The sequence below is a fragment of the Gadus chalcogrammus genome, chromosome 23 (assembly GCF_026213295.1).
Source record: "Gadus chalcogrammus isolate NIFS_2021 chromosome 23, NIFS_Gcha_1.0, whole genome shotgun sequence".
Classification (NCBI taxonomy): domain Eukaryota; kingdom Metazoa; phylum Chordata; class Actinopteri; order Gadiformes; family Gadidae; genus Gadus; species Gadus chalcogrammus.
The window spans coordinates 5905945-5976329 of NC_079434.1; the positions used below are offsets into that span (position 1 = coordinate 5905945).

A 70385-nucleotide genomic window follows, 5' to 3' on the forward strand; every position below is an offset into this window, starting at 1 on the left:
ACCGCCCCCCCTCGCCTCACAGAACAGCAGCTGGGCTTCCTGGGGTGAGTGCTGGATGACGGGCTCATACACACCAACCCACAGTAGACACACCAGTAGCATCCACACCAGGGAGGTCATTCAGTAAACAGACCGGCAGCAGGTACAACTGCACTACCGCTGATATCCACTAGATGGTGGTTGTGGCTCCATATTGATATATTATCCATATGAATGCGTGTTAGAGTTACACTTTAAAGGCACCCAGTGCAACTTTCGAGGCTTAAAAATAAACATTCAATTTCTAGTCTTTTTTACACGTAGTAAGTTTCAATAACTCCATACCATTACATACCGACATTTAAGCAGCAAAGATGAGACGTCGTTGTGTGGTGAGAACTGATACAAAATCGATAACAACAACAATGCCGCCATTTTCTTTATTTTTTGTAACCTACAATAAATAAAGCAGGCTTCCAGTCAATGGAAAAATGGCTTCTCCCCACCGGCGATTGTTGTTGTTGTTTACGATTTTCTATCAGTTCTCACCACACAACGACGTCTCATCTTTGCTCCTTGAATGTCGATATGTAATGGTATGGAGTTATTGAAACTTACTACGTGTAAAAAAGACTAGAAATTGAATGTTTATTTTTCATTGAATGTTTACATAAAGTTGCACTGGGTGCCTTTAAAAGAAGAAACATGACACTGAAAGATAAGGTGAAGATTTATCTTCATCTAATGAATGTTCAAATGTGGTCTTATTACAAAAATACTAATACTTTAATATGAATACCAAAGCAACGATAGACAAAGTACTTCCTTCCTGGCTCCTGGTGGCTAGTACAGTAGTGAGGTGAAGCCTTGCTACCTGTTGTTGTGTGTGTGTGTTCTCAGGCTCCCCAACCTGGCACAGAGCTGCTATTTAAACTCCACCCTGCAGAGTCTCCTGACCGTGAGGGTCTTCAGTCAGGAGATGGAGCAGACGCAGTGGGCTTGGAGTTTAGCCCCCTCTGCACAGCTGCTCAGGTACACACACTGGCAAACACACACACACACACACACACACACACACACACACACACACACACACACACACACACACACACACACACACACACACACACACACACACACACACACACACACACACACACACACACACACACAGACACACACACACACGACACACACAAACGCCACATACACACACACACGCACACACACATTAGCACACATACACACACACACACACACACACACACACTTACTTACGTACTTTCTTCCCCCCAGGGAGTTTGTGGCCATCGGGACATCACGTTGCTCCGACAACAATGGCCACAAGATGGCAGTGCTGAGTTCGTTTAAGAAGAGGGTTTCGCTGCAGGCCCCAGAGTTCCAGGACGGTGGACAAAAAGTGAGTCCCCCCCCCTCTCCATATATACCAAACAACTTCTTTATTATTTGTGTGGTTTGGTTCAACATGTGTGTGTATGTGTATGCCTGCGTGTTTGTGTGTGTAGGACGCCCATGAGTTCCTGACCGCTGTGCTGGACCAGTTGAGGGGTCTGTCCCTCCTGCTAAAGCCAGCCGCTCTGGGCATGGTGGGAAGGACCTACTCCTGCCCCGTGGAGGCTCACCTGCTCTTCAACATGTTGAGAACCTGGACCTGCAAGGGGTAAGGCACTGGATGGAGAGGGCTCTCCGTGGCTGCAGAGAGAGCACTTTATGAAGTATCATAAACAAGGCTTTACTTTTACTCTGGGATTCTTGAATCAGCCAAAACAGCTTTGGGCCAGCCTGATCTGCTTTGTGCCAGCCTGATCTGCAGAGCGACATTAGATCGCTTGCAGATTTGGCTGAAAATGTAATAACTGAGCCGATAATGTAATAATATATAAATATGGCTGCAGCCCCCCATTCAATATTATCATATATCATATTCATACTGCTTCATTCACCAATGATCATAACCTGAATGTTTGTCTGATGCATATGCTCTAGATGCTGCTACTAAACTAATTTAATGCACAAGTTCATCCACAGATGCACAGCCATGCGGTTCTTCATAAAAAATAAATCAGTAAATTCCATAAAGACAATTTCACCAAACTGTCAGTTTTTGTGTAGTTTTGTGTAGTAGTTTGTGTAGGCATAGTGGATGGCATAGTCATGTAAACACACCATTACCACTAGCCCTATGTACTCAGTTATTACATTATTGGCTCAGGTATTACATTTTCAAAGGATTTTTTTTATGTAAGGCCCACAACCAAATAACCAGCCAATAACGTAATAAGTTATTACACTATTGGCAAAAAGTTATCACGTGATTGGCTCAACACCTTTATTACATTATTAGCAAGTTATAACATTATTGGCTTTATTACATTTAAATTATTACGTTATTGACCGTTATTACGTAATTGGTTTCTATAGTCCTCCCTGTAGGTCTTGGTCCTCCCTGTAGGTTTTGTCCTCCCTGTAGGTCTTGGTCCTCCCTGGAGGTCTTGGTCCTCCCTGTAGGTCCTCCCTGTAGGTCCTCCCTGTAGGTCTTGTCCTCCCTGTAGGTCTTGGTCCTCCCTGTAGGTCTTGGTCCTCCCTGTAGGTCTTGTCCTCCCTGTAGGTCTTGTCCTCCCTGTAGGTCTTGTCCTCCCTCTAGGTCTTGTCCTCCCTGTAGGTCTTGTCCTCCCTCTAGGTCTTGGTCCTCCCTGTAGGTCCTCCCTGTAGGTCTTGTCCTCCCTGTAGGTCTTGTCCTCCCTGTAGGTCTTGGTCCTCCCTGTAGGTCTTGGTCCTCCCTGTAGGTCTTGGTCCTCCCTGTAGGTCTTGTCCTCCCTGTAGGTCTTGTCCTCACCTTAGTGGTTAACGATATGGAGGCCTTGATGTAGGGAGGACGTCGGCCCCAGCAGCAGTGTATCCTGCTCTTGACCAGCAGTCTTCATCAGTGTCTCCCGTATGTTCTCCTGTGTTAGATGTGAGGGCCAGTCCTCGTCCATGGAGGTCTTCACCAACCTGTCCCTGGACCTGGAGCCTGGAGGCTCGGTGAGCCAGGCCCTGGACAGATACCTCACGGTCAGTGACCCCACTCTAGGTCATGGACCCACCATGCTGTCGCTCACCCCCCCCTCGGTGCTGCTGCGGGCGGATGGTTGCTCTGTGTGAGGGTCAAACCCAGGCGTGTGTTGTTGTGTTGGTTTGTAGGAGAGCTCTCTGAAGTACGCCTGCCAGTGCGGAGGAAATACATCTGGCACCCAGACCTGCTTCCTGACCCTACCTAAGTGAGTGATTGTACAAGCTAGAGAGATAATGATCTACAGTAGCTTTTATTTCCAGTGTTTGTTGTAACAGGAAGGGGGCACAGTTATAACTCCTGTCGCTCCACCTGCTCTTGCCTCGTCTCCTGCAGCGTTCTGGTCCTCCACCTGAAACGCTTCCGCTTCACCCTCACTGGGAGGATAGAGAAGGTGGAGGATGAAGTCCTCCTGTCCAGAAACCTGGGACTCAGCATTGGGACAGGTGCTGAAGCTTTGTCCCTGTCCTGTTCAGAAGATCCAATATCTTATCCACTTATATCTCTTGTGTCAGTATTATGTACACATGAAGAGAATAAGCAAGGCCAGACATAGACAAAGAGTATATGTTGATTGAATAACTGAAAGGATGAATAGGTGTAGCCTTTACTAACCCTTCAAATGATCTATTTCATACTACAGAGGCAGGGAGTGAGGTCAGCAACATCATGGTGAGAAGAAGAGAGAGAAAGAATATTTGAGAGATAATAAGCTAATCAATTAAACAAATTAGTATTATTAATAACATGAGGTGAGATAAATTATAGAATACTTACTAATATACAGTAATATAGCTGCCTTGCCTTAAGCTTAACTTCAACCTGAACTGTTAGTAAGATGAAGGGAGAAGAAGTGCAGGAGATGTTCTCTGTGTGTGAACCTGCTGCTGTCCTGCCGACGCCGTGCTCACTGTTCAGTATGATACGCGTTTCCTTCCCAGGAGAAGTACACACTGGTGAGTGTACTGAGCCACATCGGTGCCCGGGCTACATCAGGTGACACAAACACACACAAACACACACATACACTTTAGGAGTTTTGTGTATGTCGCTTGCAGTTACACTGTCCTGGGTAGATTGGTTATTGAATGATTGAGTTATTGATGATTGTATGATTGATGGTTGATAATTGATGATTGAATATTGATGATGATATGATTGGGCATGTCAGAAATGTATCTTTGAACCCGCCCCCAGGACATTACATCAGTGAGGGGGCCTATCCGGAAGAGGGCAACAACCTGGCTGACCAATGGCTGCGCTACAATGACCTGAAGGTGTCACGGACCACCGGCAGGGCCGTCTGTCGCCGGCGGCAACGCACAGCCTACCTGCTGTTCTACCAGCGACAGGTAGGAGGAAGAATTAAATCACATTCAAAAGGCAATCAGACAGATAATCTGGACTCCAGCAGGCCAGGTTTCAAATCAAAGCCTGGTAGGCTGGCCATTATATTCACTCAGTTAATTAAACTCCCTTTCTGAAAGCGTCATTGACCAGCACATCTGAGTTTCTCTTTGGTAGAATGTCTCTGTAACGAAACAGGACCCAAGGCGTGACTCGGCCCCTTCAGCCTCTGGTGTCCGGCCCAAGCTCTGAGCCGTCTCCCCCTCGGGAGTTCTACTGTAACGTGGAAGACTGCTGGGTCCCAGATTAGCTCCAGTGTAGATAATGATGGGGTGAATGAGTCTGCAGTATCCTACAATACATGGTGTTTCCTTTGTGTGTCCAGGTGTAGAACAGTCTGGGGTCTGGGTGGGGGTGGGGGAAGGGCCCTCTGGTCTTGGGTGGGTGTCAGGGATGTTGAGGAGCAGACCAACATCCCATCCCAGAGTCCCAGAGCCCCCCGAGACCACCATGAGCCCCCCCAGGAGCGATGGAGTCCCAGACTCTGTGGTCTCCTCCACCCAGGCAGCCCCAGCCCTCAGCTCCTGCTGCAGCAGATTCCCCTCGCCGAGGTGGGTCTCACTCAGCCTCACTGAACTTATATGTCTGTTTGAATACGTTAGTCCGTAGCGCTCCTCCTGACTCTAGCCTACTTTCAATAGTTTGCTTCATTGCAACGGGGAAAACTGGGGCAGAAGTTGGCCGGAGGAAAGAACCATTGGTGTGGTCAGCAGCTCAGGTGAGACTTTAAATAACTGATCATCACACACACAAGGCCCCGCTGCTGCTAGACCTACCATGCATGTTCACCTGGACACTCAGCTATTGATTCATGTATTCATCATGTTTATTCATACTGTTCATTTTATGCACATTTCATGTACAGTAATATTACTTTGATGTTCTATGACCTTTATCATTTACTTCTATTGTCAGTAGTATGATTATTTTCTGTTCTTAGCACAGCAATGTGATTGAAGATTATTTTGAACGTGTGTGTGTGTGTGTGTGTGTGTGTGTGTGTGTGTGTGTGTGTGTGTGTGTGTGTGTGTGTGTGTGTGTGTGTGGTGTGTGTGTGTGTGTGTGTGTGTGTGTGTGTGTGTGTGTGTGTGTGTGTGTGTGTTTTGACCCTACCAGTACAATCACCAGACCGACGGCCCCCCCCTCCGAGGTGGCCCAGGTACGCGCCCCACCGAGGCAGGGGAGCTCCAGGAGGGTAGAGCTGCTGCCCTGAGGTAGGTGCAGGCGTGTGTGTGTCTGTGTGTGTAGGACGCCCATGAGTTCCTGACCGCTGTGCTGGACCAGTTGAGGGGTCTGTCCCTCCTGCTAAAGCCAGCTGCTCTGGGCATGGTGGGAAGGACCTACTCCTGCCCCGTGGAGGCTCACCTGCTCTTCAACATGTTGAAAACCAGGACCTGCAAGGGGTAACTCAACTCCACCTCAACCCCCTGGCAGACGCACACACTGCCCTTTCTTGACAACGACTATACTTCTACAAGTTTAAAATAGCAATAGAAAAATTCAGAGAAGATGATGTGAACACAGAGGAACTACAAACTACTTGAACGACATTAAGCCGTCAATGGTTTTCCTTAGAAAGATATTGACCGCTGTGGGATGCTGCAGTCACTCTGGGCGGCTGATCCAGAGAAGAGCTGACATTGAACACTTCCTCCCTGTAGATCTTGTCCTCCCTGTAGGTCTTGGTCCTCCCTGTAGATCTTGGTCCTCCCTGTAGGTCCTCCCTGTAGGTCTTGTCCTCCCTGTAGGTCTTGGTCCTCCCTGTAGGTCTTGGTCCTCCCTGTAGGTCTTGGTCCTCCCTGTAGGTCTTGTCCTCCCTGTAGGTCTTGGTCCTCCCTGTAGGTCTTGGTCCTCCCTGTAGGTCCTGTCCTCCCTGTAGGTCTTGTCCTCCCTGTAGGTCTTGTCCTCCCTGTAGGTCTTGTCCTCCCTGTAGGTCTTGGTCCTCCCTGTAGGTCTTGTCCTCCCTGGAGGTCTTGGTCCTCCCTGTAGGTCTTGTCCTCCCTGGAGGTCTTGGTCCTCCCTGTAGGTCTTGGTCCTCCCTGTAGGTCCTCCCTGTAGGTCTTGTCCTCCCTGTAGGTCTTGTCCTCCCTGGAGGTCTTGGTCCTCCCTGTAGGTCTTGTCCTCCCTGTAGGTCTTGGTCCTCCCTGTAGGTCTTGGTCCTCCCTGTAGGTCTTGGTCCTCCCTGTAGGTCCTCCCTGTAGGTCTTGGTCCTCCCTGTAGTTCTTGGTCCTCCCTGTAGGTCTTGGTCCTCCCTGTAGGTCTTGGTCCTCCCTGTAGGTCTTGTCCTCCCTGTAGGTCCTCCCTGTAGGTAGGTCTTGTCCTCCCTGTAGGTCTTGTCCTCCCTGTAGGTCCTCCCTGTAGGTAGGTCTTGTCCTCCCTGTAGGTCTTGTCCTCCCTGTAGGTCTTGGTCCTCCCTGTAGGTCTTGTCCACTCTGTAGGTCTTGGTCCTCCCTGTAGGTCTTGGTCCTCCCTGTAGGTCTTGTCCTCCCTGTAGGTCTTGTCCTCCCTGTAGGTCTTGGTCCTCCCTGTAGGTCTTGTCCTCCCTGTAGGTCTTGGTCCTCCCTGTAGGTCTTGTCCTCCCTGTAGGTCTTGTCCTCCCTGTAGGTCTTGTCCTCCCTCTAGGTCTTGGTCCTCCCTGTAGGTCCTCCCTGTAGGTCTTGTCCTCCCTGTAGGTCTTGTCCTCCCTGTAGGTCTTGGTCCTCCCTGTAGGTCTTGGTCCTCCCTGTAGGTCTTGTCCTCCCTGTAGGTCTTGTCCTCCCTGTAGGTATTGTCCTCCCTCTAGGTCTTGGTCCTCCCTGTAGGTCCTCCCTGTAGGTCTTGTCCTCCCTGTAGGTCTTGTCCTCCCTGTAGGTCTTGGTCCTCCCTGTAGGTCTTGTCCTCCCTGTAGGTCTTGGTCCTCACCTTAGTGGTTAACGATATGGAGGCCTTGATGTAGGGAGGACGTCGGCCCCAGCAGCAGTGTATCCTGCTCTTGGCCAGCAGTCTTCATCAGTGTCTCCCGTATGTCCTCCTGTGTTAGATGTGAGGGCCAGTCCTCGTCCATGGAGGTCTTCACCAACCTGTCCCTGGACCTGGAGCCTGGAGGCTCGGTGAGCCAGGCCCTGGACAGATACCTCACGGTCAGTGACCCCACCCTAGGTCATGGACCCACCATGCTGTCGCTCATCCCCCCCCTCGGTGCTGCTGCGGGCGGATGGTTGCTCTGTGTGAGGGTCAAACCCAGGCGTGTGTTGTTGTGTTGGTTTGTAGGAGAGCTCTCTGAAGTACGCCTGCCAGTGCGGAGGAAATACATCTGGCACCCAGACCTGCTTCCTGACCCTACCTAAGTGAGTGATTCTACAAGCTAGAGAGATAATGATCTACAGTAGCTTTTATTTCCAGTGTTTGTTGTAACAGGAAGGGGGCACAGTTATAATTCCTGTTGCTCTACCTGCTCTTGCCTCGTCTCCTGCAGCGTTCTGGTCCTCCACCTGAAACGCTTCCGCTTCACCCTCACTGGGAGGATAGAGAAGGTGGAGGATGAAGTCCTCCTGTCCAGAAACCTGGGACTCAGCATTGGGACAGGTGCTGAAGCTTTGTCCCTGTCCTGTTCAGAAGATCCAATATCTTATCCACTTATATCTCTTGTGTCAGTATTATGTACACATGAAGAGAATAAGCAAGGCCAGACATAGACAAAGAGTATATGTTGATTGAATAACTGAAAGGATGAATAGGTGTAGCCTTTACTAACCCTTCAAATGATCTATTTCATACTACAGAGGCAGGGAGTGAGGTCAGCAACATCATGGTGAGAAGAAGAGAGAGAAAGAATATTTGAGAGATAATAAGCTAATCAATTAAACAAATTAGTATTATTAATAACATGAGGTGAGATAAATTATAGAATACTTACTAATATACAGTAATATAGCTGCCTTGCCTTAAGCTTTAGTTAGTAACTGTTAGTAAGATGAAGGGAGAAGAAGTGCAGGAGATGTTCTCTGTGTGTGAACCTGCTGCTGTCCTGCCGACGCCGTGCTCACTGTTCAGTATGATACGCGTTTCCTTCCCAGGAGAAGTACACACTGGTGAGTGTACTGAGCCACATCGGTGCCCGGGCTACATCAGGTGACACAAACACACACAAACACACACATACACTTTAGGAGTTTTGTGTATGTCGCTTGCAGTTACATTGTCCTGGGTAGATTGGTTATTGAATGATTGAGTTATTGATGATTGTATGATTGATGTTTGATTATTGATGATTGAATATTGATGATGATATGATTGGGCATGTCAGAAATGTATCTTTGAACCCGCCCCCAGGACATTACATCAGTGAGGGGGCCTATCCAGAAGAGGGCAACAACCTGGCTGACCAATGGCTGCGCTACAATGACCTGAAGGTGTCACGGACCACCGGCAGGGCCGTCTGTCGCCGGCGGCAACGCACAGCCTACCTGCTGTTCTACCAGCGACAGGTAGGAGGAAGAATTAAATCACATTCAAAAGGCAATCAGACAGATAATCTGGACTCCAGCAGGCCAGGTTTCAAATCAAAGCCTGGTAGGCTGGCCATTATATTCACTCAGTTAATTAAACTCCCTTTCTGAAAGCGTCATTGACCAGCACATCTGAGTTTCTCTTTGGTAGAATGTCTCTGTAACGAAACAGGACCCAAGGCGTGACTCGGCCCCTTCAGCCTCTGGTGTCCGGCCCAAGCTCTGAGCCTTCTCCCCCTCGGGAGTTCTGCTGTAACGTGGAAGACTGCTGGGTCCCAGATTAGCTCCACTGTAGATAATGATGGGGTGAATGAGTCTGCAGTGTTCTACAATACGTGGTGTTTCCTTTGTGTGTCCAGGTGTAGAACAGTCTGGGGTCTGGGTGGGGGTGGGGGAAGGGCCCTCTGGTCTTGGGTGGGTGTCAGGGATGTTGAGGAGCAGACCAACATCCCAGAGTCCCAGAGTCCCAGAGCCCCCCGAGACCACGCTGAGCCCACCCAGGAGCGATGGAGGCCCAGACTCAGTGGTCTCCTCCACCCAGGCAGCCCCAGCCCTCAGCTCCTGCTGCAGCAGATTCCCCTCGCCGAGGTCGGTCTCACTCAGCCTCACTGAACTTATATGTCTGTTTGAATACGTTAGTCCGTAACGCTCCTCCTGACTCTAGCCTACTTTAAATAGTTTGCTTCATTGCAACGGGGAAAACTGGGGCAGAAGTTGGCCGGAGGAAAGAACCATTGGTGTGGTCAGCAGCTCAGGTGAGACTTTAAATAACTGATCATTCACACACACAAGGCCCCGCTGCTGCTAGACCTACCATGCATGTTCACCTGGACACTCACCTATTGATTCATGTATTCATCATGTTTATATTGTTCATTTTATGCACATTTCATGTACAGTAATATTACTTTGATATTTTATGACCTTTATCATTTATTTCTATTGTCATTAGTATGATTATTATTTTCTGTTCTTAGCACAGTAATGTGATTGAAGATTATTTTGAACGTGTGTGTGTGTGTGTGTGTGTGTGTGTGTGTGTGTGTGTGTGTGTGTGTGTGTGTGTGTGTGTGTGTGTGTGTGTGTGTGTGTGTGTGTGTGTGTGTGTGTGTGACCCTACTAGTGAAGTCACTAGACCGACGGCCCCCCCCTCCGAGGTGGCCCAGGTCGGCCCAGCCACGGGCCAGGGCTCCAGGCCGGCGCGCCCCACCGAGGCAGGGCAGCTCCAGGAGGATAGAGCTGCTGCCCTGAGGTAGGTACAGGAGGAGAGGACCCCAGGTGACCCCTGGTGACCTCTGGTGACCCCTGGTGACCTCTGGTGACCTCCGGTCTAATCGTAGATCTCCACATGGATACCGTTCTCCAAAATGAAACTAGTGTTGTTAAATGACATCTGAATGTAATGAACTTTGAAAAGCCTAGGCTCTTGATCTGCTATAAGGTACCACATTGGGAGGGCGGTACAGTGTTCTAGTGGTGAGGATGTTGGACTCCCAGCAGGCAGGGTTTGAATCCCAATGTCCACAGTACCTTTAAGCATCCTTGGGCAAGCTGCCCTAAACCGTACTTGCTTATTAATGTATCCAGGAAACCTCCCCGTAAACCTCATTGGATTAAAGCGCCCCTAATAAAGTGACTAAACAGTAACTATATGTATCTATGTTTGACCCATAGGGAGGCCCGGACCCCTTGGTTGGACAGTCAGTGTGACGGGGTGCAGGCCAGACCCTCCGTAGACGGGGCCCTCGTCCGGGGGCCGTCATCCCAGTCTGGTGGCCTCCTCACCAGGCAGACCGCCCCCCCTCGCCTCACAGAGCAGCAGCTGGGCTTCCTGGGGTGAGTGCTGGATGACGGGCTCATACACACCAACCCTCAGTAGACACACCAGTAGCATCCGCACCAGGGAGGTCATTCAGTAAACAGACCGGCAGCAGGTACAACTGCACTACCGCTGATATCCACTAGATGGTGGTTGTGGCTCCATATTGATAAATTATCCATATGAATGCGTGTTAGAGTTACACTTTAAAAGAAGAAACATGACACTGAAAGATAAGGTGAAGATTTATCTTCATCTAATGAATGTTCAAATGTGGTCTTATTACAAAAATACTAATACTTTAATATGAATACCAAAGCAACGATAGACAAAGTACTTCCTTCCTGGCTCCTGGTGGCTAGTACAGTAGTGAGGTGAAGCCTTGCTACCTGTTGTTGTGTGTGTGTGTTCTCAGGCTCCCCAACCTGGCACAGAGCTGCTATTTAAACTCCACCCTGCAGAGTCTCCTGACCGTGAGGGTCTTCAGTCAGGAGATGGAGCAGACGCAGTGGGCTTGGAGCTTAGCCCCCTCTGCACAGCTGCTCAGGTACACACACTGGCAAACACACAAACACACGCGCGCACACACGCACACGCACACGCACGCACACACACACGCCACACACACACGCCACACACACACGCCACACACACACACACACACACACACACACACACACACACACACACACACACACACACACACACACACACACACACACCACACACACACACACACGCCACACACACACACACGCCACACACACACACACACACACACACACACACACACACACACACACACACACACACACACACACACACACACACACACACACACACACACACACACACACACACACACACAGGCACATAGGCACACGCACACACACACTTACTTACGTACTTTCTTCCCCCCAGGGAGTTTGTGGCCATCGGGACATCACGTTGCTCCGACAACAACGGCCACAAGATGGCAGTGCTGAGTTCGTTTAAGAAGAGGGTTTCGCTGCAGTCCCCAGAGTTCCAGGACGGTGGACAAAAAGTGAGTCCCCCCACCCTCTCCATATATACCAAACAACTTCTTTATTATTTGTGTGGTTTGGTTCAACATGTGTGTGTGTAATTTGTGTATGTGTATGCCTGCGTGTTTGTGTTTTTGTGTGTGTAGGACGCCCATGAGTTCCTGACCGCTGTGCTGGACCAGTTGAGGGGTCTGTCCCTCCTGCTAAAGCCAGCCGCTCTGGACATGCTGGGAAGGACCTACTCCTGCCCCGTGGAGGCTCACCTGCTCTTCAACATGTTGAGAACCAGGACCTGCAAGGGGTAAGACAATGGAGAGGGCTCTCCGTGGCTGCAGAGAGAGCACTTTATGCAGTATCATAAACAAGGCTTTACTTTTACTCTGGGATTCTTGAATCAGCCAAAACAGCTTTGGGCCAGCCTGATCTGCAGAGCGACATTAGATCGCTTGCAGATTTGGCTGAAAATGTAATAACTGAGCCGATAATGTAATAATATATAAATATGGCAGCCCCCCATTCAATATTATCATATATATATCATGAAGCACCAATGATCATTGGTGCTTCATTCACCAATGATCATGACCTGAATGTTTGTCTGATGCATATGCTCTAGATGCTGCTACTAAACTAATTTAATCCACATATGCACAGCCATGCGGTTCTTCATAAAGAATAAATCAGTAAATTCCATAAAGAAAATTTCACCAAACTGTCCGTTATTGTCTAGTTTTGTGTAGTAGTTTGTGTAGGCATAGTGGATGGCATAGTCATGTAAACACACCATTACCACTAGCCCTATGTACTCAGTTATAACATTATTGGCTCAGGTATTAGATTTTCTTTTTTATATAAGGCCAACAACCAAATAACCAGCCAATAAAGTAATAAGTTATTACACTATTGGCAAAAAGTTATCACGTGACTGGCTCAACACCTTTATTACATTATTAGCAAGTTATTACATTATTGGCTTTATTACATTTAAATTATTATGTTATTGACCGTTATTACGTAATTGGTTTCTATAGTCCTCCCTGTAGGTCTTGGTCCTCCCTGTAGGTTTTGTCCTCCCTGTAGGTCTTGGTCCTCCCTGTAGGTCTTGGTCCTCCCTGTAGGTCTTGGTCCTCCCTGTAGGTTTTGTCCTCCCTGTAGGTCTTGGTCCTCCCTGTAGGTCTTGGTCCTCCCTGTAGGTTTTGTCCTCCCTGTAGGTCTTGGTCCTCCCTGTAGGTCTTGTCCTCCCTGTAGGTCTTGGTCCTCACCTTAGTGGTTAACGATATGGAGGCCTTGATGTAGGGAGGACGTCGGCCCCAGCAGCAGTGTATCCTGCTCTTGGCCAGCAGTCTTCATCAGTGTCTCCCGTATGTTCTCCTGTGTTAGATGTGAGGGCCAGTCCTCGTCCATGGAGGTCTTCACCAACCTGTCCCTGGACCTGGAGCCTGGAGGCTCGGTGAGCCAGGCCCTGGACAGATACCTCACGGTCAGTGACCCCACTCTAGGTCATGGACCCACCATGCTGTCGCTCATCCCCCCCCTCGGTGCTGCTGCGGGCGGATGGTTGCTCTGTGTGAGGGTCAAACCCAGGCGTGTGTTGTTGTGTTGGTTTGTAGGAGAGCTCTCTGAAGTACGCCTGCCAGTGCGGAGGAAATACATCTGGCACCCAGACCTGCTTCCTGACCCTACCTAAGTGAGGGATTGTACAAGCTAGAGAGATAATGATCTACAGTAGCTTTTATTTCCAGTGTTTGTTGTAACAGAAGTGGGCACAGTTATAATTCCTGTTGCTCTACCGGCTCTTGCCTCGTCTCCTGCAGCGTTCTGGTCCTCCACCTGAAACGCTTCCGCTTCACCCTCACTGGGAGGATAGAGAAGGTGGAGGATGAAGTCCTCCTGTCCAGAAACCTGGGACTCAGCATTGGGACAGGTGCTGAAGCTTTGTCCCTGTCCCGTTCAGAAGATCCAATATCTTATCCACTTATATCTCTTGTGTCAGTATTATGTACACATGAAGAGAATAAGCAAGGCCAGACATAGACAAAGAGTATATGTTGATTGAATAACTGAAAGGATGAATAGGTGTAGCCTTTACTAACCCTTCAAATGATCTATTTCATACTACAGAGGCAGGGAGTGAGGTCAGCAACATCATGGTGAGAAGAAGAGAGAGAAAGAATATTTGAGAGATAATAAGCTAATCAATTAAACAAATTAGTATTATTAATAACATGAGGTGAGATAAATTATAGAATACTTACTAATATACAGTAATACAGCTGCCTTGCCTTAAGCTTAACTTCAACCTGAACTGTTAGTAAGATGAAGGGAGAAGAAGTGCAGGAGATGTTCTCTGTGTGTGAACCTGTTGCTGTCCTGCCGACGCCGTGCTCACTGTTCAGTATGATACGCGTTTCCTTCCCAGGAGAAGTACACACTGGTGAGTGTACTGAGCCACATCGGTGCCCGGGCTACATCAGGTGACACAAACACACACAAACACACGCATACACTTTAGGGGTTTTGTGTATGTCGCTTGCAGTTACATTGTCCTGGGTAGATTGGTTATTGAACGATTGACTTATTGATTATTGATGATCGATCATGAGGATGATATGATTGGGCATGTCAGAAATTGATCTTTGAACCCGCCCCCAGGACATTACATCAGTGAGGGGGCCTATCCGGAAGAGGGCAACAACCTGGCTGACCAATGGCTGCGCTACAATGACCTGAAGGTGTCACGGACCACCGGCAGGGCCGTCTGTCGCCGGCGGCAACGCACAGCCTACCTGCTGTTCTACCAGCGACAGGTAGGAGGAAGAATTAAATCACATTCAAAAGGCAATCAGACAGATAATCTGGACTCCAGCAGGCCAGGTTTCAAATCAAAGCCTGGTAGGCTGGCCATTATATTCACTCAGTTAATTAAACTCCCTTTCTGAAAGCGTCATTGACCAGCACATCTGAGTTTCTCTTTGGTAGAATGTCTCTGTAACGAAACAGGACCCAAGGCGTGACTCGGCCCCTTCAGCCTCTGGTGTCCGGCCCAAGCTCTGAGCCGTCTCCCCCTCGGGAGTTCTGCTGTAACGTGGAAGACTGCTGGGTCCCAGATTAGCTCCAGTGTAGATAATGATGGGGTGAATGAGTCTGCAGTATCCTACAATACGTGGTGTTTCCTTTGTGTGTCCAGGTGTAGAACAGTCTGGGGTCTGGGTGGGGGTGGGGGAAGGGCCCTCTGGTCTTGGGTGGGTGTCAGGGATGTTGAGGAGCAGACCAACATCCCATCCCAGAGTCCCAGAGCCCCCCGAGACCACCATGAGCCCCCCCAGGAGCGATGGAGTCCCAGACTCTGTGGTCTCCTCCACCCAGGCAGCCCCAGCCCTCAGCTCCTGCTGCAGCAGATTCCCCTCGCCGAGGTGGGTCTCACTCAGCCTCACTGAACTTATATGTCTGTTTGAATACGTTAGTCCGTAGCGCTCCTCCTGACTCTAGCCTACTTTCAATAGTTTGCTTCATTGCAACGGGGAAAACTGGGGCAGAAGTTGGCCGGAGGAAAGAACCATTGGTGTGGTCAGCAGCTCAGGTGAGACTTTAAATAACTGATCATCACACACACAAGGCCCCGCTGCTGCTAGACCTACCATGCATGTTCACCTGGACACTCAGCTATTGATTCATGTATTCATCATGTTTATTCATACTGGTCATTTTATGCACATTTCATGTACAGTAATATTACTTTGATGTTCTATGACCTTTATCATTTACTTCTATTTTCAGTAGTATGATTATTTTCTGTTCTTAGCACAGCAATGTGATTGAAGATTATTTTGAACGTGTGTGTGTGTGTGTGTGTGTGTGTGTGTGTGTGTGTGTGTGTGTGTGTGTGTGTGTGTGTGTGTGTGTGTGTGTGTGTGTGTGTGTGTGTGTGTGTGTGTGTGTGTGTTTTGACCCTACCAGTACAATCACCAGACCGACGGCCCCCCCCTCCGAGGTGGCCCAGGTACGCGCCCCACCGAGGCAGGGGAGCTCCAGGAGGGTAGAGCTGCTGCCCTGAGGTAGGTGCAGGCGTGTGTGTGTCTGTGTGTGTAGGACGCCCATGAGTTCCTGACCGCTGTGCTGGACCAGTTGAGGGGTCTGTCCCTCCTGCTAAAGCCAGCTGCTCTGGGCATGGTGGGAAGGACCTACTCCTGCCCCGTGGAGGCTCACCTGCTCTTCAACATGTTGAAAACCAGGACCTGCAAGGGGTAACTCAACTCCACCTCAACCCCCTGGCAGACGCACACACTGCCCTTTCTTGACAACGACTATACTTCTACAAGTTTAAAATAGCAATAGAAAAATTCAGAGAAGATGATGTGAACACAGAGGAACTACAAACTACTTGAACGACATTAAGCCGTCAATGGTTTTCCTTAGAAAGATATTGACCGCTGTGGGATGCTGCAGTCACTCTGGGCGGCTGATCCAGAGAAGAGCTGACATTGAACACTTCCTCCCTGTAGATCTTGTCCTCCCTGTAGGTCTTGGTCCTCCCTGTAGATCTTGGTCCTCCCTGTAGGTCCTCCCTGTAGGTCTTGTCCTCCCTGTAGGTCTTGTCCTCCCTGTAGGTCTTGGTCCTCCCTGTAGGCTATGCCCTCCCTGTAGGTCTTGGTCCTCCCTGTAGGTCTTGTCCTCCCTGTAGGTCTTGTCCTCCCTGTAGGTCTTGTCCTCCCTGTAGGTCTTGTCCTCCCTGTAGGTCTTGGTCCTCCCTGTAGGTCTTGTCCTCCCTGGAGGTCTTGGTCCTCCCTGTAGGTCTTGTCCTCCCTGGAGGTCTTGGTCCTCCCTGTAGGTCTTGGTCCTCCCTGTAGGTCCTCCCTGTAGGTCTTGTCCTCCCTGTAGGTCTTGTCCTCCCTGGAGGTCTTGGTCCTCCCTGTAGGTCTTGTCCTCCCTGTAGGTCTTGGTCCTCCCTGTAGGTCTTGGTCCTCCCTGTAGGTCTTGGTCCTCCCTGTAGGTCTTGGTCCTCCCTGTAGGTCCTCCCTGTAGGTCTTGGTGCTCCCTGTAGTTCTTGGTCCTCCCTGTAGGTCTTGGTCCTCCCTGTAGGTCTTGGTCCTCCCTGTAGGTCTTGTCCTCCCTGTAGGTCCTCCCTGTAGGTAGGTCTTGTCCTCCCTGTAGGTCTTGTCCTCCCTGTAGGTCCTCCCTGTAGGTAGGTCTTGTCCTCCCTGTAGGTAGGTCTTGTCCTCCCTGTAGGTCTTGTCCTCCCTGTAGGTCTTGGTCCTCCCTGTAGGTCTTGGTCCTCCCTGTAGGTCTTGTCCTCCCTGTAGGTCTTGGTACTCCCTGTAGGTCTTGTCCTCTCTGTAGGTCTTGGTCCTCCCTGTAGGTCTTGGTCCTCCCTGTAGGTCTTGTCCTCCCTGTAGGTCTTGTCCTCCCTGTAGGTCTTGGTCCTCCCTGTAGGTCTTGTCCTCCCTGTAGGTCTTGTCCTCCCTGTAGGTCTTGTCCTCCCTCTAGGTCTTGGTCCTCCCTGTAGGTCCTCCCTGTAGGTCTTGTCCTCCCTGTAGGTCTTGTCCTCCCTGTAGGTCTTGGTCCTCCCTGTAGGTCTTGGTCCTCCCTGTAGGTCTTGTCCTCCCTGTAGGTCTTGGTCCTCACCTTAGTGGTTAACGATATGGAGGCCTTGATGTAGGGAGGACGTCGGCCCCAGCAGCAGTGTATCCTGCTCTTGGCCAGCAGTCTTCATCAGTGTCTCCCGTATGTCCTCCTGTGTTAGATGTGAGGGCCAGTCCTCGTCCATGGAGGTCTTCACCAACCTGTCCCTGGACCTGGAGCCTGGAGGCTCGGTGAGCCAGGCCCTGGACAGATACCTCACGGTCAGTGACCCCACCCTAGGTCATGGACCCACCATGCTGTCGCTCATCCCCCCCCTCGGTGCTGCTGCGGGCGGATGGTTGCTCTGTGTGAGGGTCAAACCCAGGCGTGTGTTGTTGTGTTGGTTTGTAGGAGAGCTCTCTGAAGTACGCCTGCCAGTGCGGAGGAAATACATCTGGCACCCAGACCTGCTTCCTGACCCTACCTAAGTGAGTGATTCTACAAGCTAGAGAGATAATGATCTACAGTAGCTTTTATTTCCAGTGTTTGTTGTAACAGGAAGGGGGCACAGTTATAATTCCTGTTGCTCTACCTGCTCTTGCCTCGTCTCCTGCAGCGTTCTGGTCCTCCACCTGAAACGCTTCCGCTTCACCCTCACTGGGAGGATAGAGAAGGTGGAGGATGAAGTCCTCCTGTCCAGAAACCTGGGACTCAGCATTGGGACAGGTGCTGAAGCTTTGTCCCTGTCCTGTTCAGAAGATCCAATATCTTATCCACTTATATCTCTTGTGTCAGTATTATGTACACATGAAGAGAATAAGCAAGGCCAGACATAGACAAAGAGTATATGTTGATTGAATAACTGAAAGGATGAATAGGTGTAGCCTTTACTAACCCTTCAAATTATCTATTTCATACTACAGAGGCAGGGAGTGAGGTCAGCAACATCATGGTGAGAAGAAGAGAGAGAAAGAATATTTGAGAGATAATAAGCTAATCAATTAAACAAATTAGTATTATTAATAACATGAGGTGAGATAAATTATAGAATACTTACTAATATACAGTAATATAGCTGCCTTGCCTTAAGCTTAACTTCAACCTGAACTGTTAGTAAGATGAAGGGAGAAGAAGTGCAGGAGATGTTCTCTGTGTGTGAACCTGCTGCTGTCCTGCCGACGCCGTGCTCACTGTTCAGTATGATACGCGTTTCCTTCCCAGGAGAAGTACACACTGGTGAGTGTACTGAGCCACATCGGTGCCCGGGCTACATCAGGTGACACAAACACACACAAACACACACATACACTTTAGGAGTTTTGTGTATGTCGCTTGCAGTTACATTGTCCTGGGTAGATTGGTTATTGAATGATTGAGTTATTGATGATTGTATGATTGATGTTTGATTATTGATGATTGAATATTGATGATGATATGATTGGGCATGTCAGAAATGTATCTTTGAACCCGCCCCCAGGACATTACATCAGTGAGGGGGCCTATCCGGAAGAGGGCAACAACCTGGCTGACCAATGGCTGCGCTACAATGACCTGAAGGTGTCACGGACCACCGGCAGGGCCGTCTGTCGCCGGCGGCAACGCACAGCCTACCTGCTGTTCTACCAGCGACAGGTAGGAGGAAGAATTAAATCACATTCAAAAGGCAATCAGACAGATAATCTGGACTCCAGCAGGCCAGGTTTCAAATCAAAGCCTGGTAGGCTGGCCATTATATTCACTCAGTTAATTAAAATCCCTTTCTGAAAGCGTCATTGACCAGCACATCTGAGTTTCTCTTTGGTAGAATGTCTCTGTAACGAAACAGGACCCAAGGCGTGACTCGGCCCCTTCAGCCTCTGGTGTCCGGCCCAAGCTCTGAGCCGTCTCCCCCTCGGGAGTTCTACTGTAACGTTGAAGACTGCTGGGTCCCAGATTAGCTCCACTGTAGATAATGATGGGGTGAATGAGTCTGCAGTGTTCTACAATACGTGGTGTTTCCTTTGTGTGTCCAGGTGTAGAACAGTCTGGGGTCTGGGTGGGGGTGGGGGAAGGGCCCTCTGGTCTTGGGTGGGTGTCAGGGATGTTGAGGAGCAGACCAACATCCCAGAGTCCCAGAGTCCCAGAGCCCCCCGAGACCACGCTGAGCCCACCCAGGAGCGATGGAGGCCCAGACTCAGTGGTCTCCTCCACCCAGGCAGCCCCAGCCCTCAGCTCCTGCTGCAGCAGATTCCCCTCGCCGAGGTGGGTCTCACTCAGCCTCACTGAACTTATATGTCTGTTTGAATACGTTAGTCCGTAGCGCTCCTCCTGACTCTAGCCTACTTTAAATAGTTTGCTTCATTGCAACGGGGAAAACTGGGGCAGAAGTTGGCCGGAGGAAAGAACCATTGGTGTGGTCAGCAGCTCAGGTGAGACTTTAAATAACTGATCATTCACACACACAAGGCCCCGCTGCTGCTAGACCTACCATGCATGTTCACCTGGACACTCACCTATTGATTCATGTATTCATCATGTTTATATTGTTAATTTTATGCACATTTCATGTACAGTAATATTACTTTGATATTTTATGACCTTTATCATTTACTTCTATTGTCATTAGTATGATTATTATTTTCTGTTCTTAGCACAGTAATGTGATTGAAGATTATTTTGAGTGTGTGTGTGTGTGTGTGTGTGTGTGTGACCCTACTAGTGAAGTCACTAGACCGACGGCCCCCCCCTCCGAGGTGGCCCAGGTCGGCCCAGCCACGGGCCAGGGCTCCAGGCCGGCGCGCCCCACCGAGGCAGGGCAGCTCCAGGAGGATAGAGCTGCTGCCCTGAGGTAGGTACAGGAGGAGAGGACCCCAGGTGACCCCTGGTGACCTCTGGTGACCCCTGGTGACCTCTGGTGACCTCCGGTCTAATCGTAGATCTCCACATGGATACCGTTTTCCAAAATGAAACTAGTGTTGTTAAATGACATCTGAATGTAATGAACTTTGAAAAGCCTCTTGATCTGCTATAAGGTACCACATTGGGAGGGCGGTACAGTGTTCTAGTGGTGAGGATGTTGGACTCCCAGCAGGCAGGGTTTGAACCCCAATGTCCACAGTACCTTTAAGCATCCTTGGGCAAGCTGCCCTAAACCGTACTTGCTTATTAATGTATCCAGGAAACCTCCCCGTAAACTGCATTGGATTAAAGCGCCCCTAATAAAGTGACTAAACAGTAACTATATGTATCTATGTTTGACCCATAGGGAGGCCCGGACCCCTTGGTTGGACAGTCAGTGTGACGGGGTGCAGGCCGGACCCTCCGTAGACGGGGCCCTCGTCCGGGGGCCGTTATCCCAGTCTGGTGGCCTCCTCACCAGGCAGACCGCCCCCCCTCGCCTCACAGAGCAGCAGCTGGGCTTCCTGGGGTGAGTGCTGGATGACGGGCTCATACACACCAACCCTCAGTAGACACACCAGTAGCATCCACACCAGGGAGGTCATTCAGTAAACAGACCGGCAGCAGGTACAACTGCACTACCGCTGATATCCACTAGATGGTGGTTGTGGCTCCATATTGATATATTATCCATATGAATGCATGTTAGAGTTAACCTATAAAATACAAACCATAATCATGATAATTGTGCAGTAATCGTTCAGATGTGGTCTTATTTAAAATAAATAAATAATAATAATACCTTGATATGAATACCAATGCATCGATAGACAAAGTACTTCCTTCCTGGCTCCTGGTGGCTAGTGCTGTAGTGAGGTGAAGCCTTGCTACCTGTTGTTGTGTGTGTGTGTGTTCTCAGGCTCCCCAACCTGGCACAGAGCTGCTATTTAAACTCCACCCTGCAGAGTCTCCTGACCCTGAGGGTCTTCAGTCAGGAGATGGAGCAGACGCAGTGGGCTTGGAGCTTAGCCCCCTCTGCACAGCTGCTCAGGTACACACACTGGCAAACACACAAACACACGCGCGCGCACACACACACGCACACGCACGCACACACACACGCCACACGCACACGCCACACACACACACGTCACATACACACACACACACACACACACACACACACACGCCACACACACACACACACACACACACACACACACACACACACACACACACACACACACACACTGTACACACACATTAGCACACACACACACTGTACACACACATTAGCACACACACACACTGTACACACACATTAGCACACACACACACACACACACACACACACATTAGCCCACATACACACACACACATTAGCCCACATACACACACACACACACACACACTTACTTACGTACTTTCTTCCCCCCAGGGAGTTTGTGGCCATCGGGACATCACGTTGCTCCGACAACAACGGCCACAAGATGGCAGTGCTGAGTTCGTTTAAGAAGAGGGTTTCGCTGCAGTCCCCAGAGTTCCAGGACGGTGGACAAAAAGTGAGTCCCCCCACCCTCTCCATATATACCAAACAACTTCTTTATTATTTGTGTGGTTTGGTTCAACATGTGTGTGTGTATGTGTATGCCTGCGTGTTTGTGTTTTTGTGTGTGTAGGACGCCCATGAGTTCCTGACCGCTGTGCTGGACCAGTTGAGGGGTCTGTCCCTCCTGCTAAAGCCAGCCGCTCTGGGCATGGTGGGAAGGACCTACTCCTGCCCCGTGGAGGCTCACCTGCTCTTCAACATGTTGAGAACCAGGACCTGCAAGGGGTAAGACAATGGAGAGGGCTCTCCGTGGCTGCAGAGAGAGCACTTTATGAAGTATCATAAACAAGGCTTTACTTTTACTCTGGGATTCTTGAATCAGCCAAAACAGCTTTGGGCCAGCCTGATCTGCAGAGCGACATTAGATCGCTTGCAGATTTGGCTGAAAATGTAATAACTGAGCCGATAATGTAATAATATATAAATATGGCTGCAGCCCCCCATTCAATATTATCATATATCATATTCATACTGCTTCATTCACCAATGATCATAACCTGAATGTTTGTCTGATGCATATGCTCTAGTCTAGATGCTGCTACTAAACTAATTTAATGCACAAGTTCATCCACACATGCACAGCCATGCGGTTCTTCATAAAAAATAGATCAGTAAATTCCATAAAGACAATTTCACCAAACTGTCCGTTTTTGTGTAGTTTTGTGTAGTAGTTTGTGTAGGCATAGTGGATGGCATAGTCATGTAAACACACCATTACCACTAGCCCTATGTACTCAGTTATTACATTATTGGCTCAGGTATTAAATTTTCAAAGGATTTTTTTTATATAAGGCCAACAACCAAATAACCAGCCAATAACGTAATAAATTATTACACTATTGGCAAAAAGTTATCACGTGATTGGCTCAACACCTTTATGACATTATTAGCAAGTTATTACATTATTGGCTTTATTACATTTAAATTATTATGTTATTGACCGTTATTACGTAATTGGTTTCTATAGTCCTCCCTGTAGGTCTTGGTCCTCCCTGTAGGTTTTGTCCTCCCTGTAGGTCTTGGTCCTCCCTGGAGGTCTTGGTCCTCCCTGTAGGTCTTGTCCTCCCTGTAGGTCTTGGTCCTCCCTGGAGGTCTTGGTCCTCCCTGTAGGTCTTGTCCTCCCTGTAGGTCTTGTCCTCCCTGTAGGTCTTGTCCTCCCTGTAGGTCTTGGTCCTCCCTGTAGGTCTTGTCCTCCCTGTAGGTCTTGGTCCTCCCTGTAGGTCTTGTCCTCCCTGTAGGTCTTGGTCCTCCCTGTAGGTCTTGTCCTCCCTGTAGGTCTTGGTCCTCCCTGTTGGTCTTGGTCCTCCCTGTAGGTCTTGGTCCTCCCTGTAGGTCTTGTCCTCCCTGTAGGTCTTGTCCTCCCTGTAGGTCTTGGTCCTCCCTGTAGGTCTTGTCCTCCCTGTAGGTCTTGGTCCTCCCTGTAGGTCTTGGTCCTCCCTGTAGGTCTTGTCCTCCCTGTAGATCTTGGTCCTCCCTGTAGGTCCTCCCTGTAGGTCTTGTCCTCCCTGTAGGTCTTGGTCCTCCCTGTAGGTCCTCCCTGTAGGTCCTCCCTGTAGGTCTTGTCCTCCCTGTAGGTCTTGTCTTCCCTGTAGGTCTTGGTCCTCCCTGTAGGTCTGGTCCTCCCTGTAGGTCTTGTCCTCCCTGTAGGTCTTGTCCTCCCTGTAGGTCTTGGTCCTCCCCTTAGTGGTTAACGATATGGAGGCCTTGATGTAGGGAGGACGTCGGCCCCAGCAGCAGTGTATCCTGCTCTTGACCAGCAGTCTTCATCAGTGTCTCCCGTATGTTCTCCTGTGTTAGATGTGAGGGCCAGTCCCCCCCACCATGGAGGTCTTCACCAACCTGTCCCTGGACCTGGAGCCTGGAGGCTCGGTGAGCCAGGCCCTGGACAGATACCTCACGGTCAGTGACCCCACCCTAGGTCATGGACCCACCATGCTGTCGCTCATCCCCCCCATCACTGAACTGATCTGTCACTTTTAATATGATAGTCCGTAGCGGTCCTCCTGACTATAGGCTATATCAAATTCATATATATGATGATGTATTTCCTATGTCATGCATAACTGAAATCTCTTTTCCTCACTATTAATGTTAGGTACCGCATTACCGGCAACAGCGAAAACAGGAGCAGAAGCTGGCCCGAGGAAAGTACCATTGGTTTGGTCAACAGCTCAGGTGATACATTAAAAAGCGGATTATTTGCACAAACAAGGCCCATCCCCACTTTGGATATAACTTCCCATGCATGTTTGTGTCAGTGTGTGTCTGTGACACAACACCCCTGTGTTTTGTCTCTACCAGTACAATCACTAGATCGACGACCACCCCCTCCGAGGTTGGCCCGGTCGGCCCAGCCACGCGCCCCACCGAGGCATGGCAGCTCCAGGAGGACAGAGCTGCTGCCCTGGGGTGGGTGGAGAGGGCCTCTGGTGACCTCTGGTGACCTCTGGTGACCTCTGGTCTCAAGGTAGATCTCCACAGTGTGACCATTCTCTAAAAAGAAACTTGGGCCAATTCCTGGCTCCTGGTGGCTAGTGCTGTAGTGAGGTGAAGCCTTGCTACCTGTTGTTGTGTGTGTGTGTTCTCAGGCTCCCCAACCTGGCACAGAGCTGCTATTTAAACTCCACCCTGCAGAGTCTCCTGACCGTGAGGGTCTTCAGTCAGGAGATGGAGCAGACGCAGTGGGCTAATTGACAGCTTACTCCTAAACAAAACTTTCTTTCTCCCAGGGAAAAGAAAAATCACAATTGAGTCTGAATTGGAAGGACTTTTACTGCTTGAAACTAATTACATTTAATGTATGTGTACGGTATTCTATCCAAATAGACCTGTACAAGGTTCAAAGTAAAATGTTTATTTGACATTACTTGTATCACAAGACGGTTGATCCAACAACATTAATGTTAGTTATACAAGCATGCTGTGTGTCTAGGTTAACTACACCTAAACTTTTTGCAGTATATTCTACATATCTCAAACGGAGCATTCCCAGGTGTTGAATACGGCTTTCAAAAAGTCTTTATTTTTTCCACATTTCTCAGACAGCAAAAATGTTTTAAACCCACGCAAGTAAAATGACCACAGCCGAAGCCGGTATTGTGAAACTCAAAAAAACCGGCAACAAACTCGTCGCGTCTATTTACGTAAACTAAAGAGTATTTTACGTAATTAGCAATGAGTCTTCTAAGACCCCACTTGACTCTGAGTCCTTCCGACAACGCTTGGCTGAGAGTCGTGAAGTCCCTTGACTCTGAATAAGTACATGTTGCGTGTGCTGCATAGCGGGCTCAGAGGATGTAAACCATGGAATCGGGAGAAAACTCTGCTGGACAAACTAGTGATCACAATATGGGAATAACACTATTTCTTTCACATCGGCGCATATCGGCAAACATATACACCAATAGGGATAGATCTGTGATTCTATGAATAGGCCAACAGATATATCGGTTGGGCTCTATTATTTATTTATTCGTCATCCCCGATGAGGAATGAGGAAATCCTTAACATTATCCAAGTCTCCTATCACTTCCCTTTCTAGAAGGATTTGTAATTGCTCATCATTTATTGCTATCATTTCTTCTGTGCTCACTTCTATGCAGGTCTTAGTGGATCACTGCTCTTCCGTATATTGACCTCTTCTGGAATTAATACAGGTAAGTTAATCCTTTTTTGTATTACATTTCTGAAACCCCTTTTCAAAAGCAGGTTGAATTATTGAATGTGGTCATTATTTGGGCAATTCCAAAACATATGCAGCCATCCTGTAGTTGTCGCAATGGCAGAACAAATCAACTTTGGCCAGTAAAACTATTCAAAACCAAAACTTAAACAAATTTGAAGTAGGCTAAAGAAGAGAGGAGGGGGCATACCTCCGAACCACTTTTAGAAGTGGTTATTGATTAAATACTTTGTGAGGTGTGAAAGCATTTTCAAATGCTATATGACATAAGTTTATCAATGTATATGTGTGATAGCGATGTGTGATAACACAGTCAATTTTAACACTGTTAAATAAATGTAACAACAGTATATTAAATGATATTGTATTGACTGTGCTACTCTTGATTTTGGCTTATATATTAAGGCAATTTGCAAATCATTTCACAGAAGATCTCTTTTCACAGAGCTTTACAATGATGGGCTTTGAACTTGATGACAGCTTAAAGACATATAATCCAGACAAAGAAAGTCACCGGTCTGGTAAAAAAAGAGCTTGCTTCAATTTAATATTATGACGAATAAATGCATAACTACTGTGATATCTTCTGTATGTCGATTTGACCCATAAGTTGAAGACTAAACGTTCCTTTCTTTATTTTGTAGTCCTGTGGTTAAAAGAGAGACCCTTCAGAGCGGCTGCAGTCTGTCTTGGCGTGTTATGTGTTGTACTTCTGACTGGGATCATCATCGTAGCCGGCCAACGTGAGTAGAAAGTTATCTTTACTACGAGGCTATGATGTCGCCTTTATGAAGCAAAGAAAAAGACTGGATGATATGGTTTGCATATATGACTAATGTCCTCTGTGGCAGATAACCATGCGGCAGTGGAACAACCTACCCCTAGCTGTAACCTGATTGGAGAGCAAGTCCAGCTAGGGACCAGATGCAACCTGACTGATTTGAGACGTGAACAGACAAGGAATAAAAATGTGACTAAGGAGAGAGACCAGCTAAGGATTACTTGCACCAACCTGATCCAAGAGCAAGGCCAGCTTCAAACGAGATACATGAACCTGACTGAGGAGAGAGACAAGTTAAAGACAAGTATCATGCAACTGATTCAAGAAAGAGACCAGTTACAGACAAGCACCAACAACCTAACTCAAGAAAGAGACCATCTACTGACAATTAACAAATGCCTTACTAAGGAAGGGTTCCAGTTAAAGACCAGTAACAATAACCTGACTCAAGAGAGAGACCTCCTCGGAACCAGTAACAAATACCTGAATAAGGAAATGAACCAGTTACAGACCATTAACAATAACCTGACTCAAGAGAGAGACCTCCTACAGACCAGTAACAATAACCTGTCTGAGGAAATGTACCAGTTGCAGACCATTAACAATAACCTGACTCAAGAGAGAGACCTCCTACAAACCAGTAACAAAAACCTGACTGAGGCAATGTACCAGTTGCAGACCATAAACAATAACCTGACTCAAGAGAGAGACCTCCTACAAACCAGTAAAAAAAACCTGACTGAGGCAATGTACCAGTTGCAGACCATTAACAACAACGTGACCCTGGAGAGAGACCAGCTGAAAGAGCTCCAAAGCTTGAGTGACGGGGGTAAGGAAGGAAGTTATATTAAGAACAACTAATTGGTAACTAATTTATGTAGTATGCTGTCCATATTTTGTTTACTACTTTTTATTCTTACTATACAGTTAGTATTTCCTTAAAAGTTAACCACATTTAACAGAAAGCAAATCAAAAAAAAAGAAAAAGCAAATCTAACTCATGTTTTGTTTAATAATAGTATGAATGTGGTCTGCTAGCCAAAAGACAACACAACACCCAAAATATAGGATTTAACTTAACCTGGAATTTAGAATTTAAACAATATTATAAAACGGAACACAAAAAATGACAAAGATAGCTAATATAAGTAACTGCTTGAGATTCCAAGTACTGTAATGCTACTCATGGATGTAATCAGAGGTTATTTGTTTATTATTAGGAGGTTGTTTGGCGGGATGGCAGCCTCATGGTGGCAGTTGCTACTTTCTCTCTGCTGAAAAGAAATCTTGGATGGCCAGCCGGCAGGACTGCCAGGATAAAGGTGCTGATCTGGTCGTCATCCACAGCGAGGAGGAACAGGTCAGGAGGGAAGGAAGGAGAGAGGAAGGAAGTTACTGTGTGTAAAGTTTTGCAATCTACAACCTCACGGCCAGATACTTACTAAATCCTACTCCTAAATCCTAAAGACTGCATATATATATATATATATAATCCAAATATTGTGTGACATGAAATTGAGTACAAATATATTATACATATAGAATAGAAAGCTTTATTGTCATTGTACAAAGTACATCGAAATGCAATGAGCAGCTCCTTAAAAGTGCACGCATGTTATCGAACATATAATATATAATAATATACAAAAGCAATATATAATAAAATAAATATATATTAAAAAAAAAAAAAAAAAGTTTAAATACACAGTAAAGACCACAAACAGACAACAAACATCAGTGCAGATCTGAGTTCAGTATTAAAAAGAGGATCTGAATCCATTTTGTAGGCCGATCAGCTGTGGACCCTGGGTGTTAAGCTTTGACTGTTGTCATTATAAAGAACCTCCTTCTTTCTTCCAGAATTTCATCAACAATTTCTGTTGTGCCGTCTGGATTGGTCTGACTGATAGGGGATCCGAATCAAAGTGGAAGTGGGTAGATCGATCAACCAGGAAACTGAGGTAACTGAGGTTTTTCCTGCATTAAGTACAATGAGAAATATATGTATATATATATATATATATATATATATATATATATATATATTCAACAGAGGTTTGTGTGCCCACTATAGGTAAGAAGTAAATTAACCCCTTGGCCCTTATAGTGTAGGAGTTATACAATTTTGGGGGAAAAATCTCGGCCAGATGCCTAGTGATGAAGGATATAATTAAGAATCTTTGCTTTTCTCCAAACAGTTTATGGAATCCTGGTGAACCCAACAATGCGGGAAATGAAGACTGTGCAGAGTTGATACCAGAGTCAAAAACCTGGAACGATATTTCTTGTACCTGGCAAAGACACTGGGCTTGCAAGTCTGTCAAAAGAAATTCACAACCAGAGATCAAAACTTCTATGAAATGAAGATTGCATTGGAGACAAATTCCATAGATATATGTTATAATATACAGAATTTATGTATCATTGAGTATAATTCATTTCCTATTCTTTACTTATGCCATTTGAAAAAATATCCCCAATGCATGAGAGTAGTGGTAAAAATTATTGACGAAGGATGCAAAGATAGAACATACAAGTTATATAATAAATTTCATCAAAAACAATGTCAGTTAATCATTTTAAAACGTAGAAAAATGGTGTTATAGACAGTATCTCCCACTGGTGTTATAGACAGAGTATATCTAACTGGTATTATAGACAGAGTATCTCCAAATGTTGTTATAAGTGGTTTTTATACTGCCAAATAGGCCCGTCTTATACCCGCCTATTGCCCGGGCATGGTTACTCGGGCCTACACATAATGGGGATTTCGTTTTCATGTAAATGCAATTAGACAGAATCGCGGTACCAGAGACCGAAGCGTGACCCAAGGGATATACAACATTCAAATAAATAAATTAAAGTCTTTAAATTAAATTCTCAACACCAGGGATTATGGAAGAAAGTAACGGTTTACATTTTATGGCAAACTATGCTTATTATTAGGCCTATCTATCATATTGATACATTAATAGTAGAAAGCATCTAAAACACCTCTGGATTCGTAGCAAAGGCTTGGCACGGCGCCAGAGAGTCTGGGGTCAGCGCGTGCTGACCTCAACCTAGTGTTTAGATTAGCTGATGTTGACCACAAGTGGTCAACATCAGCTAATCTAATCACAGCCCTGGGATCCGTTCTCTAAATAAATCTAGTCATCCAGTCCTTTAAGCATGTATGCTTAAAGGACTGGATGACTGACCGGCCGTGTGCGGACCTATCGTATGGGAAACAGCTTTGTTTGTGAGCATAAAAAGAGGCCGTGGTCTTTTGACCGGCAGTGCTTTGCAAACTACTACTCGGCTTTGTTGTTGCTTGATCAGCGACCACTTCAGATCAACTGTGGCTCTCATCCGATCAATAGGCCTTGTGCCTGATCACATGGCGCAGGGCCTGACTGGGACTTTCGATTTGGATGGGAAGTTAAATCTCACACACAAGGGCACACACACGCACACAGGCACACACACCCACACACCCACACACCCAAACTCCCACCCTATTGGGTAGAGAGATATTGCTGACGCACACACTTTATATATCCGATGGTGCGATTACTAAATGATTGCCTTATGATGAGGATACTACTACAGGTCAAGTCACATTTTGCTTATGTAGACATTTCATACACATAGGCAACACAATGCGCTTTAAATCACAAAAGTACACAAGTTATAAGAAAGACAATTCATTTATGGTAGTACAGAATGGGTACTTGCAGTATAACATTTAATTATTGACTCCTTACCTTTTTGTCACATATTTAAAGGAATTGGATTTTAGAAGTTTGTGTGTATTCACTGACATTTCAAGTTATTTCTTAAATTAAGGGAAGCTCTGACTTTGAAATGAAACCAAACATTTAAAGGGCTTGATTTTGTAAATCACAAGCTTATCTGATCTTTATCTTCCATTTATCTGAGCTGATAAGAACTATTTTAACTAGAGAGACGGTGAAATCCGTAAGCTGCTGACCATCATGCGAGAGAAAGGGATGCAGTCACAATTAAGGAAGACGGGGAAAGATGATGCGATCTACGAGAAAGCAGCAGAGGGACATTCCTTACGAGGTTTTCGTCGGGACAAAAAACATCTGGTCAGAAAAATTAAGAATATGTTGGTGTTTTTGCACCCCAATTGGTGTTTTAGACAGATGATCTCCAATTAGTGTTAAAGACAGTATCACAGGCGTGGCTCACTGGCTATGACCGTCCCAACCACGGCCACACCACGGTCACGGCCACATCACGGCCACCTCACGGCACGGTCACAGCCACGTCCTGTTGACAGCTCCATCCCAGACCCAGCCACGGCCACCTCACGGCCACGGTCACAGCCAACCTACTGCCACGGTCACAGCCACGTCACCTTCTCAGCCACGGTCACAGCCACGATCATGGCCACACCACGGTCCAGCCACGGCCACAGACAGTGCCCGGGAACGTGACCCAAGGGATATGCAACATTAAAATAAATAAATTAGTTTTCTATTTAAATTCTCAACCCCAGGGATTATGGTAGATGGTTCCAGTTAGCCAAAACCACTTCAGATCAACTGTGGCTCTCATCCCGATCAATTGGCCCTGTGCCTGATCCAATGGGCACAGGGCCTGACTGGGACTTTAAATTAAGATGGGAAGTGAAACCTCACACACAAGGGCACTCACACGCACAAGCAAACACTGGAAAACACACCCATCTCCCACGCTATAGTTAGAGAGAGATTGCTGACTTACACACTATATTATATATATAAGTAATTAGAAAGACTGTTTTTTTATGGTAGTACAGAATGAGTACTTTCAGTTTAAATTTAATGATTAACATTTGTGTATTCACTGACTTTTCTAGTTATTTTTTTAAATAAAGGGAAGATCTGACTGAAATGAAAGCCAAACATTTATAGGGGCTTGATTTTGTAAAACCACACAGCTTATTTGATCTTTATCTTCCATTTATCTGAGCTGATGAGAACTATTTTGAAGGGGAGTTTAGAGGTGGTATCTAAACTAATCTTGACTGGTTTTAGAAATTAGAGAATAGGAGGAATGTGGTTGAATTTTAGTTATATTTAGGACTAGTAGCATCGTCTCGGCCTTGGATAACTTCGAGAGAGCTGTTGAAGATGACAGAAAGATGCAATGTCATATGGTGCTGACTGCAGGAAAGGATTATGTTTCAGTTACCGTAGTCCCAGAAACATTTTCTCATATACATATTTACTCATATATCTCTATGATGGTAGTTTACCTCTCTGAATGATCAACACCAGTGGCGGACTCAGACTGTTTGAAGGGCAGGGGCGAAAAAATAAAAAGGGCACATTCTGGACAACATGGGGCCCCACCAGCGGACACAGTGGCTTTTCTTTTCGGAAACATTTAAGGAAGTTTTCCTTCATGTTGAGCTGATAGCTGACCACTATCGTCTCTCTTGCACGAAATGACCTACACTTGAATGATCTTGAACGCTCAAAAAAATGTATATACATTTTAAAACGGATTATGCAAACTGAAAATATTAAGTTTTTCTAACTTGGCATCTAATTGCACTTTTCCACTATGGGTTCTGGCAGACTCTTTATCCGCTTTTTTCTTCGTTATCCAGTGGAGATTTAAGTATCACTCGATGTAGCTGTTTGTCATGGCGACGCCACATGAAAGCAACGCCCGCGTTCCCCGTTCGTCAGATACCAAAGAGAGGAACGTCTGCACCTCAATAGCTAACCACAACATGTTTTTTTCGGTTTGCCATATTCTTGCTCCAGAGGGCACATCATCATCATCAGGGGCAACCTAGGGCACTCATTAATTTTCGTTCACGTGTAAAGGGCAGCCAATAAGGCACTTTCAGAAGGGAGCAGAAGGGCACTAGAAGGGCAATGGAAGGGCACTGGAAGGGCACTAGAAGGACCAGACGGGCAGTAGGGCACTATCAGGGTACTAGAAGAGCACCAGATGGGCAGAAGGGCACTTGAACGACCAGACGGGCAGAAGGGGACTTTCAGGGCACTAATGGACCAGACGGGCAGAAGGGGACTATCAGGGCACTAGAAGGGCACCAGACGGGCAGAAGGGCATATCATGGTACAAAAGGGGGCACTAAAAGGGCACCAGACGGGCAGAAGGGGACTATAAGGGCACTCATTAAGGCACGTCATTGAATTTTCTTGTTCTAGAGGGCACATCATCATAATGTTTGCACGTGAAATGGGCAGCCAATAGGCATTTCCTCTAGTTTTCGACACTCTTGAAGTGCACTTTATCGCGCTTTATCAACCATTGAGCCACGAGGGGGGGGCGGTCGCCCATATACGGACATATAACAGATAGGATATTTATAGGTATGATTGTAATTTACCACGATAGATGCAAAAAGAGGACTCTTTGTCACAGGCTACAGTTGTCACAAATCGACCCTGGTGTGATTAAACTATATGTTGCTTTTCCCAAAACGGAAATACCTACTGGCGCCAAAATACAGACCAGTACAGAACACTTTACACAATACAGACCAGCATAGGACACCTTACACAATACAGAACAGCACAGGACACCTTACACAATACAGAACAGCACAGAACACCTTACACAATACAGAACAGCACGGGACACCTTACACAATACAGAACAGCAAGGGGACACCTTACACAATACAGAACAGCACAGGACACCTTACACAATACAGAACAGCACAGGACACCTCACACAATACAGAACAGCACAGGACACCTCACACAATACAGAACAGCACAGGACACCTTACACAATACAGGCCATGACAGGCAACCTTACACAAAATAGGCCAGTACAGGACACCATACACATACAGGACACCATACAAAATACAGTCCAGGCCACCTTACACAATAAAGGCCCTCAACCCCGGCCGATCTCCAGAATGTGTATGGAAGCAAAAGTTTTTGAAAAGCCTTCTGGAAATCAATAAAGCAATTTCTATATTCAAATTTGGATAAAAATTGGCATTTTATCCAAATACCAATATGGTGTTAAGAAACAACATAGCACTGTCACTGCTGCCTTTAAAGACAAAAATGACATAATAAAGGCATTAGACTGCAAAAAAATATGCAGCACTTTTTATTGATTGGTCGAAAGCAGTCAAAACGGTTTATCACTGTATCTTGGTCCATATGGTCCACCACATTGGAGAAAGCAGCCTCTTGGTTAGCCCACTATTTGTCAGATGGCAGGCACCACCTCCTCTATTTTGACGATATCAAAGGGGGTGCCACAAGGTTGTGTTAGCACTTATATTGTTTTCCGTTCATGTCAAAGACCTTTGCGAAAATTATCAAATGCTATGTCCCCTTTTAATGCTGACTATACTATTATTTATTGTTGCTCGTCGTCTGTTGTACAGGCCCTTTGACCTTTTACTGTCTGCATTGGATGTTGTTCAGTTCCGTCTGCAACAATTGCAGATACAGAGAACTAAACTTGTGCTGTTTCCCGTTAGGGAGTTAAAAAACAAATAAATGGAGTTAGCCTCAAGTCACAAGTACTTTCGGGCTTTCTCGTTAAGAACAGCACAGGTCAGGTGACCTTGGGTGTCTTGAAAGGCGCCTCTAAATTAAATGTATTATTATTAGTAAGTCCCACATTACAAATCTCTGAGGTCAGCTACGTATAGCTATGTTAGCTGGAGATCTTTGGAATACACTCGTACTTCGGCTGCTGCATAGTACAACTGGGCTTAGTAATAAGTCGGCAAAATGCTAACGTAAAATGCTATTGCCAGACCAAGCTTAATCGTGGATGCACGTTGGCCTGGGGAGGCTCCTGTAATTTTCTTCAGCACAAGAGGTGTGATCAATGGGCCTAGTACAAATGACTCTGTACGCAATTGGCTGCTTGCCGTCCCCTGTTGTCGTTGTACGTATTAAACCAGCCAATAGCGCGCCAGGGGGAAAAGAAAGCTTGGTGATTGGCTCCCGCAAAAGCGTATCGGAAGCAAAAAGAAAAGTATTGCTCCTCAGTCCTCTCCTACTTCAGATCATCCGTGGCTCCGATCCTGATCAATATGCAGGCCAGGGCTGGATATCACCAGCTTCCTGGACCTGACTGCAGAGTTTTGATTTTGGTTGGAAGTGAATCACACAGACACACACACACACACACACACACACACACACACACACACACACACACACACACACACACACACACACACACACACACACACACACACACACACACACACACACACACACACACACACACACAGACCGGGTCGCGAGAGACTGCTGACTTAAACACTTTAGATTTCGATGGTGCAATAGCTATTGTTAAAAATTGAATGATTGCCTAATAATGAGCAAACTGCCACAAGTCAAGTTGCCTTATATTTAGCAAGAACATTAAATAGACAAAGGCAACTCAATATGCTTTAAATTACTAATTTATTACAACTAAATAAATTAGAACAAATTATAAGTATTAATTAAAAAACGGTAGTAAAAATTTAGTTTATGAGCTTCATTCGGAATCGACTAATATAATTGCTGAATTGTAATTGGAGGGTGATCTTCTATGGGTCCGGTACACTTGTGAAGGAGCTAAAGAAATGGGGTTGTGTTTATATGAAAGAGGGCCTACTGGCAGTGTAGTTACTCAAAAAAGTAAGTAGTGACTAGTTACTTCTGTAAACTGTGAGGAGATCACTTTACTATTGACTGCATTTGATACATGGACAAAGATTATAGCCCTTCAATCACTTCGCCTGTCCACATAGTTTTTATTGTATGAATGCATACAAAATGGCATGTAAAACCATATGAAAGAACAATAACTGTGTGCACAAAGAAATATGCTTCACTGTAAAGTGGCCCTATGCCATAAAATACCACATATCAGAGGAGCCAACCCCCCCTGCTGGCCAAGAAGAGGAAATGCCACCAGTTCTACCTCAGCGGCTCTCCCTGCTGGCCGAGTAGAGGAACTGCCACCAGTTCTACCTCAGCGGCTCTCCCTGCTGGCCGAGTAGAGGAACTGCCACCAGTTCTACCTAAACGACTCCCCCAGCTGGACAAGAAGAGAACTACTATAAGTCCCAACTAAGCCACCCCCTGCAGGTCAAGAAGCAAACTACTATTTCTTTCCCCCACACACAGCCCCCAGAGCACGTGCGCTTCCAGAAGTCATGGTCGATTTACGGTAGCTAGGCACTTAGCAGCCAACGCCCAAGCAAACAAGCCGCTGTCCACTGGAGAACAGAGAATGAAGGTTGACAGGGGGTGAAGGTTGACACCAACCTAACCACGGACACTTGTAACTACACTCTACTCGAGAGCAAGGGAAAGTCGAAAAAAAAGTCAGGAACTACACCATGGGGAGAGAGGATCCAGATCACCCTATACCCCAGCCCCACAGATGACCCACCTCTCACGACCAGCACATTCGCCCCAACACCATGTGTGACCTGCGACCACCCGACCATACCCGCCATACCATAATTCATGTCATCCACAGTGGGAAAGTAAAAAAAAAATGGAAGAGGAACGAACCATTTCTGTGTGTGTGTGTGTGTGTGAGCCTGTCTTCTTGTGTGTGTCAGGGCCACCGAGATAAAGAAGGTTACTCCCCTACTCAGAGTAGTGGAATATACGAGGGGGTACTGAATATGGAAATTGTCTTTACTATAATTGATTACAATTACATTTGTGTCAACCAATTACTAACTTGTGATAGATGTTCAGATATTCCCATTATGGCTAATTTGTTTTTTTTTAGGTTCAGTTTTTGCTTTGTTTTTTGAAACTCAATGTACCCTTATTACCCAAACGTTTGACCATGATTGTTATAAGTTCGGATGACTCTTTATTCTACCCAGTTTAGAAAGAAGTTTAGAAAATTCCAACCACAAACATGGTGCCAGAAGTGGGATCGCGGCTCTCCTCGAGGACCTCCGAGCCACACGTCGACTGACTGATCATACCTGCGGGTTACGGGGAGGTGACGGTGGGGCTCGTGGGGGTCTCCAGGAGAGTGGGCCATCACGGATTCACACGCTGAGAATTCAAGTCAGTCATGATTAGAGAATGGAAATAATGTATCGAGTTGATGTTGACCAGAGAAAAACTAGATAAATATAAAAATTATAATGTTTTTGGAAATAGTAAGAACCGGTCAGGGACTCGTGTAGCTTTAAATATGTTAAGATGGTTAAGATGAAACTGGGTTTTACTTAATAGAATAGTCATATGCACGTTTGATGTGGTATGCACAGGTAGCGGATAAGGACAACATTGAGGGACATGTTATGTGCCTCGATGTATGTGCCTGGGACCCCCGCACCGAAACTTGGCCCGGTCGGACCCCGAGGGCAGGAAGGGGGGGCCTGCCCTCGGGTCAAGTTTCGCGCGGGGATCCCAGTTAGGCCCTAGAATTCCTGCCCTCGGGGTCCGACGGGGCCAAGTTTCGGTGCGGGGGTCCCAGTTTGGCCCTAGAATAAGGTATTCAAATTTCAGGGCGGGTAGGACCTTCCTATCTCAAAAACTGTTTTTCTACCTCACTCACTGAACCACAAGGTCTTGCAGGCAACACTTCTGAGGGGCTTTATCCAAATAACAGTGCCTTGGGTAAAAAAATAATTCTCTAAGGGAACTCCAAATCTTGGATATGTCGTTCTCGGGACCCCGGGAAATGTGTGTAAAACAGTTGAGCTATCTCGAAAAGGCTGGAAAAGGGGCGTGACCATCCAACGTAGAGTTAATGCACATAAGACAAAGGTTAGTTTCTAGTCCCCCTTTTTTGTGGGATGGTAGTGTACATTTGTGGCTTAAGGGTGCTATCACAGCTGGCCTGCGGCCACGTTTTGAAGTCTGGGATCAAAAGGTCAAAAGGAGCCGGCACCAACGCCGCTTATGGATAACAAAAAGTTAATGTGTATTTCCTCATCATAACTTTTGTCATTATTAAAGAGAGGCCTGATTCTCAGATATGCGTGTTGGATGGCTAGGGTGTAGGTCTGGGAAGAACTTCAGGCCAAAATCTTGCAAAGCGAGCCGCTGGTGAGGTGCAACGAGATGGAGCACTTGCTGGGTAATTTCCTTTAGGGCTGAGCCACAGGTAGAAGCGTATGCGTCCTTTGAGGCCCCCTTTGATATATAAGAGACCCCAAGGTATAGCTTACTCAGATCACCTTGCATCACTTCCTTTAGGGCTATCGGCCTCCTAATTGATAATTGTAGTATAATTGAAATGCCCTCTTTCATATATATGATACTACCACCACTGGGACACCTGGGGCGGGGGGGGGGGGGGGGGTCTTGTGGACAGTAGGCAGCAAAACTCAGGAGGAGGAATGACCTCTCACACACTCAGTTGTTTTTAAATGTGCTATAGAAATAAGTTGACTTGACTTGACATATTTAATTAATTGTTGCAAATAACCTGGCCTCGTTAAATCAGTGAGCTTGGTGTTTTGCTTTAAAAAAAAATAGGTGATAGACGAAGTCCTAAACTGCAGAAAATAAAAACATCCAACGTGCCTTTTAAGGAAACCGTTGAATATCGTCCTATTTTTTAAACCAGCGGACCCTAGTTTACGACAAAACAACACAAATTGACGGCAAGTGCCGTTGCCGCGTAGGTCGATAGCAACCACCATAGCAACCATGGCAGTCAAGTGACGTGACGCAGCCCCATTGAAAATAATAGATGCACCCTACCACTCAGGAGGAGGATGCTTGGTTTATATGTCATTATTTGGAGCACCGGTTATTTTTATTTATTTATTTTCCGTTTTTGAGGAGGTGCTTCAAAATGCAAATTTCTGCAATCATCCAAATCCAATGGAAAAAACCCGTTGGCTTATGTCAATGGACCCCAGGGCGACGCTATCTTCCGGTTGGCCAACATACGTCATACCTCCCCGCCACTCTATAACCGTAAAAACCCATGTTCAAGTTGAATGATAATGCAATGAATTTATTCTTTATTCTGCATAGTAACACGGTAATTAAATGGCATAAATAAGCTGAGAACGAATCGTATTTGCGATATGTTTCAATAAAACGTAATCACGGACAGAATACGTTTTCAAGACAAACGTAATTGAGAATGCCGAATAGTTCTTTGGAAACGTAATTTTTGAATGAGATAGGGTTGCTCTGTCAGTTGTCAAACAAAGCGGACGGACCGTGGTCTCTATAGCAACAACCTCAGCTACCCAACACTGATCAAAAAGATTATTGCTTTCTCATCAATCAAAGCACAACAGGACAACTGATGTCCATAGCCTTAACCCATACATGTTGTGTAATTAACAAGGACACGTTGGTGTAGTTGTGTGGAGTAATGTCACAGATTTCACTGTAAAATCGCCGTTAATGTGCAGCCATCGGGTCTCCCGTGAGCCAATGGGATGAATGCTCATACCTTTATACATTGCCGTGGAGGGATTAGGCCTACATTGTAACGAGTTGAAAACACCCATGCGTCAGAAGCTGAAGCCAAAGTCACTGACCGTTGTCAAAGATCGACGCGCTCGGAGTGAGAATGTGTTTACTTCACGCTTTGGCGTGATACCAGGTTGGATGTAACCATGGAATCGGGAGCGCGCTCTGCTGTGTGAATAACCCTATTTCTTTCATATCGGCGCATATCGGCAAACATATACACCAATAGGGAAAAATCAGGTGATTTTATAATAGGCCAACAGATATATCGGTCGGGCTCTATTATTTATTTATTCGTCCAGCCCCGATTAGGAATGAGGAAATGAGAAAATTCTTAACATTATCCAAGTCTCCTATCAACAGTGGCGACTGGTCATTAGGGTTGTGATGGACGCGGCTATTGGCTCGTCCTCACGCGTCCGTATTGAGGGCCGCACCGGGACAATTTATCTTGGCATGCAAGATAAATCAAGAGTATTCAAGTGTCTGCACAATTATTTGGGTTTGATGAATCATGCGATGGTGGGCGTGTGTTCGCTTATTGATGGTGAAAAAAAGACAACTGCTCACCGCCGTTGTCAGCTGTGCGTTCCATGCGGCTTCTAGGAAGCGCGCGGAACCGGCTGGGGACGGCTGTAATGGTGAAGGGGGGTGCAGCGAGTGACGGCCGTTGCGTCTCTCCGCAAAATCATTTATCTTTATTCGAACATGTTACTGTTGTCAGTAAAGTGGGCGTGTGTCCATGCAAGAATAATAACTGAGGTCTGAATGTAGTTTAATGTATTATAGGTACGTTTGGGTTTTGGAACCAGTTTGATGCGTATTAGTTGATTGTGGTCGCGTATTTGAAGAAAGTATTACCCATCCTTGGCGCTTTAAACTCGCTTTATATTTGTTAAAAGATAGCCTAGTTCGGCAATGGTAACTATGAGCAAAAGGGAGGGAATTGTATCTACACTACGTGTGATAGAAATACCGTGAGCTACTTCGAGCCCCGGGCTTAGGCCCGAGTCTCTCCGCGGGTCCTGCCTATCAGCTCTGCCCTCCATCATCATCGTGGCCATGTAAGTGGGCGTGGCCGGTGTGACTAATGGCTGCCGCCCTCCTCACCTGTCTAAAGGTGCTGCCATCTGTGGCTGGAGTAGTTATTGCAGCTTATGTGTTCGATCCTGCTTCCTATGGCTATGTGGGGGCAGCTTATGTGCTTAAAATACGTAAAAAATATATTTAAACACCCCCGCGATATTTCATAGGATTGGTAGGTCCCAATCTCGGGTGATCTGATGAACAGATATAAGGGAGGCGTGTCAGGGGGGGAAATAGAAGGCGGATTCTATGCCATGTGCTGTCTGTATATTCTCAGTTGTGTGAGGAAAAAATTGATTAAAATGGATTAAGTAATTTTTGCTTCACTGCTGCCTTTTTGTGCTTGACCTAAGTGGGGCTCGGCCTCACCTACTCTCACAAGAAAATAAATAAATAAATGAAAATGAAAAATATATATAAAAAAATATAATAATATATTTTTATATATATATAGATATATATATATATATATATAGTAAAAGATATTTCCCCAGAAAGTACTGTAAAATAATAAGTTTGGCGCTTTATTTCATTTTTTGTCGACCCTGGCTTGCTTCTTAAGACTGAGTTCGTCTAGAGGGGCAAGAGGGGCTCTAGCCCCACCAGCCCAATGTAATGTGTATTGGACCTTAAAACATTGAAATTCGCATACTCAAGCGTTTCTCTGTCGAAGGAAATGGACGGAGATTATTTGACTTCTGGTGGGGCTAGCCTTGGACATATATGGTCGTTCCACTACAGCGTCATTTCGTTTTTTCACAGTTCATTGGCTGTAGGGGTGACCTCAACACCTCATCTAAGGAGCAGGATTAACTTGCTAAAGCCTATCACTTCCCTTTCTAGAAGGATTTGTAATTGCTATCATTTCTTCTGTGCTCACTTCTATCCAGGTCTTAGTGGATGGATCACTGCTGTTCAGTATATTGAACTCTTTGGAATTAATACAGGTAAGTTAAATCCTTTTTGTATTACATTTATGAAACCCCTTTTCAAAAGCAGGTTGAATTATTGAATGTGGTTAATCATTGCAAATCATTTCACAGAAGATCTCTTTTTTCCAGAGCTTTACAATGATGGGCTTTGAATTGGATGACAGCTTAAAGACATATAATCCAGGCAAAGAAAGTCACCGGACTGGTAAAAAAAGAGCTTGCATCCATTTAATATTATGACTAATAAATCCATAACTACTGTGATATCTTCTGTATGTCGATTTGACCCATAGTTGAAGACTAAACGTTCCATTCTTTATTTGTAGTTCCTGTGGTTAAAAGAGAGACCCTTCAGAGCGGCTGCAGTCTGTCTTGGCGTGTTATGTGTTGTACTTCTGACTGGGATCATCATCGTAGAGCCGCCAACGTGAGTAGAAAGTTATCTTTACTACGAGGCTATGATGTCGCCTTTATGAAGCAAAGAAAAAGACTGGATGATATGGTTTGCATATATGACTAATGTCCTGTGTGGCAGATAACCATGCGGCAGTGGAACAACCTACCCCTAGCTGTAACCTGATTGGAGAGCAAGTCCAGCTAGGGACCATATGCAACCTGACTGATTTGAGACGTGAACAGACAAGGAATAAAAATGTGACTAAGGAGAAAGACCAGCTAAGGATTACTTGCACCAACCTGATCCAAGAGCAAGACTTCCTCGGAACCAGTAACAAATACCTGACTAAGGAAATGAACCAGTTACAGACCATTAACAATAACCTGACTCAAGAGAGAGACCTCCTACAAACCTCCAACAATAACCTGTCTGAGGAAATGTACCAGTTGCAGACCATTAACAATAACCTGACTCAAGAGAGAGACCTCCTACAGACCAGTAACAAATACCTGACTAAGGAAATGAACCAGTTACAGACCATTAACAATAACCTGACTCAAGAGAGAGACCTCCTACAAACCTCCAACAATAACCTGTCTGAGGAAATGTACCAGTTGCAGACCATTAACAACAACGTGACCCTGGAGAGAGACCAGCTGAAAGAGCTCCAAGGTTGAGTGACGGGGGTAAGGAAGGAAGTTATATTAAGAACAACTAATTGGTAACTAATTTAAAAGTATGCTGTCCATATTTTGTCTGATACTTTTTATTCTCACTATACAGTTAGTATTTCCTTAAAAGTTAAGAACATTTAACGGAAAGCAAATAAAAAAAAAATAAAGATAAAATCGAACTCATGTTTTTTTTTAACAATAATATGAATGTGTTCTGCTAGCCAAAAGACAACACAGCACCCAAATACAGGATTTAACTTTAACTTAACCTGGAATTTAGAATTTAAACAATATTATAAAACAGAACACAAAAAATGACAAAGATAGCTAATATAAGTAACTGCTTGAGATTCCAAGTACTGTAATGATACTCATGGATGTAATTAGAGGTTATTTGTTTATTATTAGGAGGTTGTTTGGTGGGATGGCAGCCTCATGGTGGCAGTTGCTACTTTCTGTCTGCTGAAAATAAATCTTGGATGGCCAGCCGGAAGGACTGCCAGGACAAAGAAGCTGATCTGGTCATCATCCACAGCGAGGAGGAACAGGTCAGGATGGAAGGAAGGAGAGAGGAAGGAAGTAACTGTGTGACAAGTTTTGCACTAAATAAATTCTGAAAACATGATTTTATTTAGCATACAGTCAGCATAGCTTCTGATACATCATAGGAAATGGGGAAGGGGATTCAGTTGGTTGCAATCTACAACCTCACAGCCAGATACTTACTAAATCCTACTCCTAAATCCTAAAGACCGCATATATATCTATAATCCAAATATTGTGTGACAGGAATTTGTGACAATTTATGACAATAAACAGAGTACAAATATATTATACATTTAACAAGAGGAACTGAACCCATTTTGTAGGCCGATCAGCTGTGGACCCTGGGTGTTAAGCTTTGACTGTTGTCTTTATAAAGAACCTCCTTCTTTCTTCCAGAATTTCATCAACATTTTCGGTTGGGTTAGGTCCGTCTGGATTGGTCTGCATGACATGGAATCCGAATCGGAGTGGAAGTGGGTAGATGGATCACCCATGAACCTGAGGTAACTGAGGTTTTTCCTGCATGAAGTACAATGAGCAATATACAGTATGTATATATATATGAATATATATATATATATAGAGATATTCATCAGAGGTTTGCGTGCCCACTATAGGTAAGAAGTAAATTAACCTCTTGGCCCTTATAGTTTTGGAGTTGTACAATTTTGGGGACAAAATCTCGGCCAGATGCCTAGTGATGAAGGATATAATTAAGAATCTTTGCTTTTCTCCAAACAGTTTATGGAATCCTGGTGAACCCAACAATGATTGGAATGAAGACTGCGCAGAGTTGATGCCAGAGTCAAAAACCTGGAATGATCTCCCTTGTTCCTTGGAAAGGCACTGGGTTTGCAAGCAGCAAATTCTGTTAAAATAAATTGACAACCAGAGATCAAAACCTCTATGAAATGAAGATTGCATTGGAGACAAATTCCATAGATATGTTATAATATGAGTATAATTCATTTCCTATTCTTTACTTATACCATTTGAAAAAATATACCCAATGCATGAGAGCAGTGGTAAAAATGATTGAAGGACTTTATGTAAAGATTGAACATACAAGTTATGTAATAAATTCCATCAAAAACAATGTCCGTTTATCATTTTAAGTGTAGTAAAATGGTGTTATAGACAGTATCTCCCACTTGTGTTATAGACAGAGTATATCTAACTGGTGTTATAAACAGAGTATCTCCAACTGGTGTTATAGGGTTACCCGGGCCTACACATAATGGGGATTTCCTTTTCATGTAAATGCAATTAGACAGCATTGCGGTATCAGACACCCAAGCGTGACCCAAGGGATATACAACATTCAAATAAATAAATTAAATTTAAATTCTCAACACCAGGGATTATGGAAGAAATTAACGGTTACATTTTATGGCAAACTATGATTATTATTAGGCCTATATATCATATTGATACATTAATAGTAGAAAGCATCTAAAACACCTCTGGATTCGTAGCAAAGGCTTGACACTGCGCCAGAGAGTCTGGGGTCAGCGAGTGCTGACCTCAACCTAGTGTTTAGATTAGCTGATGTTGACCACACGCTTAAAGGACTGGATGACTGACCGGCCGTGGGCGGACCTATCGTATGGGAAACAGCTTCGTTTGTGAGCATAAAAAGAGGCAGGGGTCTTTTGACCGGCAGTGCTTTGCAAACTACTCAGCTTTGTTGTTGCTTGATCAGCGATAAAGTCTTGTGTCATACTTGCTCCGGACTCCTCGATTCCTCATGCTCTCTCAGTTAGTTGAAGTGATAGAATTTTGTTAATTTCTACCACAGGATTAGATGGTTCCAGTTAGGCAAAACCACTTCAGATCAACTGTGGCTCTCATCCTGATCAATAGGCCCTGTGCCTGATCACATGGGCACAGGGCCTGCCTCGGATTTTCAATTTGGATGGGAAATTACTTAAATCTCACACACAAGGACACACACATGCACATAGGCACACACACCCACACACCCAAACTCCCACCCTATTGGGTAGAGAGATATTGCTCCCCACTTATGTAAATTGTTCAATGTATCTTGTTCTTGTGTTTTTTATGATTGTTGATTATGTTTTCTGTTTTTAAACTGCCCTGTAAGGTGACCTTGGGTGCTTTGAAAGGCGCCCTCAAATAAAATTAATTATTATTATTATTGCTGACTTACACACTTTATATATCCAATGGTGCAATTACTTAATGATTGCCTTATGATGAGGTCAAGTCACATTTTGCTTATGCAGACGTTTCATACACATAGGCAACACAATGTGCTTTAAAACAGATCACAGAAGTCATAAGAAAGCCAATTTTTTTTTTGGTAGTACAGAATGGGTAATGGGTAATTTCAGTATAACATTTAATTATTGCCACCTCACCTTTTTGTCACATATTAAACGGAAATTGGTTTTTAGAAGTTTGTGCATATTCACCGACATTTCAAGTTATTTCTTGAATAAAGGGAAGCTCTGACTTTGAAATGAAAGCCAAACAGTCACAATTAAGGAAGACGGGGAAAGATGATGCGATCTACGAGAAAGCAGCAGAGGGACATTCCTTAAGAGGCTTTCGTCGAGATAAAAAACATGTGGTCAGCAAAATAAAGAATATGTTGGTGTTTTTTGCATCCCAATTGGTGTTTTAGACAGATGATCGCCAATTAGTGTTATAGACAGTATCACAGGCATGGCTCACTGGCTATGACTGTCAGAACCACGGCCACACCACGGTCATGGCCACGAAACGGCCACGGTCACGGCCACGTCCTATTCACCGCCCATTCCCACACCCAGCCACGGCCACCTCACGGCCACGGTCGCAGCCAACTGCACGGTCACAGCCAAACCCTTGCCACGGTCACAGCCACATCATGGCCACACCACGGTCATAGCCACGGCCACCGACAGTGCCCGGGAACGTGACCCAAGGGATATACAACATTAAAATAAATAAATTAGAGTCTTCAATTTAAATTCTCAACCCCAGGGATTAGTTGATTCAAGTTAGCCAAAACCACTTCAGATCAACTGTGGCTCTCATCCTGATCAATTGGCCCTGTGCCTGATGACATGGTCACAGGGCCTGACTCTGACTTTAAATTAGGATGGGAAGTGAAACCTCACACACAAGCGCACACACACCCACACACAGGCACACCCACCCACACACCCATCTCCCATGCTAAAGGTCAGAGAGAGATTGCTTATTTACACACTATATGAGATGGTGCAATAACCTAATGATTGCCTTATGATGAGTATACGAGCCACATCCAATGGGTGTGCTCCGTGTGGTTTGACTCCCGGGTGACCTGGTTGACGCGCTGTGTTGATGTTTCCAGTAGCCTACTATGCAGCTACGTGAAGCAATGATTGATCCGTGCGATCGTCTCTTGTTTACAACCCGTTTATTTCCTCACCATGACACCAATTGCATGGGAATACGGAATACATTCATAGATCCTCAGTGACATAACAACAACTTTGTATTTCTTGCGGTCAAAAACCGTATGCCCTTCCGGGGTCAAACAACAGAGGTACCCCAAATGACGTCCCCTTTACACCTGTACCCGCAATACGGCAACACCACTCAGTGGTCAACACAGACATTACAACATAACTGAAAAACAGGAAAAGTCTCTTACAATGAGGATACTATCAGGTCAAGTCACATTTTGCTTATGTAGACATTTCATACACATAGGCAACACAATGTGCTTTAAATCACAAAAGTATTCTAAAGTAATTAGATAGACTGTTTTATGGTAGTACAGTATGAGTAATTTCAGTATAAAATTGAATTATTAACTCCCCTTTTTTCACATATTAAAAGGAGACGTTTGTGTATTCACTGACTTTTCCAGATATTTTATAAATAAAGGGAAGCTCTAACTTTCAAATGAAAACCAAACTTTTAAAGGGCTTGATTTTGTATAACCACACAGCTTATCTGATCTTTATCTTCCATTTATCTGAGCTAATAAGAACTATTTTGAAGGGGAGTTTAGAGGTGGTATCTAAACTAATCTTAACTGGCTTTAGGAGTTAGAGAATAGGAGGAATGTGGTTGAATTGTAGTTATATTTAGGACTAGTAGCATCGTCCCTTCAAGATAACTTCAAGAGAGCTGTTGAAGATGACAGAAAGATACAATGTCAATATGGTGCTGACTGCAGGAAAGGATTATGTTTCAGTTACCGTAGTCCCAGAAACATTTTCTCATATATATATTTACTCATATATCACATTCTATGATGGTAGTTTACCTCTCTGAATGATCAACACATATAACAGATGGTGATAATTATAGGTGTATGATGGTAGATTACCACTATAAACGATAGGGACATATGACAGATAGGATAATTATAGGTATGATTGTAGTTTACCACAATAGATGCAAAAAGAGGACTCACAAATCGACCCTGGTTTGATTAAACTATATGTTGCTTTTCCCAAAACGGAAATTCCTACTGGCGCCAAAATACAGACCAGTACAGAACACCTTACACAATACAGAACAGCACAGGACACCTTACACAATACAGAACAGCACAGGACACCTTACACAATACAGAACAGTAGAGAACACCTTACACAATACAGAACAGTACAGAACACCTTACACAATACAGAACAGCACAGGACACCTTACACAATACAGAACAGCACAGGACACCTTACACAATACAGAACAGTACAGAACACCTTACACAATACAGAACAGCACAGGACACCTTACACAATACAGAACAGTACAGAACACCTGACACAATACAGAACAGCACAGGACACCTTACACAATACAGAACAGCACAGGACACCTTACACAATACAGAACAGTACAGAACACCTTACACAATACAGAACAGCACAGGACACCTTACACAATACAGAACAGTACAGAACACCTTACACAATACAGAACAGCACAGGACACCTTACACAATACAGAACAGTACAGAATACCTTACACAATACAGAACAGCACAGGACACCTTACACAATACAGAACAGTACAGAACACCTGACACAATACAGAACAGCACAGGACACCTTACACAATACAGAACAGCACAGGACACCTGACACAATACAGAACAGTACAGGACACCTTACGCAATACAGAACAGCACAAGACACCTTACGCAATACAGAACAGCACAGGACACCTTACGCAATACAGAACAGCACAGGACACCTTACACAATACAGAACAGCACAGGACACCTTACACAATACAGAACAGCACAGGACACCTTACGCAATACAGAAAAGCACAGAACACCTTACGCAATACAGAACAGCACAGGACACCTTACACAATACAGAACAGCACAGGACACCTTACACAATACAGAACAGCACAGAACACCTTACACAATACAGAACAGCACAGGACACCTTACACAATACAGAACAGCACAGGACACCTTACACAATACAGAACAGCACAGGACACCTTACACAATACAGAACAGCACAGGACACCTCACACAATACAGGCCATGACAGACAACCTTACTCAAAATAGGTCAGTGCAGGACACCTTACACAATACAGGACACCATACAAAATACAGTCCAGGCCACCTTAAACAATAAAGGCCCTCAAACCCCGGCCGATCTCCAGAATGTGTATGGAAGCAAAAGTTTTTGAAAAGCGTTCTGGAAATCAATAAAGCAATTTCTAGGTACAAATTTGGATGAAAATGTGCATTTTATCCAAATACCAATATGGTGTTAAGAAACAATATAGCACTGTTACTGCTGCCTTTAAAGATAAAAATGACATAATTAAGAAAAAATTATGTCAAAAAATAAATAAAATAATATGCAGCAGTTTTTATTGATTGGTCGAAAGCGGTCAAAACGGTTTATCACTGTATCTTGGTCCATATGGTCCACCACATTGGAGAAAGCAGCCTCTTGGTTAGCCCACTATTTGTCTGCTAGAATGCAATGTGTTCAGATGACGAGCACCACCTCCTCTATTTTGACGATATCAAAGGGGGTGCCACAAGGTTGTGTTAGCACTTATATTGTTTTCCGTTTATGTCAGAGACCTATGCGAAAATTATCAAATGCTATGTCCCCATTTAATGCTGACTACACTATTATTTATTGTTGCTCGTCGTCTGTTGTACAGGCCCTATGACCTTTTACAGTCTGCATTGGATGTTGTTCAGTTCCGTCTGCAACAATTGCAGATACAGAAAACTAAACTTGTGCTGTTTCCCGTTAGGGAGTTAAAAACAAATAAATGTAGTTAGTGTAACGATGGTCGAGCATCAGGGCCTTATGATGAGTATACAAGCCACATCCAATGGGTGTGCTCCGTGTGGTTTGACTCCCGGGTGACCTGGTTGACGCGCTGTGTTGATGTTTCCAGTAGCCTACCATGCAGCTACGTGAAGCAATGATTGATCCGTGCGATCGTCTCTGGTTTACAACCCGTTTATTTCCTCACCATGACACCAATTGCATGGGAATACGGAATACATTCATAGATCCTCAGTGACATAACAACAACTTTGTATTTCTTGCGGTCAAAAACCGTATGCCCTTCCGGGGTCAAACAACAGAGGTACCCCAAATGACGTCCCCTTTACACCTGTACCCGCAATACGGCAATACCACTCAGTGGTCAACACAGACATTACAACATAACTGAAAACCAGGAAAAGTCTCTTACAATGAGGATACTATCAGGTCAAGTCACATTTTGCTTATGTAGACATTTCTTACACATATGAAATGTCTACATATCATATGTGTATGTACCTTGTGCACCCTTAGATAATAATCGGTTAAGAACAAGAACACTTTAGAATAAACAATTTATTTAAATAAGATACACTGCTTTTCCTTCAGAACTAGGAAATACCTTGTGTCCGCAACCTTTTTGCCTCTGGTAGATTATGGTGACTTGGTGTATATGAATGCTTCTGCCCAATGTTTGTGGTTGCTAGCCACTGTATCATTGTGCCTTGCGATTTGTTACTGGTTGTAAACATCTAACCTACCGTTGTACCTTGTATGCAAATAGTGTCGTGTCGGCTCATTAGCATCTGTACCGTAGCGGCCCGTGCCGTAGCAGCACACCTCTCCCAAGTGGCCAAATTGGCCCGGCCTGGCCAGACTGGCCACACTCACACTGGCAGATTTGAGCACGGTTAGGTGCTAAAACAGCCACGGCCAGATGGCCTAGTGTGAGTGCACCCTTAGATAATAATCGGTTAAGAACAAGAACACTTTAGAAGAAACACTTTATTTAAATAAGAAACTCTGAACCACACATCTAAAAATACACACACACGCACACCTAAAAATACACACACACTCTCTCAGCTTTTGAGAGAATGGTGGAGAATCACATCTTCTCCACCATTCCGCCAACTTTGCCTCGCTCTCCTCATGCCTCGCCTGCTCCCTGGCACTCTCCTCTTGGAAGGGGTGTCTGGGGTGGTGGAAGAGGTGCCTGGGGTGGAGGAGCATGAGGGAGAGGTGGGGGGGGCTGGTGGCAGTGGACTCAACGATGTCCTGAAAGAAAACGAATAAGAAGGAAATAGGAATTATATGCCAGAACTGGGTGATATGGCCATATGTTACGTACAATATATAATAGCTATGTACACAATATAGTACTGCCAAAAATTACATTGATTAACCATGTAATATCACTAATATAATATAATATATTAGTATATATAATATTACTTATAGAATGTTACTAATATAATATAATATATTAGTATAAAGCTTATTTTTAACCTGTAGTCACTAGAACATGGAAGATCTGGATATCATACGACATGATATCCAGCCCGGTCTTGCAGCCCGGCCGAGAACCGGGGTCGGGCGGCCCGCGAAAGTCCGACGGCCGGGCTGCAGAGCCCGTGATCGGACTTTCGCGATCTTCCGAGAGTCCGCGGCCGGGCTTCGAAGCCCGCGGCCGGGCTGCAGAGTATAATCAATAAAATTATTAATAGTTAATTACAGAGAAAACACTTACATTTGTGTTTTTCCAATCCTGTCGCATCTTTTCGCCCTCCATCTTGTCTAGGATATTTCTTGATTTTCCGTTTTCTCGCAAGGTATTGTGGGAGCAAGTCAGAACTGAGGCGCTTTGAGGGTGCCCATCGAAAATCTCAATTTTGAGGGGATGTTAGCCCTCCCCCTTACCCCTTAAGTTACCTTTAAACTGTATTGGGACATGGCTCCACGGCGCGTGAACGCGCAACAGCGAGGGTTAGGGATGAGATTTTGAAGCGAGACAAGTAATGGGATTCAACCTAAGTGTGCACAAGACAGGAGTCACACCCAAACCTAATGACAGCGACACCAGCTCTGCGGAGAAGAGAATAGGTGAACCAGACCTTGAGTGTCCAATACACAGGAAGCCTCGTCCACTCCGAAAGTGTAAGGTGTTTAGATTCAAGCCTATAGAAGAATGTAAAGCTTATTTGGCTTATTCTCCCTCCAAAAAGCTTATTAGCTTTTTGGAGGGAGAACATTGCCGCTTAACTCCAACAACTCCAAGATAGTTTGACTGAACTACCTTTGAAATGTTGTTAAGGTTGTGAAAGCTCTTGATCCTACAATCTGAACAAATACCAAGATGTATTATTTTCAGCTGATTTTGTGTTTCATTTGTGTAGCCTACGAAAATTATTTTTTTGTGCAATGTTGAGGAATGCAAAATTATTGTATTTCTATGTACCACTGTGATAACTACGGTGGCGCATTGCATTCACATCACAAAAGATCAGGTTATCTCGTAATTATGACATAGAGATCTCATAATTAGGAAAAAATATCTCATAATTACGAGATATTAATGTCATAATTACCTTGTTTTCATCCAAACGAGCCGTCTTTAGCGAACGGTGCATTGCATTGGCATCTATGAGCTGTCGGCTTTCAGCCTCGGGCTTAGGGACCGTCTGCAAAGTGCAAAGCGGAAAACGACCACAATGGTCAAATTTCAATAGCGTCGCCATTATTGAGCCCCACAACTTGTTCCATATAGGCATGACCTCTGTATGGTTTTGCTACAACCTTAAAAAATACATCTCTACTTAATTTTAAGGAATTTTTATTTTACTCAACAGACATCAGATTAGGTATCAGTCCAGGTAATTAAGCGCCATATGATATGCAACCAGCGTATTCTTTCAATCTTTACTGAACAAGTGGTGGAGGACTAGGCTATGAGATTCTGATGTCGTAATTAAGAGATAATTATCTTGTAGTTGTGAAATAAATATCTTGTAATTATGAAATAAATAATGCGTAATTAGGAGAAAGATAAAGATCTCGTAATTATGACACAAACATCTCGTAATTATGAGATATTATCTCATAATTATGAGATCTTTATGTCATCATTACAAGATAACCCGATTTTTTTTTTGGTGTTGTGATTGCAATGTGCCACCGTGGATAACTTATTTTGCTTTTGTAAGCCAATACTTTCAAGGTCGGTCAGCAAATATTTGACTTAACATGCTCCCCCTGTCTTTATGATGCTGCCCGACATATTCTCCTGCTATTTTACATCATACGACATTTGATTCATGTAAATAATTAATTGCGGAGCTACTCCTTTTTTGTTTATGGAGTTGCCATCTAGTGGATACAATAAGGATATCTGTATGAATTAATCATCTAACAACAAATTTATACTGTCTTGCTTAACGCACCTATTGAATGGGTCACATTAATCATTATTAGAAAAATTGCGATTTTTTTCAGGAGCAGATTGCGATTTTTTCATTGTACACTGCCGTCGACAATAAAGCTCATGTTTACAACTATTACAACTTCAACCACCATCGATTTCAACAGAGGCATCAAAGACCTTGGATCCTGTCAAAGTTTCGCGACCTCATGTTACTGCTGAGGTAAAGTTAGTTTCATATTCAATATTTATTTGAAATTCAACTTTTGACATTTGGCGCAAGCGTGGATGGGCTCATAATGGAACGAAGGGAGTAGTTTCATCATGAATAATCACAATGTGGCTCGGCCCACATTGTTTATATTTTTATGTTGAATTAAATATTTTTTCTGATTTCTGATAGATGTATTTGTTGTTTTGCAAAAGTACCAAATAGTACATGTATATTATTGTAACAATGGCTGTCCTTCTTCCACAACCTTTGCATTTGCCCATGGTCACAATTTAATAAAAATCCGGAGCATTAATAACTTTGATCTTGAACATTAAAAGAGCAATAACTTTAGAAACATGCTCCAAGCAATAGCAATTACTCAGATTCAGTTGATCAAGGTATTGTTTGGAAGGGTTGGTGAACATTTCTGTTTTATTAACAAGTAAAAAGATAATGAACAGGGGAAATCCGTAAAATACAATAATGTTTCAGTGCAGCCAGGAGATGGCAAGGATGGTTAGCTAACGAACGCAGACAGGAATTGTCCCTTAAGACCTCTCCTCACAGGTGCAGTACATCCTGGTAACCAACAGGTGGTAGCAATGAAGCGGAGCTTCATCCACCAGAGCAAGAGGCCCTGGATAAGATGTGGGGGCATCACAAGTGGAACATACAAAATCAAGTAATTAAGTAAAATAAACTCAACAGACATCAGATCAGGTATCAGTCCAGGTAATTAAGCGCCATATGATATGCAAACAGCGTATTGTCCTGTTCAACTAAACAGATGAGACACTCTACCTAGACTCACTATTTAAATCCTGCTGCAGCAACTTCAATTTCTGGGTTATTTTTGACAGTGCTGTACAACACTGAGGTTTCTGTCGCCTCTGTCTTCTCTCTTTCTCTGAAAAGAAGACAGAACTTCAGTCACCCTGTGAAACGGATCCGTTGGGTTGATAAATTCCAAAAACATAGATTCTATTTCCAATTTAGAAATACAGAGAGAAGCTTACCCAGGGACAGCGTTGGGTCTCTTAACGTTGACCACAGAGTAAAATAATGCATCTGTCTGGTCTGATTGGACACGAGAGCCAGGCAACCAGCGAGGAACTTCCTGGTTCTTTGAGCGAGAGGGGTGGATGCTGGCATAGTGAAGGTCATCATGCTCTTCAGTTGGTTCTCTGAGTGCTGTAGGAACCATTTGATTGGTCAGAGCTGAGGCGTTTTCATACACAGGAACAGGATGTGGCTATCGGGGAGTAAGGACAGAAGAGAACGTTTAGGAAACACTTTACACTTCCTGAACACAGTCCTGAAGGCCAAGTGTTTCTGGTTCATCTAGAGACCCTTGGTGGTGACTAGCGGTCCCACCATGCAGGCTGCTGTAGGCCTCACTTGAAGTGCTTCCTGCAAGGTTTCCTCTATCTGTTGAGCTCCTAAAACCGTTTAATAACAACATATTAATTTGCTTCTTTAAAACAAAATTAGGAATTATTATTACCATTCACCAATCTTTTCATTCTACTCACTGGCGGATGTTTCACCTGATCCCAGTTTGTCTTTAGATCTCACCCTAGTTCTCACTCTTTAAGCAAACTTCACCTTGTCAATTAGTCTTTCTTAAATCCCAGACTGATAATGAATCAAACTGAAGTTTGTATTCCAAGGTGACCCCACCATAACATAGTGTCAGGTGCCATGGCAACACTGCCGCAGAGAAAGCATACAAACAATACTGATGATCATGGGGCACTGGTGTGGTTTGGTTTTATTTCAGGTTACAAATCGTAAAACATCCGGGAGATTACTGCTGAAAGTATGTCACATCATATAAAACGGCCAGGAATAGACCCCTGGGGATCCCACAAGGATTAAACCACTATATTGATGTTTCAATCAATTTAAGGGAATCCACAAGTGCTGTGATCTACTGTATCAAAAGCCTTCTGTAGATCTAACAGGACCATTCTAGTTGGAATTTCTTTGAGCTTTGATTTCAGTCCCAATCCGCCTAGCAGGAAGTCCATCCAATGACAGTGGCCTTGTTTAGGCTCATGGAGCGCAACAAGCTGGCCACTTCATTATCAGCTGTTTCACCCAGCTCAAAGCTCTCTCTTCTGTCATGGTAGAAACTCTCAATGATAGTGTTTATATTCAGAGCTAATGTGCAACTCTGAAACAAAGGGAAAACCACAGCAGTGGAGAAAGTGTTGAGCCACCTTTGTTATTTGATACTGAAGGCCATCAATGTTTTAACTGACATTTGTCTATTTTATCTTTATCTGCTCCAACCCTTTCCATCGCTTTTTGGTCCTCAAATCTCAATTTTTCTGTTGGCTATGAAACCATAATCCTTGTAGTATTTATTTTTCAGGCATGGGTACAAATGTTCATTAAAACTAGCCAATCGACACTGTCACAATTTAGTATACCTGACCAATTCTACTACCATAATGTGTGAATTAATCAATCTTTTGGGACCCTTTTCATGGAACTTCATGCAGATGTTTTCCTGTTCCAGCAGCACTTTCAGGATTTTAACGATGCAAGAAATTAACAAATGATCACTAATGCTACAGATGAAATCACCTGACTTACACATTTAGTCTCTTTCCAATACATCATATCATCTAGAAATTATGTTCTATCTGTACACAACCGTCTTGGCTCCCCGATCAGTTGTTTAACCCAAAAAACGGAATGAACATCCTAAGGACAACTACCAGCGAGCTTGTTGGTGTTTTCACATTTGTATGTAAATCCCCTGGTAAGATACACTAGCTTTCTGTAAGAACATTAGGATCGCCAAGTAAGGTACAGTCTTCGTGCAAAAATTCATTATGACTGCAGCAATCAGTACCAAATTTTAATAGAACACTTAAGAACACTCCTTCTGTTTGGGAGGTCTATAACAGACTCTATAACGAAACAACTATAGATAATATCCTGTGTGGTCTTGTGTCGTGGTCTCAGGGTATTTCCATTGTGTGTCTTAGTAAAGGATGGGTTAGTAATAAATGGCTTCCTGTGTCTCACCTCCTCCACGGTATCTGGCCTTCCTCCCTGTCCACATGCCTTTCTGAAGGCCCTCTTTCTTCTGGAGAAGAGAACATAGAGATGAAGAAGCAACAGGAGGTATGAAGGAATGGAAAACGAGAAAGATAGAGAATATCTCACCTCATCCAGAGGAAGACGAGGAGGAGAATGGTGGCCAATAACATAACAATGGTTGATACAGCTACCATTGCTGTCAGTGATGATGATGTCACTGAAACATAGTAATACGATTTAAAACACTGACAACTGCAGGTCAATGTTTAACCGTGTGTCTGTGACTGTGTGAAAGGTGTGTATTTATTTGAAATGAACTATTACCCTTAATGAATAAAAATGAGGAATTTTGACGTCCGAATGCATTATGAGCTTGGCAGTAATAGTTTCCTTCATGCTCAGATGTGATATTAGTAATGGTGTAGTTCTGTCCTGATTCTCTCACTGAGTCTTCATGTTCCCTGAACCAGGTGTACTTAGCTGCTGGGTTGGCATCACTGCTGCAGCTCAGAGTCACTGAACTGCCCTCCTCTATTTCACCAGAGGGACTCACGGTCACTGAGGGGGTCTTTGGAGCGTCTGTTAACAGTTACATTTTATTAATTATATAAAACACCAGCAGTTTGGTCCATTCATAGTATACATTATGTTATTTTCCCTAAAAGGTCCATTACATCTGGTATCATGTCAGCATACTGTGGAGTAGACTTACACACTAAAGGAGAGCTGAGATTGTGTCCTTCAACAGCACATGAATAGCTGCCTCCAGACTGAGGTTGGACCCAGGAGTTCACTCTCTGTCCTACATTCTCTCCATTCCTGAACCAGGTGTAGAGATGGTTCCCAGCTAGACCACACCTACTGTGACATTCCAGCTCTCCCCTGGTAGGATCGGTAGGGTCAGGAAAGGACACCTTCACCTGGAGATCTGGGAGTTAGATCAAATTAATCACAATTATTCTAAATAATTAGGATAACACAAACCTTCTAGAACCCAAACAATAACACACACGCACACAGTCATCATAGTTTACCTGATACAAATAATGTCACTCCAGGGTCAACAGTATATTCCCCACGTGGTTGGTTTGTTGTGAACCTAAACTTGTAGACAGCAAAGTCACTCTCTCTCAGGTCTTTGATTCTCAGGGTACATGTTCCATGACATCTGGACCCATTACAGCTGACCTCTCCACCGCTGTATCCAACACGACCTGTATAGTCTGCATCCCCTCGCAGGTCAACAGGCTGATCGTTGGATCCTTTAGTAAACCACAGTGTATAGACTTTGGTAGGGCGGTACAGAACGTTGTCAGGGTATTCATAAGTGCAGTTGATGTCAACAGTTGATTTTCTTAAAGCGCAGACGTTACTAGATGAGTAAGTAACCGTCCATTGATCAATACCCTGAAGCGCTGTGAAAAAACAAATGCATCTCATTGAGAATTAACAAGACACAGAGGTTCACCTGATGAACAGAGCAGAAGATACATAAAGAGATGGAGGCATGGTGGGTGGAGATGGAAACTACAGATAAATGCTGACTGCTGAGCTGTGAGAGGAATGTTCCAGAACATCATGTGAAACCAGTGGCGTAGCCAGGGGGGGTATCAAGTACAACCCCCCCGGAAAAACAGAAATGTACACTACACTAACTGAACAACAAACACTAATAGTTAATGAATTCTGGTAGTGTAGGCTACTAGGCTGTTTTTTTGACTGCACTCTTTGTAATTAATTAGATGCAGAGACAAGGAACGTAGAGTAGAGGGGGAGAGGAGAGGAGACAAGGAAAGGATTGGAGACAGGGAGAGGAAGTGGGATTAGTGGTGAGGAGTCAGGTAAGGAGAGGAAGAGAGTGGAGTCAAGGAGGAGGAGAGGAGACAAATAGAGGAGAGCAGACAAGATAACGAAAGGAGACAAGAAGATGAGAGAAGGAAAGGAGAGGAAAGCAGGAGATAGGAGAGAGGACAGGAGATAGCATGCAGTGTATACCGTTACACTGAACAATAATTCCAACATTGCAGCAGAAGATTGATATGTCATGTCTAAATCATCATTTATAGAATAAACAAGGAAAAACTGAGGCTCTTGACTTTCATCTTTTTTCAAAAAGTAACTAAACTAACCCTTTGATGTTAGTTCAGGTTTGCCGATCAACTCCGAAACGGCCAACACATCTCAAATGCAAATATATATTCATTCCAATATGAAATACGTGTATTGTGATCTAAAAACAGTACAGTACATTCACCACACGAGGCTGTAAACAACTGAACTGGTATTTTCCAATGACTAATGAACCACAGCTGAACAATATAAAGTGGACCACTCTCTATTCTAGTGGTCTGTTTAACCAAATACAGCTTTTTAGAGGGAGATACTTTAAAGTTCTATTGACTTTTATTCTATCTTCATGCTGTGGTTTCACCCTCTCACGGTTCCAGGTGCTTGCTTGTCATGTTATTGAAACAGTTCAACTAAATGTTCCTAATGTAAATGAACCAACCTGGTACTGATAGAAGGAAAGCTATAAATCCTCTTGCTGCTGATCTTAAAGTCATGGTTTGTCCTCTCCTCTCTCACTCTGTTGTTCTGGGGAGATAATAAAACACATGCAGGTCATAAACTCAATTAAAAAGTGAAAACAAGGAAAACTATGAGAACTATTAGATTTGTTAACAATATAAATAAATGTGAAAAGTTTCTGGAGAAGGAAGCTGGTCTAACCTTTACCCTGTGGTGCCAGTTCATGCAGTGAGCCCAACAGAAACTGAACATCATTGAAAGACTTCCTTCCTCTTTATAGCATCATTAGCAACAGAAAGAACAGAAGCCTCGGAACACCTGGGCCTGTCATATAATCGTCTTTTTTGACCACAATGAACGGTATAACGTTCCTTCATGCTTTATTTCTGCTTTCATTACATTTTTATTAATCTTCTGTCCTTCTGCTCCTTACTCACACACATGCACACACGCACAAGTCTGGCTACCCACAGGATGTGGTACAGCACTGCTGTAGATACAGAGCAGCAGAACAACAGAACAACGTTCTTTTTTTAACTATCGGATATATTTTTTCACCACATACACAATTTCGATCAAGAGACATTTATGCAGTAAAGCAGCCCCCAAACCATACTCCCTCCCTCCCTCCTCCATGTTTGTGAGAGATATATTATTCATGATATTTACCACATAACGTCAAAGTTAATAATTAGGTTGCCTTCAGGTGTGTATTTGTGTATTTGCCATTGCAGAAGTACATGTATTTGGATAATCGTTTTTCTGGCAATTTACGTTTCCGGACGGTTTTTGGATGATGTTTTTTGGAAATTTTTTAGTCAATAAGTGGCCTGGAAATTGCCAATCCGATCTATGCTATCTGCACAAATGATCTGCCACATGAAAGCCGAGACTCAAATGAGCTCAAGGTATGAGCCTCATAATTTGTTGAGCTTGTTTCAATGAACAAGGTGTGAATACGGCTCTTTCATTCAAACTGAAGTCACTCCATTCCTTTATAGTCCTTCATCGGGGAATACTTGAACTGTTTCATCTTGAGTTGTTTTGTTTTAACTACTATTATCTTTCCTGGGTCTAGTTCAATTGAATCTTCAATGCATCTTGAGTGAATGTGATAATAGAAAAACGGTAAAGAGGGGATGACCATGATGCTATCCTAAAAACTATATTGATAACCTAGATTTCTATTTAACCAATGACTTGTTTTGTATTAGCTTCATTAGTAGTGCTCTCAATGCGGTTTAGGGTGTGCCGTGAGAAATGGCGACGGGGATGAAATGATTGTAAATACAGTCACAGTGGCATTAGAGGGGCAGGGATGCAACAAGTTTCTGTTTAATGAGCAGTATAGATCCATGGAGATTACATTTTTGTTAGAAAGTTGACAAGGGTCCATTGACAAGGGTCATTTCCACCACCAAATAATCCAGTACCCCTCTTCTATCCCCTCCCCCCCACACACACACACATACACCCATTTCACTGTAGTTTGGATTCTTAGCTTGCTGCTTGTAGTCAGGGGCGGCCCCAGCACATTTGGCGCTCTAGGCGAGCTTCACTCCTGGCGCGCCGCCCCCCCCCTCCGCAAAAAAAATAAATAAAATTGTTCGTTCATTCCCCACGAAAACTGAATTGCAACCTTGAAAAACTGTTTTGCCCTGTAACTGCATTTCTTTCACATAAACACAACAACGATCGCAACGATGAACAAACATTAATTCAAGAATAAAATCCACGGAGGAAAAAATTGCGCCCCGGATGGCTTTTGCCTCTTCATTTTCTTGATTTCGTTCTTGATTCTCGATTCTTGAAAACACTCTAACCAAACGCCTTATAGTACTAGCATGTTCTGACGAAACCAAGGAGGTAGGTTCCCCTTCCGTTTTCGATTTTTGGCTCATTTTACCCTAATGTTAGATTTATTTTTTTTAATGTCAAAATATTGGTTGGAGATATAGAAGGGGCGCAAAAATATGCGCCAGGAGGGAAAAAAAATATAATTGTGTTTTTTTTTTTTTTTTTTTCGGGCGCATTATTTTGCGCTCCCCCTCTAGATGGCGCTCTAGGCGGCCGCCTAACCCGCCTGTAGGGAAGGCCGCCCCTGCTTGTAGTGAGTGATCAACACTAATGGGGATGTGTTATTTATGTTTGTTTTTTTGGGATGTGCAAGTTCCATGTTATAGGTGCCTGTTCATTTTCATAATCAATAAAAAGCAAGGATTCACTTTTAATTCATTATTTTTCCAATGTTATAGTCCGCCTCTGTTGGGATACACTGATTATTATTATTTTTGGCAGCATATATGCTGGTTTATACATTATTTGAAGGGACTTTAAATAGGTGTTTTCTTTAACCAACATATAGTGCCACATTACTTGAATTAAATGTTTTCATGATAGACATAATGTCAAATTAAACACGGCTGGATGGTAGGCCTATGTGTCGAGTATAAAGTTTCTGTGACCACAACATTCTCTTTGGACCTGATTTATTTTGTTTTGATCAACATATAGGCCTACATATATAAATGTTGAAATGTTACTGCTTATTTAATCAACGTCTATACGTTCAATTATATTTTATTTGTCCAACCCTTAATCACGTACAGTCTCAAAGGGCCAACAGGCCATATATTTACAACGTTTATTATTTATTTACATTGATGTGTTACTTTTGTTGTCTGCACACTAATATTCTTTACAGGATTTGTAAAGATCAACTCTCAGGACCCCCTAAAATCAAACCATGAGATATGAACTATTGGAGTTAATAATAATCTATGTAAAAATGGCCCCATCTGTTGGTATTTAAAAGCTTTTATCTTTGATTGCAGAAATGCTAGTCAAAAAAGGTATTCCAAACTTCTAAATGATGTATTGATGGAAAATGTCTAATATGCGAGGCCTGTTGCCAGTGGCGTAACTACTATGCTGTTTTATTCGGGGCTAAAGCCTCGGATGTTATTTAATTAGCCCCGAATATGATCTTTGGGAAATAAATAAATAAAATATATATATTTATAAACATTTATAAGTAGCCTAGTCTAGATAGTCCTTTTGGCAAGAGAATAAACAACAACCTGTTTACCACCTCAAGTGAATTAATCTATCCTATCCCCAGTCAGATCCGTGCGTGCGTGTGTGTGTATGTGTTTGGGGGGGATCTATATAGTTTGTATCTATATTAAGTTAATCTTTGGTGTGTGTCTATTTTGTGTTTATCTTTATGGTGTGTATCTATATGGGGTGTATCTATTGTGTGTGTGTATCTATATGGTGTATACTTATGGTGTGTGCGTGTATATTGTGGCAACCCCGATCGTCGGCGCATGGGATTTTCAAAGGAGACGCTCAAAACAGGGTTGCGGGTCAACGGTTTTGTTCGCCTCACGTGCAAAAAAGGTCAAACAAAAGACAACATAAGTTCTTCCTCTTATGGGGTGAAAGGGGCCGTCTCCGGGTCTGGTCCGGCTGCGAGGTCGGCGTCTCAATCGCTCCCGTCTTCTCCCACTCAGTCCTGGGGGGAAGCGTATTGGCGTAGGTACGGGTTGGTGCGTTCTCCGCCTACCGCGTCTCTCCAACTCGGCTGTCTGCCTCGTCTGGTGCGTGTTCGGTCCTAGTGTGAGTGCACCCTAGGCCATCTGGCTGTGGCCGTTGGCCGTTTTCACACCTAACCGTGCTGAACTGGCCCCATTGTTCTCTGGCCTGCGCTCACACTACTAGGCCATCTGGCCGTGGCCGTCGCAACTGTGGCCTGGCCACGGTAGGCTCTTGTACATACGTCATCACGTCGTAACACGTCATCACCAAGCGTCCGCTGCATGGACCATAATAAAGTCATTGATTCGCGGATACTCCCAAATACATCTGAATTTTTGTGGGTCTTCTACAACTGTGCCTGAATCGCACCGTCTGCCCAAATGGTTAACAGACACTCGACTTCTCTATGGGACCAACATGAACCAACAGTTGAACCGCTTGACGCCATGTTTACAGTTTAATGGGAAAGAAGGCTCGTCGCCTTTATTGGCTGTTTCCCAAAGTGAAGGCTGCAGCCTTGCTAGGACGCGTCCTTGCTAGTCGCGTCCTATGGAGATGAGACTAGAGTGCTAGCTTGAGTGCTTCCTAGCGTTTGCAACGTTCAGACTTTGAAACGACTTGTTAGTGTGGAAGCGCTTCCGCTTTTTAATACTGCGTGTCCGCTTGCAAACACATGTGCGCTTATGAATAAAACATGGCAGCAATCAAGCTGATCGATATTTATTTGACTTTTGTCTGTTATGAATGCGGTCATGTCTCCTTCGCATGGAGCCTCTTTGGGGAAGTCACAAAAGCTTTGTTGCGGTTGATAGAATCGTCTTTATTAAAAGGAAAAATCCATTCCATTTTTATCAAACTAAGTGAAATTGTCTTAACTTAATTCATGCATCACATTTACAGTACGGTTGATTACTATTATGCAGGGGGGAAAAGACAAAGAAAGAGATGATAAACATGTATTTATTTGGATATATTATTTAACTGATATGATTAAATATGCCTACAATCTACCAGTGGTTTGAACACATAAGTATATTATATAAAATACAATTATATACGTTCATTAAAAATTACAAACATTGCAAATGATCGGTTGTGCATTAATTTTACAACATTGGATAGTGGCACTATCCCTTCCACCGGTAAACAAATGTTTGTGCGCCACCCGGCGCACAAAAGCCTCCGTTTGCTGGGCTGACCCTAAAAAAACGATTCAACACAAACATAAATAGGTATGCATAAATAATGTAATCTTGTGAGCAAGTAAATTGACATTGGTGACAGTGGTGTTTAACGCCAGCTACTTCCATGCAAAAAAAATGTTGTGTGTATAAATATTGTGTGTGAATCTATGTATCTGGGGTGTGTGCGTGCATATGGTGTGAATCTATATGGTGTATTATGTATGTCTGTATTGTGTTTGTTGTCTGTATGGTGTGTGTGTGTGTGTGTGTAGGGACCCAAGTCCTGAGGGCCCCCCCAAAAAAAATAAATAATAATAATTAAATTCTTACTTCTGGTTTTAAGTTTGTATTTATGAATAGGGGGGGGGCCCAAGGCAGAGGGGGGGCCCATGGCAATAAAAAATAATAATAACTAGCAGCGGCACTGTGTGTGTGTGTGTGTGTGTGTGTGTGTGTGTGTGTGTGTGTGTGTGTGTGTGTGTGTGTGCGTGTGTGTGTGTGTGTGTGTGTGTGTGTGTGTGTGTGTGTGTGTGTGTGTGTGTAGGCGATGACTCCAGTTTAACCAGTGAATGAGTCTCCGGTCTCTTTGATGAAAGCTTCCTTCTCACTCCTGATTGTCCTGAAAGGGCCGTTCAGGATGCTGCCAAGTTACGGTTGCAATGGAGACGGTATCTCGCAGAGCGCTCAGAGAGCAGATGTTCTCGTATGGTAACATCGCCCTCTGCTGTCCACATCGGCTCACTACACACACAGGGACGCCATTTTGCTCCCCTGCCGCAGCTCGCCTGCCAAGTGGTTTTCTTAATCAGTTAATTGGTTGCATCTGGTGCGTTTCTTTTAAGAGGGAGCCGGACAGTACGTTGGAGTCCTCCACTGTTTGGCAGTGTCGTGTCTCCCAAACGCAGGGCTGTTGTGACTTATTTGACATATCTTCCTGTTTCACAGGTTAAAGACTTTTTGAAGTAAAGAGGAGCATCTCATCTGAACCTGATGTGAGTAGAATTGTGTAGCAAAGCACAACTGACGTGACTTGTATGTTGAATATAATTCACTGATAATGTGTGAAGGAAATCTGAGATTGTGGTGGTTTAACTCATTTGAAATTTAAATAATGATTCTACCTGCAAGTAACATTTTAGAGACTATACATTCAATCTTGTCAAAGTAAGAGGTAAATCACTATTGACTAATGATAGTCCAATAATTAGTATAAATTATTTTAAAAAGCTGGATTAATTAATTATCTTTAATCATTATTTAAAAGTTTGATGATCCCAAAAGCCCTGAATTTGTATCGTCATTCATTTATCTGATTTAATGGAGATGGTAGTTGTTGAACTGTGGGATAGTGCCCAAGTTTGGGGACCATGTGTAAACTGTTCCTTCCTTCAAAGGTCTATCATGGATATTTAACTGCAGTTCTGTGAGTATCCCAACTTAACCATCAAGATTAACTGCAAACTGTAAGTCATAAATTTCTCATTAATCTTGGGCACATTGATGTATTTTGGCTTCCTGGTGAGTTAACCCGTTACCTGAAGGTTGATCTGAGTGGTAAGGATGTTTTATTGGTTCATGGGTTACTTAGGTGTTTGGTTTATGTTGGTTTTAATGATTTGTTAAAATGGCTCCCAAGTTATCGTTGTAAGCTGGAGTAATGGGTTGGGTTCTGATATCTTCAGTCTTCTTTCCAGCTACTCTCCTGAGCTCTGCATCTTCATCAAATGAGTGTTGCTCTACTGATTAGGCTGTGGTCTGAGTGAGCAGAGGTGCATACTGGGATACAGAGCTGTTTGAAGTCTACAGGTCTGTACACACGCCCCCTCAGGGGAAACCGAGTGTTTGAGAAACCGTTGTGATGTCAGTTACATGGACTGGAATGTGCTTTAAGATGGAGACAGGGATTCAGAAGGAGAAACACCAGTTGGAGATGAGGGGGCTCCTCATCTCAACGACTAAAACACAACTTCAGTCTGACACAGAGAACCATGGAACACATTCAACAGTCCCCTCCAGCCATCGTGACTCCTCAGGAACAGTTTCATTTCCAAGAAGGTCTTATTTGGGGCCATCCCCATATGGATCCTGCTCCTCAAGAGCCACCCCCCTCCACTGTGTGGTCTTCTGAACAGATGACCTTCCTGTCCTCAGGCTGACTAAAGCTGCACCGTTTGCATCTGTGAAGGCCCCTCATTCAGGAAACCACTGGACTACAAAGACACGACTTCAGAGACGTTGAATCACCTTGGGACACATTTTGGAGACGCCAAGCATAATCCATCACCAATGTGGGACGCCACTGAAAAATGTTGCACATAATTTACTTCTCTGGAGACATTGGTTGTTCTCTTCTGGGTGCCCTGGCAGGAGAGCTGGGGTTGGATGATGGAACGTTATTTGGCATGAGGTTGTGTGTGTGTGTGTGTGTGTGTGTGTGTGTGTGTGTGTGTCCGTCCCACTCCCACCTGGCATGGGATTCTATTTGTGTGTGTCCGGCTTGCTTTGACAGTAATAATGTTCATACAGGGTTCTGTGTGATTGGCTTGGGATATTGGAATGGTCAATTAAATCATACCTGATGGACGGCCACACGTTTACTTAAGGGCCTCCAGTAGACATAAAGAGCCCATAGCGACGCGCCGGAGCGTGATCCAACACACTGGGCAGGAAGGAGGGTAACCAACTCAAGTGTAAAAGGATGCAAGCGGCGTGTTCAGATCAGTGACTTCAAACTAGGACCATTCAGGATCAATGGAGGATGGACACCAAAAGGAATTCCCAATCAGGATCAATGGAGGTTGGACACCAAAAGGAATTCCCAAAGGAGAGTCTGACGTTGGAAAGGGACCTAAATGGATATTCAAGATAACCTTCAGACCTGTAATGAGACGGCTCTTCCTACCTGGCTGGATTGATGGAGAGCCCTGTGGATCTTGTCTTGCTCTCAGTTGCACGTCTTCTCAGGCTGAAATGTATTCGTTTCGGACAGGACTAGCTGAACGATTGGTTCCCTTAAATCAGAACCAATCCGGGAACTCCAACTAGTGCGCTCTTCGAGCTGAAGTTGTGCTCTTCAGCTGAGGAGGTAAGGAAACCTTCCCTGGGGTTTCAAGGTGTAAAGAGGAGGATGTTTCAAAGTGTTCCATGGTACTCTGATGAGGACCGTTGTTGTGTTCCACTGGCTGGGAGGAAGAACCCTCACCTCTTCCTCTTGGCCTTTCTCCTCTGAGTATCCTGGCGCCATCTTGAAGGATATTCCAGCTCATGCAACTGATGTCACGACAGATTCTCAAACACTTGGTTTCTCCTGAGGGGCGTGTCTATAGAACTGAAGACTTGAGACGGCACTGTATCCCAGCATGCATCTCTGCTCACTCAGACCACACCCCCATGAGTAGGATGCAACATTCTAGGGATGGAGATGTAGAGTTTTATAAGTAACGAGGGAGCAGACAAAGGTGTTTAGAACACAATGGCATGTCAAGTCTGTAAATCTCTAAACCATGAAGATGATTGGATAGTTCAGGAATTGGGCTTCTATTTATTATGAGCAGTCCTTTCGCTCAGATGCCCACTTCTCACTAGACCTGTACATGTGTTGGCTGGCTGGCATGATTTGCTGTTGGTGATGAGGCGGTCAAGGTGACGTTGCAGGGCTTATGGTTGGCTCTCTGTGAGCTAAACGTTTAGATTTGCTCTGTATGGTTTGTACCCTGTATAATCTATATAAGTGTAAAATGTAGACGCGGTTTTGTATTGAATGATTCCATTGTTCTTAGGCAAGGATTTGAGGTTTAAAGTTGTTGTGGGACGTACATGGTAGTTTGGTTCTTTGTATGGTTTTGAGTGATTTAGCTTGTACACACTGGGTGCATAATAATGTAAAGGTACCAACAGCAACAAACAGATCTCCTCAAGGTAAGTCTGTTGGCTGTGTTTTAATGTAGACCATCGCTGGACTTCAGGATCTTCCTCCGTTCAGCTCAAGGTGAGGCACTGGTTATGTTTTTTCTTTGGTTGGTTCCGGCCGGAATGTTCGGATTCCGGTCGGACGGTTTGTGCTTCCCGCCGTGGAGGTTCCTGAGTGTGGTCACTTTATTTAGTCCCAATGGTTAGCATAGAACGTTGTAGTCTTGATAAACATTAGAGGCCACCTGGCAGTTAGTTGGAGCGGAGTCCCCTGAGGGAATCTGGCAGAACGTTCTGGATTGTATTTGCGCAACCTCGAGCCGCTGCCAACGGAAACTATTTTTCAGTCGGTTTCCATTGGGAATTGTTGCCCCTTATCTTAAACAACTTAAGTTTGATATTAAATAATACATTTCATTTAAAGGGCGCCTTTCAAGACACCCAAGGTCACCTTACAGAGCATAAAGTTATCATAAATCGTTTAAAAACGAGACATTGTGGAAAAATAATGATAGATAGATAAATAAAACAAAAACAAGACAAAACAAACAATCAAGACAGTGATCAGTTAGACGTAAATACATACTGATACGTACGTCGTACAATATCTTGATAATTTTCGATGGTTGCGCCGTACTTCTAACCACGTTGACGGGACTCGCGCTGCGTACGAAACGGCCTTCGACTTGCGGGCCCATTTTTGACATCGGTGAAGGCTGTAAATCATTTCAAGCTGGAAGACATTTTGACAGTTCTTCAACGGAACCCAACACCTGAATATGGCTGAGTAAATTTGATTTAATATCGATACTGCTTAGTGTTTGTTACTTCAGCTTTTGTACGTTCTAAATATCTGCGGCCATTAATTGCCACAGAAGTTAAACCCTACCCAATGGAATGACGTTAAACAACGACTTTGTTGCAGAGTTACCAACTGGATAATATCAAAGCTAAAATAATGGCCGTTCTTCCCACATGTTACAGTAGAAGATTATCCAGAACTGTACAAGGTTAAAAAGGTAACATGTAGTTTGTACCATGGTGTCTGCCTCCTCACCCAGAGCCAGACCTCCACCTCCTCACCCAGAGCCAGACCTCCACCTCCTCACCCAGAGCCAGACCTCCACCTCCTCACCCAGAGCCAGACCTCCACCTCCTCACCCAGAGCCAGACCTCCACCTCCTCAGCCAGAGCCAGACCTCCACCTCCTGTCAGAAGTCGTCCAGAACAGGTCAGTGCTCTGGTGTGTGAGTAGAGTCTGCTTAGGTCAGTTTCAATGCATGGGCTGAACCACTTCTTTAAACTTGTGGACTGCTGTCTTCATTCCCAAAAACGGGATGCTCATGTCTGGTCTCAAGTCTTTTCTAGCCTTGAGTTATAAAATAATGGTTCAATTAATTGTGTATCTCTGTTTCGGATGAGTCAATTAAGTTTATTGTTGGGCAAATTCTGATGTAACCCTGCTGCTGTATCTGAAAGGCGAGGCTGAGAGGCTGGGGACCGGAGGCTTGTGGAGCCAGGGTGGACCGGAGACTGAGGCTGGAGACCAGGGGCCTGCAGCACCGGACCAGAGGGTAACCGTCACCAAGCTCATCTGAAACACTAAAATCCACGGTAGTTTAGGTCTGCTTTTGATCATCTAATGACTTTAAATCTGTGCCAAGCTGTGATTTGAGTTAATTCGTACCGGGGTTATGCAGGAGTCATATGAGCCATTATTGTTACTAGTGCTGCTACGACCGTAGTGGATGAATTACTGAACGCGACAATCTGCAGACGTTGTCTAATTAAAGTGTTTAAATATGTTTAAATTTGTCTTCCATTTTACAAGTGAACCTCAGATGCAGGTGGTGGGGCGTGTTGCGTCCCCAGGTGATTTAATGCTGAGACCAACTGTTTGTAACCAGACCAGGAATCCATGTCTGGTGGAGCTGATGGAGGAGCCCTGCTGAAGGCCCTGCCTGGTGGAGCAGCTGGTGGAGGCCCTGCCTGGTGAAGGACATCTGTCGTGGGGTAGATGGAGCGCAACACTGCTACCACAAACTACCGGCGTTTGTACCATATATACCAGACAACTACATCTGTTTTACCACATGTTGAAGCAAGACTTCCGCTGTTTGTTCCAGACCAGGACTCTATCTGAGGAGAGCTGCTGGAGGAGCTGAGACGCTGGAGGACGACTAGGAATCGACCAACAAGGATTCCTCGTAAGTTGGTATTTACTTACATGGTTGACTTAAAGGGCAAAATACAGCTGTTCCTTTGACATGCGTTAACCAACTACCGCTGTGTTTTCTTACTAGAACGTGTTTCTGGAGCGGAGGTGAGCTGGTAGGGGAGCCGTGAATCTGGAGGATGACCATCTCTCTACCAACAAGGATTGGAAGTTTGTATTAACCTAACAAAGTGGAAATAAAGGGATTTAAAATAAGACAAACTACATGTTTGTTTCCAGACGTTGGGGCCGGACTTGCGCTGTTTGTTCCAGACCAGGACTCTGGCTGAGGAGAGCTGATGGAGGAGCCAAGACTCTGGAGGACGACATCACTCCACCAACAAGGATCCTCGTAAGTTTGCATAAAATAAACAGAGTGGACTTGTTGTAACGCAGGATTAGTTTGTCCAGTACAAGTTACGGCATACTACTGTGCTTGTTTACCAGACAAACTACAGCTGCTACTTTGTTACGCGGCATTAGAGCCCAACTACTCCTGTGTTTGTGACCTTACATTAGAGACAAACTACTCCTGTGTTTGTTACCTTGCATTAGAGCCCAACTACTCCTCTGTTTGTTACCTTACATCGGAGACAAATTACGTTTGTAACCAGACCAGGAATCTGGTTACCTGATGGAGAAGCCGTACATCTGGAAGTCAAATCCTGAGGACAACCAGGACTCTACCATCAAGGAGTCCTCGTAAGTTTGCATTATCTGGACATGGTGGACTAGGTTGGGGGTTCAACTCTCAAACCAATGGTGCCGGGTTCAAGTCCTCAGTATACAGTGATGCGTCCTTGAGCAAGGCGCCCTAAAGCCTGCCTGCTCCTTAATGACTTATCTTTGGTTCAGATAATGTTGCATCTTTTGAATATTGAACCTAATCAATGTCCTTGTTTGGTCCGGGCAGACACACCTGAGCTGAACCCCAACTGAACCTGACATCCTGCTGGTCCCGTCTCCTCAGTTCATCTGCGCCTCGTCCTCCAGAAGACCTGCTGAGCTCAGCAGTCTGAGGCTGATGTATCAATGACCTCCAGTGGGAGTGATCTTCTTGACCCCACATGTAACCGTGTGCTTCCACACGCCTTTCCCTCACGTCTGTCACTAACCTCACTACTTCACTACTCTCTACTGCTTCCTCTTCTTCTTCCTTCTCTGTGGTTCGAACCTTTACACGGAAGGCGCGTCTTCCTGCCCTCAGAGGGTTCAGCGTTAGGGTTGAGAGTCAGGGTTTAGAGTCAGGGACAGAGCTGGTCAGGGAGGACTGCTTTAACACAAACCTCTTCACTTGCTTTCAGAATGGTGGTGACATTTTGAAAAGATTCATTTGGGAAAACGTTTTCCTCTGCTTCCCTTTACAAAATTGTATTAAACTTCTGTCAAGTGCTTTTGTTTATATATTAAAATCTGTTTTACCACATGTTGAAGCAAGACTTCCGCTGTTTGTTCAGGACCAGGACTCTTTCTGAGGAGAGCTGCTGGAGGAGCTTAGACGCCGGAGGACGACATCACTCTACCAACCAGGATCCTCGTAAGTTTGCATAAAATAAACAGAGTGGACTTGTAACGCAGGATTAGTTTGTCCAGTATAAGTTACGGCATACTACTGTGGTTGTTTACCAGACAAACTACAGCTGCTATTTGTTACACGCCATTAGATCCCAACTACTCCTGTGTTTGTTACCTGATATTAAAG

The 70385-nt window shown here is 44.5% G+C and overlaps 5 protein-coding genes and 1 long non-coding RNA gene across 13 annotated transcripts in view; 5 read left to right on the plus strand and 1 right to left on the minus strand.

Moving 5' to 3' along the window:
* The first annotated feature begins 4855 nt into the window (after positions 1-4855).
* LOC130377513 (ubiquitin carboxyl-terminal hydrolase 37-like) lies at positions 4856-9322 on the plus strand. Of its 2 annotated transcripts, XM_056584670.1 has the most exons (9): positions 4856-5010; positions 5101-5177; positions 5576-5673; positions 7479-7578; positions 7709-7785; positions 7914-8023; positions 8515-8569; positions 8771-8925; positions 9306-9322. In XM_056584670.1, the coding sequence occupies exons 1-8, from the start codon at positions 4929-4931 to the stop codon at positions 8784-8786; spliced, it is 615 nt and encodes a 204-aa protein (XP_056440645.1). In that variant the 5' UTR covers positions 4856-4928; the 3' UTR covers positions 8787-8925; positions 9306-9322. The 2 variants fall into 2 exon arrangements, with proteins under 2 accessions (XP_056440645.1, XP_056440646.1); XM_056584671.1 differs by lacking the exons at positions 4856-5010; positions 5101-5177 and having other exon boundaries at positions 5589-5862.
* LOC130377626 (ubiquitin carboxyl-terminal hydrolase 37-like) lies at positions 9099-15000 on the plus strand. Its single transcript, XM_056584782.1, has 14 exons — positions 9099-9106; positions 9306-9534; positions 9625-9701; positions 10070-10198; positions 10621-10782; positions 11181-11312; positions 11687-11810; positions 11937-12091; positions 13171-13270; positions 13401-13477; positions 13605-13714; positions 14210-14264; positions 14443-14597; positions 14978-15000. Exons 1-13 carry the CDS (start codon positions 9099-9101, stop codon positions 14456-14458), a joined length of 1374 nt encoding a protein of 457 aa, XP_056440757.1. The 3' UTR covers positions 14459-14597; positions 14978-15000.
* Positions 15001-15048: 48 nt separating this feature from the next.
* On the plus strand, positions 15049-19378 carry LOC130377512 (ubiquitin carboxyl-terminal hydrolase 37-like). 2 transcript variants are annotated; one of them, XM_056584667.1, is made up of 9 exons: positions 15049-15203; positions 15294-15370; positions 15748-15845; positions 17531-17630; positions 17761-17837; positions 17966-18075; positions 18571-18625; positions 18827-18981; positions 19362-19378. In XM_056584667.1, exons 1-8 carry the CDS (start codon positions 15122-15124, stop codon positions 18840-18842), a joined length of 615 nt encoding a protein of 204 aa, XP_056440642.1. In that variant the 5' UTR covers positions 15049-15121; the 3' UTR covers positions 18843-18981; positions 19362-19378. The 2 variants fall into 2 exon arrangements, with proteins under 2 accessions (XP_056440642.1, XP_056440643.1); XM_056584668.1 differs by lacking the exons at positions 15049-15203; positions 15294-15370 and having other exon boundaries at positions 15761-16034.
* A 21593-nt stretch (positions 19379-40971) lies between these two features.
* On the plus strand, positions 40972-43431 carry LOC130377627 (C-type lectin domain family 4 member G-like). Its single transcript, XM_056584783.1, is given in 7 exon segments — positions 40972-41007; positions 41062-41162; positions 41263-41802; positions 41805-41818; positions 42215-42354; positions 42749-42855; positions 43094-43431. Coding segments are annotated over 7 exon segments (1077 nt in total). The 3' UTR covers positions 43233-43431.
* A 9085-nt stretch (positions 43432-52516) lies between these two features.
* Positions 52517-58069, minus strand: LOC130377510 (B-cell receptor CD22-like). 3 transcript variants are annotated; one of them, XM_056584663.1, is made up of 10 exons: positions 58037-58069; positions 57816-57901; positions 56341-56721; positions 56019-56234; positions 55631-55885; positions 55433-55523; positions 55292-55352; positions 53269-53504; positions 53064-53159; positions 52862-52889 (listed from the first exon to the last, which is right to left on the minus strand). In XM_056584663.1, coding segments are annotated over exons 2-10 (1392 nt in total). In that variant the 5' UTR covers positions 57871-57901; positions 58037-58069; the 3' UTR covers positions 52862-52888. The 3 variants fall into 3 exon arrangements, with proteins under 3 accessions (XP_056440639.1, XP_056440640.1, XP_056440638.1); XM_056584664.1 differs by having other exon boundaries at positions 52517-53159; positions 56341-56568; XM_056584665.1 differs by lacking the exon at positions 56341-56721 and having other exon boundaries at positions 52517-53159.
* Positions 58070-63430: 5361 nt separating this feature from the next.
* The window catches only part of LOC130377516 (uncharacterized), a 7999-nt gene continuing 1044 nt past the window's right edge, over positions 63431-70385 (plus strand). For 2 of the 4 annotated variants that reach the window (XR_008894221.1, XR_008894218.1), the window contains exons 1-10: positions 63431-63551; positions 63954-67699; positions 67948-68042; positions 68376-68481; positions 68595-68675; positions 68772-68791; positions 68924-69035; positions 69298-69385; positions 69597-69752; positions 70141-70220. This is a non-coding gene — a long non-coding RNA (uncharacterized LOC130377516). Of the gene's footprint in view, positions 63552-63953; positions 67700-67947; positions 68083-68375; positions 68482-68594; positions 68676-68771; positions 68792-68923; positions 69036-69238; positions 69386-69596; positions 69753-70140; positions 70221-70385 lie in introns of all 4 variants that reach the window. The other 2 variants (XR_008894219.1, XR_008894220.1) reach the window with 2 other exon arrangements.

What these genes read in the sequence shown, in the direction of transcription:
- LOC130377513 (XM_056584670.1), top strand. Translation starts at nt 4,929, where the DNA reads ATGGAGTCCCAGACTCTGTGGTCTCCTCCACCCAGGCAGCCCCAGCCC. An exon ending in AGCAGATTCCCCTCGCCGAG is followed by an intron (nt 5,011 to 5,100) that starts GTGGGTCTCACT and finishes TACTTTCAATAG; the next exon opens with TTTGCTTCATTGCAACGGGG. An exon ending in GGTAGAGCTGCTGCCCTGAG is followed by an intron (nt 5,674 to 7,478) that starts GTAGGTGCAGGC and finishes CTCCTGTGTTAG; the next exon opens with ATGTGAGGGCCAGTCCTCGT.
- LOC130377626 (XM_056584782.1), top strand. An exon ending in AGCAGATTCCCCTCGCCGAG is followed by an intron (nt 9,535 to 9,624) that starts GTCGGTCTCACT and finishes TACTTTAAATAG; the next exon opens with TTTGCTTCATTGCAACGGGG. An exon ending in CCCTCTGCACAGCTGCTCAG is followed by an intron (nt 11,313 to 11,686) that starts GTACACACACTG and finishes TCTTCCCCCCAG; the next exon opens with GGAGTTTGTGGCCATCGGGA.
- LOC130377512 (XM_056584667.1), top strand. Translation starts at nt 15,122, where the DNA reads ATGGAGTCCCAGACTCTGTGGTCTCCTCCACCCAGGCAGCCCCAGCCC. An exon ending in AGCAGATTCCCCTCGCCGAG is followed by an intron (nt 15,204 to 15,293) that starts GTGGGTCTCACT and finishes TACTTTCAATAG; the next exon opens with TTTGCTTCATTGCAACGGGG. An exon ending in GGGACTCAGCATTGGGACAG is followed by an intron (nt 18,076 to 18,570) that starts GTGCTGAAGCTT and finishes TTTCCTTCCCAG; the next exon opens with GAGAAGTACACACTGGTGAG.
- LOC130377510 (XM_056584663.1), bottom strand. Translation starts at nt 57,870, where the DNA reads ATGACTTTAAGATCAGCAGCAAGAGGATTTATAGCTTTCCTTCTATCA. An exon ending in TTTCCTTCTATCAGTACCAG is followed by an intron (nt 56,722 to 57,815) that starts GTTGGTTCATTT and finishes GTTTTTTCACAG; the next exon opens with CGCTTCAGGGTATTGATCAA. An exon ending in GGCCAGATACCGTGGAGGAG is followed by an intron (nt 53,505 to 55,291) that starts GTGAGACACAGG and finishes ACTCCCCGATAG; the next exon opens with CCACATCCTGTTCCTGTGTA.